The sequence below is a fragment of the Chenopodium album genome, chromosome 9, assembly GCF_948465745.1.
Source record: "Chenopodium album chromosome 9, dcCheAlbu1.1, whole genome shotgun sequence".
NCBI classification, from domain to species: domain Eukaryota; kingdom Viridiplantae; phylum Streptophyta; class Magnoliopsida; order Caryophyllales; family Amaranthaceae; genus Chenopodium; species Chenopodium album.
Genome location: NC_137842.1, coordinates 60,623,685 through 60,694,462, shown reverse-complemented (window position 1 = coordinate 60,694,462; position 70,778 = coordinate 60,623,685). Strand labels below are relative to the sequence as shown.

The following is a 70,778-nucleotide window of genomic DNA, read 5'->3' as shown; positions in this document are numbered from 1 at the left end:
CAACCTGTAGACACCCATTTGTGTCTCCCCAAAACCAAACCCAGTGATGAGTACCTTTCACGTCGAATCATAATCAAATGAAACGAAAGTGTGGAAAGTCTAGTGTTGCGGAAAGTTTTTATTTCTTTTCTTTTCTCTCTGTTTTTGAAAACTTATTTTAAAAAAATAGTCAATCCAGTTTGGTTGGTCTATGATATGGGTCCAATAGTAGTGTAATTGGATGAGGCTTGCAAAGACCTTTCCAACGATATATTATAAGCCCAATTCCGATGAATATTGAGGAAGTTATGGCCAATTTACCAAACTGGGTCCGGTTTGAGCTTTATGTACGGCCCAATGATCTAGGGGAGGGCCTAATATGATTTATCATTCCTAATGCAATTAGGAATGGTTTTAGTCTTCTAGATTCTTCTAGAAGGTTCTTTTCATTCCTAATTCAATTAGCATTGATAAATTGACTTTCGTTGACTTTTCAGAGTTTTAATCAAAATCAAATAGCATTTTCGAGGAAATTATATTATTTTATCCTCCAGTACGGTAAACTTATCGGATTTTCGAAAACGCGTTGGAATCAGGATTGGCGCCTAACCCCAGGCCTTGGCGCCTGGAACCAGGCCTGGCGCCTGGCGCTAGTGTTGGTGTCTGGCGCCAGCTCTGTTTTCTGAGCGCCAGACTCTGTTTTGTTTAATTTATCTTTTTGGCTGATTTTCTCTATAAATATCGTACTTAAAACTCCGTTTTCATTCATCAATAATCATCAACAATCATTAATTCTTTAGATTCTCTAAATCATTCATTTTCTTCATTCATCATTCTTTCTTACTTTGTCTTTTCATACAAAATTCCGCATTCACAAGATCTAGAAACACCTAGCCATATTCGAAGTTGCCTTCGCCCTAGACGTGAAAGGTTTAATTTCTGAGGGTTTGGTCCCAAATCTCTCTTTCAATTATTTAATTTAATTGTTTTGATTATTATTTTCCTTGAAGTTACTAACATGTGTATTTTGTTATTAGAAAGAGGTACGAGGCATCAAAGTAAGTGCTTTAATGGTTTTAATTGATGTTATGATGTAGACATCATGTTTATATTGTTTTTATGATATTCCTAGTATCATGTCTAGGGTAATTTTAATATTAAATATGATTGTTATGATGCTTCCTATGTTCTTTCTAATATTTATGGTTGTTAGTATCATGTTAGGGTTAAAGATTTGATTTTTATTTCTTAGTGACATGTTAGGGTTTGTTATTAATCTTGTTAGTATCATGCCTAGGATCTTGCTATTTTTATTATGCTTTAATATTAACATGAACATGACTATGATTATAATTGTTATAATTTATGATGCTTATTATTTATTGCTTGATCACCTTTTATTGCATGTTTAAAGGGAATTGGTACTTGTAATCACGCTTAATAAGATAATTAATAATCTTGTTAGGGTTAATTTGATTATAATTTCAAGTGATCGCCAATAATAGATTTATTTGTGCATTAATATTCAACCAACATAGATTAAACAGGTTTAGGGTTAATCCTATTGATTGCATGTTAATCAGAAAGCGCACATGAATACGATCAGAATAAAGTAGAGACCTATTATTAGGGCAGGTTCAATCTCTTTTAGGTTGGATTTGTACCTTCATCCCCGAACCCTTATTTGGTTCATGATCTTATGGAGTTGACAATCTCTTGGATCGTTAAGGGGTATAACCTTCACCTCGTGAACGGTTTACAAGTTCCTAAAAAAACTTGTTAGCGACTCTTTTGCTCTATCTTCTTCCCTTTTGGACGCCACCGTACTTTAGTGTATGATCACAGTGGGGTTCAAGCTAGTGGGATTAAGGCTTGAATTATTCCCTACACAACCTTTCTTTTTCTTTCCTTATTTAGTATGTTATTGGGTGGTAATTGACCAATATACCCTTACTTTTTTATTTTAAAAACAACCTTATTAAATTACAAATCTGATTTCATTAGATTAAACCCCAAGCTTAATTAATTAAACCCTCATTCCCTTTGATTTTCTCTCTCCTCTTCCAACCCCATTTTCATGGTGGCTTTATGGTGTTAAGAGCGACACGGGTTGCAGATTGGCGGCGTCGTGGTGGGTTGGTGGGTCGGCGGTGCTGGGTTTGTGGCTGCAGATCGACGGCGTTGTGGTGCTAGGGTTCGTAGTTGTAGATCAGCGACGTCTTAGTGCTGGGTTCGTGGGGTGCTGGATTCGTGGGTTTGGTGGTTGCTGAGGTCGATGGTTCGTGGGTTGCTGAGGTCGATGGTTTGGTGGGTTGTTGAGGTTAGATCGGTGGGTTTGGTGGATCGGTGGGTTAGCTGAGGTTAGATCGATGGTTTATTGAGGTTAGGTTGGTGGGTTTGGTGGTCGGTGTTGGGTTTAGCGGGTTCAATGGTAGGTGGTGGTGGTGGCCTGGTGGGTGGTTTCTGTACAGCTAGGTGGTGCCAGTGGTGGTGGGTTTCTTTTTAAAAATTTGGTTGAATTTGTTTTTTTTTTTTTAATTACTTGGATTAATGCTTAAATATATACCCTTATCTTTCAATAAACATGCTTAGAAAATTTTTCCTTGGCTTCCGCAAGCCCTCCCAAAGTTGCAAGTAACTTGAAGCAGAGGTAGTACTTAAAATGACAATATTTGCATTTAGCACAGAGTCTAAGTTTTTTTAGAACCTTATATAAAAGGTTAATATAATGAAAATCTACAGATGAAAACTAATCCTAAAGTATTTTAAATGGCAACATATGTTATTTATATATTGGTATAAGTATAACATATAGTCAATAAGCATATAAACAGTGTAAAAATCAAACTGTTATGATTATTAAAAACAATCAAACATAGGGATATTGTTAGTTTGTTACAACTTAAAAAGTTTGAAGGATGTATGAGTTATTTAAACAATTAAACGACTGAGCCGGTATCATTGTATCAACCCATTAACATATTATATACATATCAACTCATTGGTGCATCCAACACTTGAATTGAACAGGCGACTGAGGCCCTTGGTAAATTCTGCAATGTATTCTCAAGCACCATCCAATCTGCTTCTGCATACTTCGCCCGGAATAGAACCAATTCCTCCAAAGCTAATGCATGTCTCAGCAGAAACTGGATCAAACATATTTCCCTTTCAATCCCACAGTAATACTTTACCACAATTCTTTTAAGATGATTTCTGCAACATGAAGGAATAACTGCTGGAGCTTTACTAAAAACCTCTCGTTCCAAATTTTGAAAGTTACGACCATTTTGATCAGGGGGATCAGAAACCAATCCCTGCAAATTGAGTAGATGATAATCAAAGTAAAATTATCACTCCATAGATAAAAATCATTCAACATATGTAGAATATTAATACCAATTTAAAGACAAATTGACACACTTACCCTTGGAAAGACGAGGGCTTCTAAGACAGGAGAACAATTCAGAAATGCTGGCAACAACTTATCCCAAGAGTTAAAACGATAATTCAGCTCTAGACAATTCAAGTTATGAAAAATGGGCAGCTGATCCTCAAAATCAGCACGACATAGATCCTTCAACCAAAATGTTAACAAGCGGCCATTCAATTTCACATTTATAAACTGTACTTCCTATAATATAAGTCATTGAACAAGAAATTGAGACAAACCTGTGTGTAAGCGCCAGTCAAAATTAAATGCTGAACATTAAACAAGGGTCTAATAGAGGCAAACAATTGCGCAAGACGAAACTCATCTTCTTCCTCATACAAGCAACTTACCAGGCAGACATCTGCTTTAACAAGGGAATTCATGTTTGGGACAGAATACTGTGGTGCTAAACAATCAGTGTACTTGAGATACTCCAAATTAGGAGTATTAATAAGCACAAATTTGTTATCAAAACCATCATCAATATCTACATTCACAAATAAGCTTAATTTCCGAAGAGAAGGGGAAGATATATTTACGAAATAGTCATGTTCCCAATTGATATACACCATGAGATCTTCAAGTAAAGGACAACTAGAAACTAGCCTTGTCACAAAGTCTACCTCGGAAATGAAAGCCACACGTAAGTGGAGTAGTTTCAAGCGTGAAAGATGAAAGGATGACAAAATTGAAGTTCGATCAAGACCAAGGTTTGTATCGAGCTTTAACACCTCCAACGTTTCACAAGCGAAAATTTCTAGGGGGAGCAAACAATCACCAGGGTCCTTCACCTGAATGCGTAGGTCAAGCTCTCTGAGGCCACAACGGGTCAATGGAAAAGCAATCCATGCATTGAATTGTGAGGGTTTCAAGTCCGGGCAGCAGTCGTTATCACCTCCTGGTAGATTAGATTCGCAATCATCACAAGCTGTGGCCATGAAGTCTTCACCCACTCCAAGTTTAAACTTAGTAAGATACTGAGATTGGTGTGCAGAGAGAACACTATCAATGAAGGAAACAAAAGTGGGGAAACGTTGGATTGCAAAGGGACGAATCCGACAATGACATATAGGTGATTTGTCAAAGTCAAGGCTCGTGATGAAAGGGAAAATAGAGCTCATCCTCTTGGACAAGATGCTAGTAACAGCAGCATCCTTGGTGGGAAGCAAAGACAGTATCCGAATCAACAATGCATCAGGTAAATTAGTGAACCTATCTAATAGAAGGTCGTCGCCGCAATTTAAATCATTCTGTAAGGTAGCAGTAGTACTACTACATGATTTCAACCTCAAATCCATAGAGTATACACACAATTCCCAGATCTTGAATTAATAAATTCCCTGCTTCAAGAAAACAAGAATTAAACTTAATCTAACATACAATTTTGGATTTTGACTCATCATCAACAAAATCAGACTCATTTATCAATTTGGGCTCCAAAAACTAAATAATCTCTGCATACAATTACTACGTATATCAAGTTATCAACCACATTATAACTTACATATGAACATGAACAACACTGTAGAAACATAATCGATTGTTATAATGTTCTGTAATTTCAGCAATTATATCCTATAGTTCAATAATTCACCAGAAACCTAAATTGAGTAAACTCACAAATCAGATTAACTATAAACCCTAGATTGTAAAATTGACATTTGATGATTCACAGAAAATAAAGAAGAAAATTTACCTTAGAAGCTGGTTCAGTGGAAGTGAGAAAGCTTGTTCTTCAATGGAGGAGAGAGATAGAAGAGCTTGTGAATGCCTAATCACAAACACAAGTGTTTCACTTGATTCCACCATTTTTTCCCTCTTTTATTTAATTTCTTTTCTGGAAAATAAAAGTTGATACTTTATTTCCCTACTTCTATGAGTTCTATCTAACCTTTAACGGTGAATAGTCCAAATGTCCAATCGTTATTCAATAGTTACTCCATTCGGATTATAATCATTTCGTTCTTTACTCCTCCATTTGGGCTTCTGTTTTCTATTTTGAGCCTATTTCATGTGAGCCATGTACATTGTTTTACCCTTTAGCTAATTCAGATTTGGAGATTAGTTATGGATAGTGAGCCATGTACATAGTACTACACTAGGTCACTTGGACTATTCATCCAACTGTCATGTCCGTGCCGGATATTGTGTCAAACATGATGATACGTCTCACATGAACACTCTAGGACACACGATGATACGTCTCAGGGCCTGTTCTCATTGTCTGAACTCAGCTGAACTGAACTGAACTGAAATGTACTGAGTTGAACTGAACTGAAATGAATATTTTATAAGAGAAGGAAATTAGGAGCTGAGCTGAACAGCCTGAACTGAACTGAACTGAACTGAATTGAACTGAGCTGAACTGAACTAAACTGAATTTCAACGTAAGTGAACAGGCCCTCGGATCGTACCCTACTATTATATGAATTTTTTAATTTTTTATAAAAAGAGCAAATTTAAGTAAATAAATAAGGAGTTGTTAAATAATATGGGTGCATTCATATATAGCTCATTGTTAATACGGTACAATATGATCTAATGAGAAGATGAAATGACAAATATATGGTCAATTTTATTTTTTTTAAATATATTTTATAAAGGTTAATATCCCGTACCCATGTCCCTTATTTTGAGATAGACATTTTTCCGTATTCGTTTCGTACCCGTATCTGTGTCAGTGCCGTTCTTGTGCAATCTAGACTACACATTGATAAGGTGTTGGATCACTTTGAGGTTTGGGGTTCGTATTCTCCGAGGCTCCAAGTGAGGGTTCTTAAGGTTATGGAACCCCTTACCATCCCATCTACTTTCAAGTATTTGACCTGCAAATATTGAGGGTTGAGGTCTAATAATGTTCCTTCTTACATTCTCTCTGTTCCATAATACTTGACACAATTCTATTTTCGCCCGTCCTACAATACTTGACACATTATTGTAAATAGAATGGGATCACTAACAAAAAAAAATATTTTCCCACATTTTTTCTCTCCTCAACTATCCCACTCCCACCCCACTTGTTTTTTTTTTGTAATACTCCATCCGTCCCTTAATATAAAGCTTCTTTCTAGCATTTATTACTCACATAATAAAGAGTAGAAACAGACTTTTGATTTAGGGACTGAGGGAGTATAAAAATTCAAAAGTGAATCTTTTATACGATAAACAAATATTTTAAATAGACAGTTGTAGTTTAAAACTACGTGTCCACCCCAACATCCCAAGTATTATGGGACGGAGAGAGTATTAAAAGACAATTGTACATTATTGTACTATACATTACGTCAATTATTACTGCTCTTTTATAGTAATTGCAGTATTTTGTCTTTTTACTATTTATATGCTAGTGCTTACTTTGAAGTGTTAGCGTGTTTTCTGTATGGTTGACCATACTGTGTAACCCTCTGATCAATCAAGTAATTCTTGACCGAGTAACCTTTAACCGATTGAGTAATCTCTAACTGAGTAACCCTTGACCAAGTAACCCCTGACCGACCGGACAACTTCTGACCAAGTAAACTCGACCACTGATTAAAAATTCTCTTAAGGAAATTATCCTCATAAATATTATCCTTTCATGATTTTTTATGTGTAAAAAATCGTTTATCAAACGAGCTTTCATCTAGTTTCAAAAAAAAGAAAAAGGAATAACCTAGTATATACTCCGTAACCAATAACTCTTGCAAATATACTAATAAGAATAAAATGTCAATGCCAGCCTTATTTAATTTTATGTGAAATGTCAACATTTCTTATTATTCTCAAATTTCAATTGGCTTGTGTACTGTAACGCAATTAATATTAAGATAATTAGTTGAAGTCAACCTTATGCATCATATTTGCAAGTCAACGCGCTCCTCCTCCATTGTTGTGCTATAAACTGTGGGTAGGGAAATCGGCCGTCCACGCAACAACAAAATCTTTAGGATCATCAACATAACGTTGTTTGGAATCTTAGTCATTTAGTCAACATGTTAAATAATGTCATTCCAAAGTGTTATTGAAATTGTTCCCATTCCTAAAAAAATTCTCATATTATGAATCATGATCGATGTAACATAGTGTTGTTACTTATCCTACAAAACGACATCATTTGGTAGATGGTACAACCATTGGGATGTAAGCCGTAAGCGTATAACCATAAGTTAAACCATTGGGATGGAGGGGGGAGGGTTAACATAGATCTTTTCCATGTTATAAGAGCATTTTGGACAGTAAAATATGATGAGGCATGCTAGTCATTCAACCACATATTGCACTTTCAACAATCTTTAATTTTTTTGTTGTGTTTGGAAAAAAAGAAAAAAAAAAACAATCTTTAAGGATTCGTTTGGCATTGCTGTGATTTTCTGTTTTTTGGCCTTTTGTTCTTATAAAGCATATAATATATGTCCCATAATGAATTAAACAATTATTATTTAAACTAATTAAAATCATGATAATTTTGAAAACTGACAATAAAAAAAGTAAAAATACCTTTTTTCTTGTTTCCTGTTTTTGGTTTTCAAAAAAACAGGAAAATGAAAATCTAAAATGATGCCAAACAAGCCTAAATTATTCATTCTATACAAGAAACAAACAGTTAAAGTTGACTATTCATACCCAACTTTGATTACATCTACTCATCTACCAGCTACTATCAAATATATATTATTTGTTCGATTTATGATCATGAACACCTGATGATCAATCAAGTACTTCAAGTTGGCTTGGAGATTGATTCACTATATGTATAATTTAACATAGCTTCAAGAAAAATCATTTTAAATTAGAAAAAACAATTTATGAACACAATCAATGCTAATGTTCTTGGATAATTAGAATATAATTTTAAATTTCACAAGTACTAGGACTAGTCAGTTGAATAGCTTTCACTGATCTTCTCAACAATCTCCCATCATTTTCAAACATATTCCTATAAATTTGACGACATTAAAAAATATATAGATTTGTTAGAAAATTGATTATTGATTTTGATTAGTCTATAGAAAACCCATCCATAATTGTTAATTAAAGATTGATAGACAAAAATCCGAAGCAACTACTTTCTCACATCACATATTGAAAGGTAGTATTTGACATAAACACTAGTGAAATGCTTATAAGAACTAACATAGCCACATAGGTCACCATATACGTCAATTTGTGAGTCACATCACCAATTAATCAATAAGTAGTATACCTAAAAAAAAAATGTAATTATTAATTAAAGAATACTAAAATATTGACTAATACTTTTTTAAAAAAAAATATTGACTAATACTTATATATATAAATTAATGTTAATTACAGATGGGGTCTAAAAGGTCACAAGCTCTAATAATCTTCCTCTATGTATTTATAATGCTCTTGTGACTCATTTGTACATTTTACAAAAATGTAATTTTGTAAACTGCATGTGACTTTCTCGTTTCTCATTATATATTTTCAAAATACAAAGTAATAACTCTTATAATTTTACAAATATACTCCCTCCGTCCCTAAATTACATTCTTATTTCTAGCATTTATTCCTCACATAATAGAGAGAAGTAGGAATATAATTTAGAGATGGAGGGAGTATATATTAAATATTTTGATGTTTAAAGTTGTATATATTGACTAATAACATAAAAGTCAAATCGCTACAACTTTACAAAAACAGATAAATGATTAATTGTCCCTCGGTCTTTTTAGAGCAAAAATAAAAAAATAGACAACAAAAACAATTATAACAATTCCTTTTAATTAACCATGTTCATTAAGGTCAAAGGGGTGAGCTTATAAATAAAATAAACTTCCTCAAGATACGATTATGGCATGAATGACGTGCCAAAAAGATTTGGTCCGCCGAAGTAAGGCAAGTCGCAAGTATTTAACTGAAAAATGCCACCCCTTTAATTCAATTCCAACTAAAAATCACCCAAAATTTAATTTACATAGGACACCCCCTCTAGACTTGGTCCACCCCAAATTGACAACATTAATACTCCATTTTATAAACTGTCCCCTTTTTTGTGGGACCGTCCTTTCAATTGTAAGGATTAATTCATGTATGACTAATCACTATTATCTGTAGCTAATCTTAGGATAATGACAATTAGCTAATTATTAATTTGATTTTGTAGCCCCCTTTTGAAGTAGTCGGTTATCAAATTATTATCCCTAGTTATAGATTTTGATGTATGGGTCAATTTTGAGCTCTATATAAACCTAGCTCCCTCTCATTTAGTTGTTCATCAAATTAAAGCATTGTTAATTAGTGATCATCACAACTTCAAAAGTAGCTTCATTATTAACTCATTTAGTGTAAGCTCTCTTCTTAATTCATCTTATTTTGCTTCTATTTACATGTATAAGTTATATATGCATACTTCTATATAATACGTGCATTTCCTTTGTGTTCACGTGTGTTCACGTAAACTACTTGTTTATATATATGTAACATTCATCAATATATGTTGCTCTCTTGGTAATGTAGGGTTCTTTTATTTAGTGTATAATTAATAAAGTGCTTAACTAAAAATACGTGCATTACCTTTGCGTGCATATAAGTTACATTTGTGAGGTCGTCATTCATGTATAGTAATTCGATAATTATTGTATCAGCTAATGATTTGCTGATTAATTAAGAGTAATTAACTTTTAAATATATACTTCCTTTTCATGTTGACATGTACAAGCAGCAAATATAGACCTAGGAGTGAGTCTACCTAATCTGAATATCTTGATGTGCCATATTATCAATTACAATTTGTTAATTAATATTGTGATTGGCTCTAATGTTATTGTGACATTGACATGCACTTAGACTTACTAGAGTAATCTGACCATTTAGCAAATCTTGACGTGCCTATATGTGTATTTTACTAATACTACTCAAATGCTTAATTAGTCCTATAACAATATTGTAATGAAGAAATTAAAATTTGATTAGCTACTCATAGCTCTTAAAGTTTATTTTATTGATAAATTGATTGATAATCATATTGTTTAATCTCTAATTTATAACCTTTATTTGACTCACTAATTAAGAAAAGTCTCCTTTGGGTAACACATTATGTTGATAATCATTTCATAATTCATAAATAGTTAATGTTAACAATATTTCATAAATCTTATATAAATTTCTTTTTTTGTAACAGAAATTAATTTCAGCAAAAAACCATGGTTTCCAAAAGTCTACCAAAGCTTCCTACAGTTAACCTCACGTTAAACTTGACCCCTGGAACAAGTTCATGGACATCAACATGCAACAAAATCAGGCAAGCACTCGAAGAATACGGTTGCTTCGTCGCAGTGTACGACAAGTTCACCCTAGACTTCCACAACAAGGTAGTCGACGTTATACAACCAATGTTTGACCTCCCTACGGAGGTTAAAGCTAGAAACTCCTCCGATCTACCCTACCACGGGTATTATAAGCCTGGCAAGCCGATGCCACTCCTTGAAAGTCTAGGCATCGAGGATGCAGCAATGCCTGACAAGATGCAAAGTTTCACTAACCTCTTGTGGCCTACTGGGAACGATCAATTTTGGTAAGAACGACATTATATTTAGGTTATTTTCGTGTTGTAACATATTCCTTCTTTTTAAAAAAAAAAAAAAGTAACATTAACTTTTAAGGCTCTGGTCTCTTCGCCTGATTTTATTAATTTTATTTTGTTTTTATGTTATGAAACAGTGAAACTATCTATGAATATGCAAAGAAAGTATCTGAGCTAGAACAATTGGTTATGAAGATGGTGTTTGAGACCTATGGTGTAGAGAAATACCTCGAGTCACATCTCAACTCGACGACATACCTTCTTCGGATAGCCAAATACAGGGTACCACAAGAGGATGAACATAATCTCGGGGCAGTAGGTCATACAGACAAGAACTTTATAACTATACTTCATGAGAATGATGTCAATGGTTTGGAAGTTCAAACTAAAGATGGTGAATGGCTTAGTTTTGAGTCCTCACCTCAGTCTTTTGTTGTCATGGCAGGGGAACCTTTCTTGGTACGTCCTTTAATTTTTAAATATTTTTTGTGGTATTTATGTCAAACTATTAATTAATTAAAGTCATTAATTAAGGATTAATATATAAGCGGACATAGGAAATGGAGGGATTGTTAGTCCCTCCTTCTTCCCCCAAGTGGTTGGGGCTTGGGGGTTCAATTCTCATCCCCCATTCCTGTGATAGGATGGGGGACCCCCTCCGTATCTTACTTTTAAAAAAATGACATCATTATGTATTGAAATTGATTATAACACTACTCGTTTTTTTATAAATTTTTTGTCTGTATGTACAGATAAAATTGTTATGTAGGGGTCACCATTATTATTATGTTTTCTATCGATATTATTTTTCATTGTATATGTATATACGTAGTACCACTTAGATTGTTTTTACTAATATTTTCCTTCAAAATTAATCTTTAGACAAGTCTAAGAATTAATAATTGCAAAAGCATGCAAAATCATTTTCATATAATATATGATGTGATGCCCTAACTTCAAAGCTTCAAAATAATGTAGGCATGGAGTAATAACAGAATACATGCACCTCTACATCGCGTGATAATGAAGGGAGACAAGCCAAGATATTCATTTGCCTTATTTTCTACCACCAAAGACACCATTGAAACACCCAAGGAGTTGGTCGATGATGAGCATCCATTACAGTTTAAGCCATTCGATTACATGGGATTGCTTCGATTTTATACCGAAGATGTTACTCGAATGGCTGTGTGTACCATCAAAGACTACTGTGGAGTAGTTTAATAAACTACAATGGAGTTCTTTCTTTGTTATATATGATCTGATTAGTGAACAAAGAGAATGATGTAATTACCTCATAAAATTTAAAATTAGCAAGTAATTTGTAATAGTCATGCATCTTCTAAAACATCACAGACTTTTCAAAACTTTCCCTATTTTGCTAAAGACATGTAATGGACTTATAAATTATAAGATGGTTGTTTTGAGAATGGAAACTCCAAGTTAGCTCCCAAAGCCATTAGCTGTCTTAACTTGTCGTATGTAAGTTTTTTTTTGGTGTTAAAAAGAGCCGCAAGGACAAGGTGAGAATCGATCTCAAGATCTTTTGATTGTAATAGGAGGGGAAGCTCTAATTACTTGAGCTATCCCTCACTCTCACATGTCATATGTACGTAGTACGTATTGTATGTATAGTTTCAACATGTTACAACTAACTTTTAAAAATTTGAGTTGTTATGTCTTATTGATCAAATCATTTTATTCTCTTATACGGAGTATATGCCAAAATTTTATTTTCCGTATTAGCTAATTTGACCTGAAACAAACAAATCGTTGTGTCTATAAACTTTCAACTGTGTTTATATTGGCTTTTTACAATTTTTTATTTATTTATTTTTTGAGATAGACAAGAACAAATCACGTCACGGAATGATATTTATAGTTTGAAACTTTGAACTTAATGTAATAAACGATCTCGACCAATAAAGTGAAGGTTTAATTTGTGTTGTAGCTTCTTCTCGAGTAAGAATTAAAAAAAGCCAACAACCTATCTACTGTGATACCATTTTTTTGAATAGAATCTAGCTACTAAGAATAACATACTAGCTAGCATGTTCAAGGCTTGAAGCTAAATTATAAGTCTAATTGTGGAAATAAAAGATTATACGGAATTAAACATAATACGACACCAAAAAAAAACATATATTAGCCACCCAAATCTTTTGTGTTAGATCTTCACATGTGACAAAATCTTCACAATATCAAACTAAACAATAATATAAGGTCATACACTTATACAGCTTATACTCGTATTATGAATTTATGATATGAACCGACATTTTTATACTTCTATTACTACCAAAGTTTCTTCATTTAAAATTACAAGTCTTCCTCTCTCCACAACAAAAATGAATAAATAAATAAATAATACGGTTAATAAATAAAGAAAAAATTACAGGCCTCCAGCTTGAAAAACTGCTAAAAATAGAAATTTTATTCGGGAATTAAATATCAATTATCAAAGCTTCAATTCAAACATTAAATTGAATAATAAATTTAGCTTTGGAGTTGGAAGAGAATCTTTACACAAGACTAAGAAAAAAAAAAAAAAAAAACCTCCTGGATACAAATTAAATAAACAAACAAACTAAAAATAATTATTGAAAAAAAAAGTGTAGAAAAGATTAAATGATCATAATTAATTATATAGTCATTAATAATTTTATTAGCAATAATGATCATTATGTACACTTTAGTATATATTAGGATCAATATATAAGAATTAAGTTGCAAAAATATATTGTATATAAGAATATAAAATTAAGGAAAAATAATTAAAAACTACATAATTCATCAAGTAATACTACAACAATAATATAAAGGCCATTTCTTGCCTGGCTTGACCCTGTGTGCCTTGCTATATACACTTGTGATACTGGGCATCTAATAAGGAGGAAGTCAACGCCGGGCGAAAGCCGAGAAGTCGAGCTTTGTAGTGGTTGAGTAGGTGGCGCCACTAAGTTTGGCGGAGGTGGAGAGAAAGAGTGGTGTGAAAGACACAAGTAGCATTTTGGTGGTGGTTGATGATGATAACGTTATTTTTGGCTTTCTAGTTTTGGTGAAGGGTCCTGTTTAGTTGGACCTCTTTATATATAATCTTAATGGTTTATTTATGTTAAATATTTCCCGCTTCTATTTGAGGAATATTTGCACTTTTTCCTACTTTGTCCAATAACTAGCTTAGTCAAGGTTTGTCTAATACTCTTTTGAGATGGAGTTTCAGTTAGGTGCACACATTATGATAGTTATATATTGATGAAGTATAATATATGGAGTAAATAATTATTTTTGCCTAAAAGAAAATTGCTCATTCTGAAAATCTGTTTAATTTGGTCACTGATTTATAGGCCACTAAGTAATCACTATTATGCAATTACATACCGATTAAGCTATATATATATATATATATATATATATATATATATATATATGGTATATTTTATTCACGTGATTTTTACTTACATAAACTTAGGGTCTGTTCTAATAGACTGAAAGCAGCTGAACTGAACTGAACTGAACTGACCTGAGCTGAGCTGATCTGATCTGATCTGAACTGAACTGAACTGAACTGAATATTGTATAAGAGAAGTAAATTAGGAGCTGAATTGAACTGAAAATAAACGTATGAGAACAGGCCCTTAAATAGCTCAATAACATATTTATGTGTGGAGTAAGGCAAGGCGCATAACGATGATAGGTTTACCAAAAATGTGCTTCTTTGGTACTTTGTCTATCACATTTAGGCGTTAATATTTCTCCTTTTTATGAGTGACCTTAAAATGACACTTATCCCAGAATGTCAACCCTGATTCAAAAACTCCAATCGATCAATTTATAGTTAGTAGTAGGCTTTATTTAAACCACCAACATATCATAATTGGTTTTTAACAAAGCATTATTATTACCATGTAAAACAACTTAAACCAATAATAAATTCTAATGGAGTATTATATTTTGAAGCTACCATCTTGATCATCTATCAAAGGACAATTCCTTCATATTTTCTCTTCGATCCACTCATCATCATACCACCGTTGAAAATGACCAATAAGGCAGTAACCTTAACATACTTTTACAATATTGGTTCAAATATTACTTTAATTTCTGTCATGATGTTATTGGATGTACCATAACATGCAAATTGTCAATATAGTCAGCAACATGTAAGTTGAAGCATATGAAAATCTATCCTTCAAACTTATGTGGGTTCTATACTTTTGTCATTCTTGTCAATTCCTAGTTACTTCACCAATATTCTGACATATTCATGCAAAAATACGTTTTATGTATGGAACATATTTGTGTGGAGATTCCACTTCGTTTCCGCAAATTAATATAATAACGACTCTCCACACCCAACGGACCCATAAAACGCGTATGGATATGAATATGAAGTGTTAGTAAGGTAAAAGTAAATACATACCTGTATGTACGAAGGATAAAATAACGAGTCTCCACACCCAATGGACCCATAAAACGCGTATAGACATCATTCTGAAGTGTTGGTAAGGTAATAATAAATACTTGTATGTACGAAAGGGGGTAGGGTAAATGTAAATACTTACTTGTATGTTCGAAGTATCATATACTAAAACGAGTATACATATGATAACTGAGTCTCAACACCTAATGGACCCATAAACCATGCGCGTATGGGCATTGAAATTTTAGTATGGCAAAGGCGAAGACTTGTATATTGTAAGTAATACTTCCTACTTCGTATATGATATAGAGTAAAGGACCCAAAAACGCATATTGCTATTGAAGTTTAATAAAATAAAAATGAAGACTTTTATGTATAGGTGTACTAATAGTTTTTTCAATCCAACTAATGTAAATTTAGCCTTGTAAAAGAGTAGTATCATATTTGTAATATAGGCTAATTTAACAACAAAACTTATTGTATACATTACACCCTTGATGTAAAATGTCTTAACATAATTAAGTACAATAATTATATTAAGGTTATGAAACCTTTTTGATAGTTATATAAAGCGGTATATGTTTAAAGGAACTAACTCGATCTTGGTTAGTTATGTCTAATTGAATGCACAGAACCCAACCAATTTTTGAAACAACCCAACCTGACTATCACTATGTAGGGCTTTAACCTAGTATTCCCACTTGACTTGGGTTGACGGTATTTCTAACCAGTTGTAGAGATAATTAACTTTATAATAGAGGTGACAATCGAGTCATTCAAAGTGGATGGGTTAGTAATTTCAAGTACATACTAGTTTGTCAGGTCTAATTGTGAATAATCAAATCACACAGTCACTCTCCTTACTTTAATAACAATCACGAATTCCATAATTTACGTTACACACTCCTTTATATTAAATTTTCGAAAAAATTGACATTACATCTATCTGTTTGCTTTATTCTTCCATTATTATCATATAAACATAAAAAAACGGAAGTTGCGTTTAGCAATAATTTTTTTTAAGATAAAAAACGGAGAAAGTATCAATTAATGTTACGGCGAGACAGATTAATGGATAAATGTTGTCCTCTTATAGAGAAAGCGATGTGAATAGCATAACACAAAAACTCTATAAGTGGTGGAATAAGGAATCACAAAATCGACGACAAAAGGAATCCATACATAATGAAGCAAAGGACAAGGTGAAATCTACTTCGGTATTGCGCACGTTATGAACCAATGGGTATGAAAATGAAAGGACTTGATCGAATTGGCCTATATTTTCAGCATTATATTCATTGTACTTTAGAATGCCTTTATAATTATACCTTGCAAAGAAAATGACAAATGGGGGGTCATAGTGATCCCCTCTTCTTCAACTACATAATCATATGCACACCGATGAATTTAATCTTATGTTTTCTTGCTCCTAATAATGGGTTTCTATGTTTGACGTTTGTTCTATTATAAGATAGATATTGGTTGTTGAATTCGAGGTTCACACACATATTAACATTAACCGATTAGTCTCAAATAATATACGAAGTTTTTAAAGTGAATTGAATCAATAGTTTAATATTTTCAAGGGAAATTTCATATTTTAGCAGTGTAATTAAGCCTACCTGTATTGTCAATGCGTCATACGTGTCATACGTTTAGACCTGGTTATTGGGCGGGTCGGGTCAGGGTCGGTGCAGGTCAGGGTCAAAGAGGGTCACATTTTATAGGGTCAATATAGGGTCGGGCCAATGCGGGTCGCAAGTCGATAATGGGCGGGCCTACAAAATATCAATTAAAATAAATATTGGACAAAGCCATTATTAAATACATATGAATACAAATTAATCTATATAATTATTTTTACATTATGTATTTTCTTTATCAACTAAATTGGAAAAACATGTTGGCCCTATATTGACCCTACCCAATAAGGGCCCTGTCCATTAATAGCTCTGTCCATTAAAAGCCCTATAAGCTTGGTCCTGACCCTATTATCATTGGACTACCCTGTCCAATAACCACCTCTACATACGTTTAAACAGGTCATGTCTGAAACAAACTAAGAAAAAATTATGTCATATTTAATTAATGTTGTTCATTCATATTAATCATATACTGGATGTCATACATGGGCCAAGCCCAACCCATGTGTACAATATTGTTGTATGGGTTATGTTGTATACCAACTACCAACAAATGTTCTTAATAACTTTTACGGAGTATATTTTTTTTGTGAATTGGCCTACTGGCATACTTCTCAAGGAAGCCCCAATTAATCAATTTGATAAACAAAAATTATTTATCAAATGGCAAAATGGTAAATTAAACAACATAAATACCTAGTTATCATGACATTTTCGTAAATATATCAACAACAGTGGGACCCATATTTAATAAAAAGTTGTTGATTTATTTACAATTTTGCCATTTGATAAACAAATTTTGTTTATCATATTGATAAACTTGAATTTTCTCATTTTCTTATGTCTACCCGGCACCTGCTCTCTAGTTCTATATCCAAGTAACTAATTCAATCACCCCAATTAATCATTAATCATGATTAATAAATTTGGAGGCTAAAAGCACACGAATTGGCAAAAATAACATTTATGACATACTCCGTAACACATAACAAAAAGGTGACAAAGAAAGAGAATAATTAATGCATACTTACATGGTAGGAGACTAGGAGTCACCTATTCTCTAGATGATAAGAAATTAAGAACATTGCTATAACATGATTAAATCAATACATGAATCAACTAATTTGTAATAATGTAATTAGGTTAAATTAACTTGAACAAGATGTTAGATATAGTGTCTTTAATTTCAAGTGTGAACAGAAAATGTAGTTCTTCAAAAGTGGATATCATGATATGGACATACATCTATAAGATGACCGTCTAATGTAAATGAAACTTAGGTTATAAATGTTAGCTTAGTGGTAAGGAAAGAACCTTTTAACCTCGAGGTTAACGATTTAATTTTCATTAGAGGCGCTTTGAGAGTTGAGATCGCCTTACGTTTACCTCTCATTTTAAAGGTGTTTAACCAGCTAATCAATGGAGAAAACACGACTAAATGAGTGTGTAAAGAACGACTGGTTGATGGTCAGTTTAACGATTGTTATGTATTGGGGAACACTTTAACAAAAAATGCGCAGTTTACTCATGGGCATTCCACGAAAGGCAAGAAATTATAGTGCTCCTATGAGTAGTCCTATCTACATGGTATGAAGGGGTGAAGTTGTTGGGTTTGAGAAGTGTGGAGAACGGTTCAAGGAGGCTAAGGGGGTGCATAGCTTAGGAGTTTAAGTTATGGGCTATTGCTTGGTGTTAAGCAATGGTGGATGACAAAGGGCTGACTTCAAATGGGCATATCTCAAGATCTAGAAGTGATATTGCGATGATTCAAGCTAGAGGTGATAGCTCGTATCAAGAGCTTTCCAACGACTTGTCATAAGCTAAATTTGGCCAAGAAACGAGGAAGATATGGCTGTTTTATGAGAAGTTGTTCAACAGGGGAAGTCGGAGCGGCCGCTTCTCTCTAGAGGAGCCCCCGTTCCGTGGAGGCTTGTTTGGCTATTATTCTAGTTTGTTGGAGCGCTCGCTCCTGTCCTTTGGAGTGCCCGCTCCAACGGGTTTCTTGGGGCTCTTTTTTATCGCATTTGAGCCTCGGTTTTACGGTGTTGATTTCTCCTTTGTTAGTAACTTAAATTTTTAGCCCTTGGATTATTTACCTTGTATTTGGACTATATATACTCTTTTATTGTCATTGTAAGGGAGTAATAAGATGAAGGGAGAAAGATGTAGAGAGAGCGCGCCTCATGTAAACCTTAACACTTAGGGTTTGAGTGTTTGAGATGGTGAGTTTAGGATGGGAGCTTTAATTTAATGGTGATTGAAGCTTGTAATCTACATTAATCTTCATCAAATTGTTACTCCATAGTGCATTTGTGGGTTTTTTTCCCGGTTCTCGGATTTCTTCTTGTCTCGTTTAATACTTGTTTTTCACGTCTTTGTTGTTGTTAATCGCAAACTAGCTAGCACATTCGTAATCCCTTTCAGAAGCAGTCGCCTAAGGATAGTTTGATTGATCAAGCTGATTTTCATTCTTTTGTTCTTCCTTCCCTTGGGCTTCCCTCTTTTAATTTGTGAGTTTGGATAGATGAGGCTTGGCGTAATAGGCTTTGGCTCTGTACTAAATCAAGTTAGACCAAGGGTGTGTTTGGTAAAGAGCTTTTTAAAGAGCTTTTACCTTATTTTGTCCAATTAATTAGATGTTTGACCAATTAAAAAAGCTAATTTGGGTGTGTGGTAAATAGCTTATTAAAGAGCTTTTTGGACTAAAAAAACTCTTTTAGAAAAAGCTCATTATAAGAGCTTTTTAAAATTAGCTTATTGTACAATTAGCTTTTTGTCTCTTAAATACACTAAAATAACTAACAAAACAGCTATTTACCAAACACTTTTACACAATCAGTTAAACATAATCAACTAGTATAATCAGCTAATATAACCAGCTAGTCAAATCAGCTAATACAATCAGCTACCAGCTAATTACCAAATAAGCCCCAAATCAAACCATTATAGACCAAAGTAGACATCAAATTACAACAATAAAAATAAATAAATAAATAAATTAACTAGATTATATTCTCTCAAAAAAGAAAAAAAAAATGTATTCAAGATTATATCAAATCAAATCAAATTAAAAACATCCATTATAACATTCAAGAGAAGAATTATATCAGATTCAATGAAAGTCCAATGAACTAAACACATCAGATGTGCATAATTAGCTTTTTTATGTCAATCTTTCAACTCAGTATATCAGTAATCTTTTAATAGGAAAAAGTTTTGTCCATTTGGTACTTTTTGGATCATGATTGACTAACATCAAATAGCAATAAAAAGTTTGCTGATTTTTATTTTCACTCTTAAATTGAACTATTAGGCTTACACTTCCCTCACATCATGGGAAAGTAAGCAAGGTAATGTATGTAGCCGTATTAGCATACAATTTAAACATATACAAGTACAACACTAGACCAAATAGATTGGTAGTATGACTAGTATCATCAAGTGTGAATTGAGTGTGAAGCAGCAACAACAGCAGCACCAATGCCTGAGGCATCTTTAAACTGCTTGAGAACGACCATCTTCGATATTTCTTCATCGAGCAACTCCTCAGCAAGAGTTTTCTGCAGGCATGATTTAAACTTTTTGTATCTGCCAAACAATGACCCATCAATAGCAACTACAGTCTCCTCTGTCTTGGTTATATCCTTGCCTAACCTCTTCAGGATTGCCAGTATAGCAGCAGCAGCTAGTCGAGCACCTCGTGTAGCTACAATATCACATATCTTGACAACAAGCTGCTTCCTCTCCAAGGATAAGTTGGTTATCTAAATATCAGACGAATGACAATTACAATAATTCAGAAATCCAAAATTTTCTGTTTTGCTTGTTTTGATCATAAGCATACATGATGAAATCTCTATAATTAGGCGATGTAGGCCTTTAAACGGATCCCCTGAAAACAGTAAGGTTCATAAAAAAATCCAAGGATTCTTAGAAAATAATCAAACCTAAGTGCATCGAGCTTTCGTTTCAGGGAGGCCAATGCTGCAATCTCACATTTTACAGCAATGTCATTTGACTTAACAGGACGGAATTTAATTTGTACTTACAAAACTTGCTTTAGAGTTTGGGAGGACATTGGTCAAGTATTCTAAATATGGCACCGAATTGTATTTTATAGTTGTCCTTTTCACCTTAACAAGAAAAGGTTTCAAGAAAAATACGATACACTGTCATTTACAGCTAAAATAAGTCAAGATAAGATCAAATCATTGCTTTTCAAGTCAAATAACAAAGCTTTAATCATCATTACCAAGTACTCATGTTTATATAATGTAGTCGCATCGTGTCCAGCATGAGTGCAGATTGCAGAATGAATAATTTGCAATAAGGTAAACATGCTTAGGGACAAAGGAGTACTAAGAAACAGGGAAATGCGCGAAAAAAAAAAAGATTTTCCATAGTAAAATGTTTGCATTATTGATAAGAAGTTTATACCTCAAAGACCTCCTCTAGGCATTTCCCAACCACACTTAAGTCAGTGGATTTGTCACTATGCATCGCCACCACATTATACGTCCTGCATTCCAAAGTGAAAGACTTAGGCGCAAAATATTGGAACCACATAATATGACAGTACAATTATATTTGTCCTGGTAAAAGGACTGAATGCAATTTCCCCACATACGCCAGTATATAATGCTGTCGAAGTTTTGGAGGAGTTTTGTCACCAAAAAGCGCAGCATCATCAGCTAGTCGCTGCAAAATTCTACGCACAATTTCTCCCAAATATCTACCAGAAAGCATCTTTTCTAGAATCTGATAGATAATAGTGATTTGAAGGTTTTAGAATATGAAAGATTATCAATTTGACCATAAGAATTCAGAATACAGTTGTGATAATTACCTGCTTGTGGTGGTTTGGACTATCATTGTCTAATTCATGATCGTAGTCAGTTAAAGGAAGAAGTGGAGAGTTAAAATTACCCCATTCTGTGTTAATAACCTACATCTGACACAATTAGTAATTCATCCAAACCAACTGAATCAAGTTATCTTCTGTAACTCGGGAAGAAGGTAATGTTACCATCTGTCCTGATTCTGGTGGAAGACCATACGCCTTTACAATGTTTTCAGACTGTTCTACATAAGCTGCATTAGTTCCAGTACCCAATACTACAGCTGCAACGACATTGTTGTCGCAAAATCTTCCTCCAGCCAAAGCACCAACGGTATCATTGAGCTGATAAACATATGCATGTTAGCAACTCTGAAGTTCAGAAGGGGAAATTGCAGAATACTAGAATAGTGGACTGGTGTACAAGTAAAATAGCAGATTAACTTACCAAAGCAGTGACATTAACATCAATAGCTCGTTTCTCTAACGCCTTTGTCAATTCTTTCACCACGTCTTTACCAATCTAATATCGTTCAGATCATAAAGTGTCAGGCTGAAACGTTCATAAACCATGCAAAATAAGTTTAGATGGACATCAAGCAACTATATTGGTGGAGCTGTCTTCTTCGAAAATTCAAAAATCAGCATTCTAATATATTATAGATGAACACTATTTTATCAGATTCAGGATTTGTAACATGCAGATGAATTGGAAAGTACCACTATCAAGAAAAGTCAATAATAAAGTCCAGAGGACTAAAACTACTTTTAGTACTTAGATGTTGTGTATTCAAGGCTGATGTGTAAATAACTAAATATACATATTCTTCAATTCGGAGTTAATAGTCATGTATTAAGATATCTGATAAAAAAAATTGAATTCCCTAATAGAGATACAGCTTATGAATAAATGAAAAGAAACAAAAAGTAAAGTTACTTTTATTATGAAGGGTTGGGACAATGTGACAACTAATTTTAGGAGGACGGATATTTGTTGATATAGATGCTTTCAACTTAGAATGATCAACTACTCACTAGTCATTATACTGAACAAAATTTCACTGAACTACTGAAGCATAAGAGACTTACAGCATCTTGCACATCAAAGTCCTTTGTCCAATTAAGGAGAGTCCCGGAGTTTATCCTTGTTTGTTGTACTGGGAATGAGAAAGTAAACCCGAGTTCCCTCTTCTTACCAGGTTGTATCTCCGAATCAGAATCCATTTCAATAACATGAGAAACTTTCTCTGCTATATAATCAAAGAGTTCCTGAAATCAGAAATCTGTCAAGTTTCTGAGAAAGCATAGGTTTAGTTATAGCACAACATTTCATTCAAGACGAGAAGGGAGACAGACTTTACTTACATGTAACTTTCCAACCTTAATGTTTGGAGGCACCATGTAAGACTCGGATTTTAGATCAATGGTCCTATCTCCTTGCAATTTAACACGCATCACACGAAAGTTCGTCCCACCCAAATCCAATGCATAAAAGCATCCCTTTTCATGACTGAAAGGCAACAGCCACAAGAACACTGCCTACATTACTACATATGGAATCAAACAGCAAGGAAGACATCTTTACTGACATCAAAATCAATTCATTAATTAAAAGTCATACGACATGTACACATGAAAGACGATTTTAATCTTGAATCCTGCTCCACACTATAGGAAACACATATTAGGATAATTTAGCAAAATTGTAGTTCCTTGTCTCATATCAATGGTTTTTCTTCTCAGTTTAGCAACATTATTATCAAAGTCATTGCTGTCATAAACTCATAACCACTAGTACACACGCGCGCACACGCACACACGTATTCAGATTTTAATAAACAAAACCAAGTGACTTACAAAGAAACATCAAATCCACCCACCATCAACTCATCAAGGTTCAGAAAATGGTTGTCCTATGTCCACAACATGTAAAAATAATGCATGTTAGACTAGATTTTTCAATAGAATGAGGTGACAGGGTTGTTTGGATCAATTTCATTCAATTTTAGTTTGGTTTGTTTGTAATTCTACTAAGGGCTTGTTCTGATTTACTGAACTGGGCTGAACTGAATTGATTGGAGTTGAGCTGAACTAACCAAATTCAAGTCAAACAATTGAATAATAATCACCTACCCACTATACCTTTTCACTCATCCAATTAGTTCGTATACTCACCCACCTTTTTACTCATCTCGATACACTTTATTTACCTTTTTCTTACACTCAATTCACTTTTTTTCGTTTTTCCTCGATTTTCGAATCAAAGTTATTACTAGTGATGAATAACAAAAATTTGTAAATATTACTTGATACAACTAAAAACAAAAGAAAAGTTAAAAAAAAAAAGTACCCTGAAGGTAGGGAATCAACATAAGAAACAAGCATTTTGATAGAACTAGAATCTTCATCTTCTAAACCCTTTCTCATCATCAACTCCATTTCATTTGCCAACTGCTTCAGCAATTCAACTGATACCCAGAATTCTTCTTCTATTTTCTTCACCATTTCCTCTAATCTCACCCCATTTTTTACATTTTCACAATTACTCATCTTTTTTTCTTCAATTTTTCTAAGCCTTTTTTTTTAGCTCTTTTTAGAAAACCTTCTTAATGCATTTGATTCCCTAATATTTGTATGTGAACCTTTTTTGGATGTATTGTAATTAAAAAATGGCAACTGCATGAAATTATATTAATGGGGCGGCAAAAACAAAGGATGGAAGATGGTGGCTGCAAAATTCATGCAACAAAAACATTAAACAAAGACTTAGGCCTTATTTGGCCTCTTTCGTCTTAAAAAGAATAATATTCGGTAAAAATAAGTTTAACCGAGTTACAAACCAGAAGTCTACTGGGATCAATGCATAAAAACATTTAGAGGGAGCTTGTCCAAATATGAAAGCTTTTTTTTTTTTTTTTCACAATCACATACTCATACACGAATTTGATAAGTTATCAAGTTAAAGATAACTGCATTGCATTCACTAATCTGGGGAAATAATGGTTTAAATTGTAAAAAGAAATTTTTTGTTACAATTAACAGCAAGAATTATTGAACAGCATAAATATATACTAGACTAAACCCACCAAACAAATGCTAGTATTATAAATCGTAAATCGAGTGTGAAGCAGCAACTACAGCAGCACCGATGCCTGAGGCATCTTTGAACTGTCTAAGAACAACCATCTTTGACACTTCTTCATCGAGTAATTCATCTGCAAGAGTCTTCTGTAAGCAAAGTTTGAACTCTTCGTATTTCCCGAACAATGACCCATCTATAGCAACTACAGTTTCCCCTGCACTTGTTTTGTCTTTGCCTAGCATCTTAAGGATGGACAGTATTGCAAAAGCTGAAAGTCGAGCACCTCGTGTAGCAACAGTTTCACATATCTTGACAACTACCTTCTTCTTCTCCAGGGATATATTAGTTACCTAAATTTCAAAGAAATGATTATCATAATGGAGTTAGATAGTGGAAGAATCCTATTTCATTTGCATCTTTTGATTACAAACATAATCTAATTTCTCCAAACAAATTAAAGTTAATATGCACAAAATCAATCTGTTTACTGAGCAGACAAAACCAACCTTTCGCTTGATCGTTTTTGACAGTTAAACATAGAATACAGAAAATTTTGTGATATTGAAGTATTGAGATACATAAATAAGATATACATTAATTAAAACTCAATGCTTCAATATCACAAAAATTTTATATTTTATTGAAGTACTTTAATAAACACAATTATCAGCAAAAATATAGTTCAGGTAAGGGCTACTAAGTTCAATTTACCAATCTAAATAAGTTTTCGCATGTTCAGATTTTTCAAATAGAAAAACGAATTACCTAAACATTGCTTTAATATGATGTGGTCACATCATGTCCAGTATGGTACAGAAAGATGAATGAATGACTTGCAGTAACAGTAACAAAGGTGAACATGCTCAGGGAAATCAGTTTTACAAAACTAGAATGAATATACTAGTATAAGTATACATACCTCTAAAACCTGCTGTAGGCTTTTCCCAACCACACTCAAGTCTGTGGACTTGTCACCGTGCATAGCGGAAACAACATCCGTCCTGCATTAACCACAGTGTATTAGACCTCAAAAATATGTTGCAACAAAATAAGATGAAAATTTGTCCACAAAAAAAATTGATTGCATTTCTCACACATACCCCAAAACATAAGGTTGACGAAGTTTTGGAGGAACAATGTCACCAAAAAGCGCTGCATCATCAGCTAAATTTAGCAAAATTCTCCGCACAATTTCTCCCAAATATCTACCGGAAAGCATCTTTTCTAGGATCTGAAACATAATGTTGATTTGAATTCCTCAGCAGATGCAAGATTACCAATTATTTGATCATCAAAATACGCTTACTATAACAATCACCTGCTTGTGGTGGTTCGGACTATCACTGTCTAATGCACGATCATAGTCAGTTAAAGGAAGAAGAGAAGAATTGAAATTGCCCCACTCCGTGTTGATAACCTATGTTTTAATACCCAAAACAACCAACATCTCATTACAAAGATCAACACAGTTTTTTGTAAAGTAAAACTCAGGAAAATGAAGGTAAAGTTACCATTTGTCCTGATTTTGGTGGAAGACCATATGGCTTCACAATGCGTTCGGATTGTTCTACATAAGCAGCATTCATACCGGTACCCAAAATCACGGCTGCAACAACATTTTTGTTGTAAAATCGACCTCCGGCCAAAGTTCCAACAGTATCATTGAGCTGGTAACCATATAGAAGTTAGCAACTTCTGAAGTTCGGAAAAGAAAATTTTGACAGAAAAATTAGACTGATAAAAGTAGTATTTTAACTTACCAAAGCAGTCACATTTACATCAATAGCCCGTTTCTCCAAAGCCTTTGACAACTCCTTCACCATGTCTTTGCCAATCTAATCAGTTTAAGTTGATCAAATGTCAATTCAAATGCTCATGAACCAAGCAAATATTGGATGAATAAAAATAAAATAATGGATGGGATAGAAGTATAGAACTATCAAGCTCTCTGTGCCGAGTCATCCCCCTCAATGATGCAATTAGTTACTATTCAGTCTACAACTATGATTTTCACATTTAAGGACCCATATATAAAATTCGAATGCAAGCAGTGAAGAACTACAAAGTAGATATATGAAAGCAAACGTGTACCAATAGGCCATGCATGCCCAAAATACACTTCCTTCTTAATTTTATCTTATCCAAGGAACTTACTACTTAAAAGTTACAAGCTTTCAACTAGTTACTACATATAAACTAGGATTTTTCAGACAGTTTCAGACAAAATATACCGACAGAGATACCACTATAGAAGTCCAGGGACCTGAAACTCATACCAGATCCATCACCTATAACTGTTATTGCTAGACTAATGCAGACCAGTGAATAACACATACTTCATGCTTGTTTATAGAGAAGCATGATCAAAAGCACTCACATGGAACATTCCACATAAAAATTGATATAAATTCCCTAGATTTATGACTGTGTCAAACTGGCTGTAGAAGTAGAAGCTGGGGCATGCTTGGATAATTCTTAGACTTTAGGCTACATAAAAAGCATGACGCAACATTTCAAAATGCATTATACGGCCACATTGCTTCAGGAAAAAAAAACTGTGTCCAGAAAATATATTATTGACTTTACTTTTCTGCCACATTCTAATCTCATTTGCTAGTATTTCTAATGCCAGACATTTCATATTTACAGCCTTTCAGCCAAATGCATGTAGCTGAACATGGTACATTGGAACGTACAAAAAGGCATAAGAGACTTACAGCATCTTTTGCATCGTAGTCCTTTGTCCAATCAAGGAGAGTTCCAGAGTTGATCTTTGTTTGGTGCACTGGGAATGAGAAAGTAAACCCAAGCTCCCTCTTCTTACCAGGAACAGTATCAAAATCAGCTTTTACCGATTCAAAAACATGTGAAACTTTTTCCGCAATATAATCAAAGAGTTCCTGAGATCAGAACTAAACGTCAATGTCTGAGATAATAGAACTTATAGTAATTTAAATCAAACAATTCCCTCCAAAAGAGAAGGGAAACTGATTTCACTTACATGTAATTTCCCAATCTTTATCTTAGGAGGCACCATATAAGACTCGGCTTTTAGTTCAATAGTCCTATTTCCCTGCAATTTAACTTGCATTACACGAAGGTTTGTCCCACCCAAGTCCAATGCATAAAAGCATCCCTCTTCATGGCTGAAAGGCAACAGCCACAATAACACCACTCACATTACATTACTACATAGTACATACAGGCATACAGTATCAAACAGCAAGGGAGACAGAAATCGTTAACATTGTAAATCAAATACTTTGTATCAGAAAATTGAATTTATGAGGAGTGTAGCATAGCAACATGACAGCCATTTTAACAAGTACATACTGTGTTAGCAACTTTGTACTGCCTGTTCTTACTATAATTGTTTCAAATCTTACCTTGGATTATCCAGCTTTAAATGTACTTTTCATTTCACAATTACTATTACTATTTTATATGAATTATAATATTATATACACCATATCTATTACTTTTCTACGTAGTCATAGGTTCATCGAGATTAAAGTATTAAACTTAAGCATTTTAAACACTTTAAATCATTCTACTTTTTTTTTTTTTCCTTTCAACATTAGTCATAAAAATGAGACATCTGAAGTATTCATTCGGCTACGCTTTGTATCAGATGGCAGCAATTATAATATGAAACGGTGCCTAAAAGACAGTCACTGACCTATTATCTACCCACTTACCGCACAGCAAATGGAATTGTTAACTATTTGAGACTAAATATAACAAATACATTATTTAGTATTAAACATTTGCTGGTATGAGGGGTAGGTTAGTAGGTGTTGCTAGGTTGAGTTATAGAGAGTTGTAAAAGCAATGATGCGATTAGTTTAGTACCCGAGTCCCACACAATCACCAAGAGCCACAGAAGCAATGATGCAACTAGTTTAGTACCTAAGTGGCTAAGTCCCACACAATCATCATCTGAAGACCTTACTTAGGACTTAGGAGGCTTACATCATTAAAAATCATTGATATATGGCATTGCAGCTTGTTGATGATTTATTATGTTTTCCAATAGTTAACAAGCATATGCAATCACTTAATTACCAAGCAAATTAAGTAAACCTCATAATTTAATCCTATTTGGTCCACATTTGCTAGAACCTTGTCTCTAAAATTAGAATAGAGGACAAAAGAGACTCATCTAACATTATTCTCGTCATATATAGAATAATGAATATTTTTACCTATTAACAGGAACATTACATATGATGTCCTTGTATTTTGGCTTTTCCAAAAGATGGACATAGATTTGCTAAAATTCACATGATACCCTTTGATTATTGACCTCAATTTATAAGGCAAATCTTGTATCATTTCCCTAACATCCTCTAGACGCAAATCGAATCCTAAACTTGGGAGTATATTGTGTATCATACATTCATACTCACATCACAACCTCACATGGCCAAAAAAATCATTGATGACATATTCTGGAAACTACAGGGTAACAATTAAACAAATGACAGAAATATATGGCCATTGAGTAATGGAATCTTTGTATATAATTATTGGAAAATGATTGATGGTGTTAAAGAGTTTAGGCGGCGAAAAGCAATCAAATTCAATTAGATTACCAACAAAGGTTGCCTGCAATTAACCATCAAATATATATTGGACATCATATGAACATAGAAAAATAATATGGTCCACCATATAAAAAAGTCTGAAACACAAGAGCACCAGTGTATGGTTCATGATATGTTATAATCTAAGCTATAAAATATCAACCGTTAAGGGTCTAAATTCTATAATAGTACAGTATGCTTCATAAAAAAATTAATAATAATATTGAATAACTAAAATTGTTTGACAATCTTTATAATGTCATGCTTTGTCATCATAGCATGAGCAATCACCCAAAATTAAGCGTGCAGTAAATCTTCAAAACACAAAATTTTAGGTGATTCAAAAAAAAAAAAAAAAAAAAAACCTCATTTGAAGATTTTTAAATAAACATTAAATTTAAACATCGTTAGCTAGTGTATTCAGAGTGTAGATACACAATAAACGATGTCACAATTCACAAGACCATGTTACATTTCAACTTAGGAAAAACCTTTGGCTTATTTGTAAATAATCCGAACTTTATATCCAATTCGCTCAAAGGTAGAATCATTTCGGAAAATTTTTCCTTTTAACTTATTTTGTTTAATTTGTATACATTGTCACACAGACACACACCATTTGAAAGTATTTTCTTTTGGGGTCAATGTCAATTTCACATATGAAAAACAATAATCCATAATATCATTAATAAGCTAATAACATTTCATCATCAATGTAATGTAAAAAAAAAAAAACAAAAAATAATTGAAAAGAGAAGATTGAAGAAAGGAAAGATACCCAGAAGGGAGAGAATCAACATAAGAAACAAGCATCTTAATAGAGCTAGATTCTTCATCTTCTAGACCTTTCTGCATCATCAACACCATATCATCACTCAACTCTTTCAGCAATTCAACTGGTACCCAGAATTCCTCTTCTATTTTTTTCACCATTTCCACCAATTTTTCACCATTTTTTACATTTTCACAACTACCCATTATTCCTTTTAATCTTTCTGAAAAATCCCTCTTTTTATTTCTCTCTCTCTTTCTAATTTTTGTGAATGAATTAACAGAAATTTGGTAGTGTTAATCAATTATATGTATAAGTAACCAGTTTTGGGCTATCGGATGAAAATTATTATTATTAATACAAAACGGTGGCAACTGGCATGGAGTTGTTGACAAGTTTGTATTGAAAATGATGTATAATATAAAGTCTAGATCTGTGGCTTTTTGGCAGAAACAAAGGTTGAAAATGGCGGCTGCCAAAAAAACCATGTTAGAGAAAAATACAACTACACGTATTTGGTAACTAATTAGAATGTGACCGTTTATGAAATATCAACTCTATCCTCTAGTCGTTCTCAAAAAAAAAAAAAACTCTATCCTCTAGTCTCCTTATTTGGCTACTTATGTTGTTTTTATTCTCCATGTTTTTTTTTTGGCTACTTATGTTGTTGATTTGTTGTATGACTTTTGTTTTATTACTCCCTACTTCCTAGTCCGTATTATTATTGCATATTGGATTATCGACGTTTAAATTATTGAATCAACACGATTCAAAATCAAAATAAAGTTATTAAGAAACTGAGAAAGGGTAGCATAGTATATGCCAAGCATATGAATAAAATTGTACTCTATATTCAATTTGAAAATTAACGAATATGGCCGTATTCAATTTAAAAATTACCGAACACGATCCATGACATCTACTGTTTGTTAATTGATATTGATTAATTTAATTAATTCTAGTTTTTTTTTTTGAAACAATTTAATTAATTCTAGTTGACATTGATTATAACCAAAAAGCTAGATAGGCAATAATTATGACATGGATAATCCAACGAGACGCCTTGTCATCAAATTGTTTGAATATTGACTTTTTCATCCTTGTAAGATCTCAATTTTTCAACAACACAAATCAGGAAAGACTGTAGTGCCTCAAGGGCTTTTTATTTCATGGAATGAAATTAATTGCATGATTAGATAAGATAATACAGTAATAGAGCTTCTCAAAACATTAGGAAACTTCTTTTTTTTTTAATTATTATTTAATTATTATTTTATTTAAAAAATTAAGCATGAACTTTCACTCAAATGTACTCCATTTCCCAGGTTATGAACTCATCCAGAAGCTCATTATATACTGAGAGGACTAATACATGTGACAGAATAGAGAATTTACTGAGGTGTTGAAGCCCTAGGAACAACTACAATATCTTCTTGAGTTTCCTTGGCTTCAAGGTAGCGCGAATGAGAAGCAGCTAGTAGGGAAGCTCCGATTCCAGAACCATCATTAGCATGCTCGATGGAGATGTTTTCCCAGACTTGTTCCCCAACAAGCTCTTTCAACGTTTCCTCTAAGCATTCCCGGAATTCAGTGTAATGCTCGTATAATCCACCATCCATGGCTATGACAGTCCTTTGCTTCTCCTTGTTGCTAGGCAGTGTATCTCTTCCCAACATCTTCAAAATCCCCAAAATGCCTGCTGCAGCAAGACGGGCCCCACGTGTTGCCACAATTCTGCAGAGCTCGTGTATAACTTTTCTTTTCTTGAGGGAAATGGTTGGTATCTGAAGGTCAAATTAAAGATCACAGTCATTCATGATGTAAGAGAAAAATGGGGTTTGACCAGAGCTTATCCAAATATACTACTTGTATGTATATACTAAGATATTCTTGATTACAAATCGAAATAAAAATAATACCTCTAAAATTTCCTCCATTTTGGATCCTACGATGCTGAGATCAGGTGATGAATCATGATGCATAGCTGACATGTCAGGTGTCCTGCAATCACACATTCGATTAGTTCTCCATAACTTTTAAAATTCCTTTTTATGGCAATGTTTTTAAAAAAAAATCCTTTATTCCAGCTTAAAAATGAAAGATGAAAGGACTAGGAATTTGTCCAGTTTTCTGTATGACAGAAATATTGAAGATTCTTTGAAGGGGAGAAGACAAGAAATGATGTATTATTGTTTCAGTATTCAGCAAACATTAATCATACCTTAAGATGAATGGAATCCGCAATTTTGGAGGGATGGTATCACCAAAGAAGGAAGCTTCTTCAGCCATTCGGCACAAAACTCTACGTACAATGTCACCCAAATACATTCCAGATATCATCTTTTCATAAGTCTAGCAAAATCATTATACAGATACAAAAAGTCAGTAACAGCATTGCAAACACTCATGATTTATAAGTGTAAATGGTAGATGAAATGAATATTTAAGCAACCACCTGCTCACCACTGTTGGGACTGTCACAATCCAAGGCCTTATCATATTCTGTCAATGGAAGATGTGATATTTTAAAATTACCCCATTCCGTGTTGATAACCTGCAGCACAACATTGTTAAATTTCTTAAGATATGACCATGCCGGTTTATCCTAAATCTTTAATAACACAACCAAGATAAATAATTGATGCCAATTATGTACCATCTCTCCTGATTTTGGTAGTGGACCATGCCATTTAGGTATCGCTTCTGCACGTTCCACATATGCTGCATTTGTTCCTGTGCCCAATATCACTGCAGCAACGACATCTTTGTTTGAGAATCTACCTCCAGCTAGTGTACCAACTGTATCATTAACCTAGTTTTTATAATGTGGATCAGCGTATCTAAAATGCAGAAATGATAATCAGAAAGAGGTTTCTGAAGAGGTTTGTAAAAAAGTTTCACTTTTATAAGACAGTACTTTGAGTGAGCAGAATAGCCACATGCAGATTTAAGCTTACCAAAGCTGTGACATGCATATCAACACCTTGTTTCTTCAATGATTTTGCCAACTCATCAGCTACATCCTTACCAACCTATGATAGCAACAGACAGAAGTCAACAAACATATATATCCAGATAAGTTTTCAAAAGTAAAAAAATTATAAATTAAATAGTACACGTCAGTTGTCAGAGAAATATAGAACATTTGTTAGCCAACTGACAAGGTTGCACAAGGCAACAAGAATGGATCTTAACTTTGCAGAACTACAACATCACGGGGGCAAGGGGTTGATCAGAAGTACCCCTGCTAACAAAGAGGATTACTTTTGATCCTTAATTCGATTGGCAATCATCATTTGCTACTTCACAACAAATATAAAGTGCAAGCACTTATAGTTTCATCTTCACTGATGGAGACTTAAGAACAGATATTCCCCAAGTATCACTAAGCAGGTGCCTCTTATCATCTCTTGCCAAGATAGCATCTCAACAAACTTGTACAAATTCAGAATCTCAATACATGCCCTTTTTGAATCAAGGACCTCATAGCTTCTGACCAAATAACCGGCTAAGAAACTACTTATTAGAAAGCTCGGACATATGTAGGAATATTCTGAATCTAGCACTAACAGTCAAGAATCAGAATCCAGGAAAGAGCTCAAGACACTGAATGCATCACACAAGAACTCAACAATCAACATATTTCTCTATTTCAAATCACTATCACAGGCTCACAGCCCCCAAAGCTCTGATCCCAAATCTCTAGCACAGCCCCCCAAACTCTCCCTCTCTCAATCTCAAAAAAAGAAAAGGGAATATCTGTTATGTACAGATTTTAAACTTCATTTTCAATGCTACAAGAATGTCTTCCCCAAACCTATTATTAATTTACATTCAATGGAAGTTTGATTTTTCCATAATGTATCCAGAACTTTGACCAAAATCTTCTTATGCTGATTAATACAAGCCCTGATCCACAAGTATCACCATTGAAGGTCAAGATTGCATTCTTTGGAAACAAGAATAGAAAGATTATCATATTACATGTAATTGGAGAGTAAGTTGATTGAGACTACTACAATTCCTCTTCACTTATTGACTTTCACATTTGCTCTCTCAAGCAGACATGAAAGAAGGGGAAGAGGTTAGGTCAAGTAGCCATCTGGGAATGGCACCAAAGGTTGGTAAGAAGTGAAGTTGGTTTGAAACTACACCAAACTTGTGTATGAGAATATTTGACAGAAAAAATAGGACCAAAGTTGATTCCTTGTGTTTTTACATTTAATGACAATTGACAAACTATTCTCAACGTCTCTAAAAGGGAAAGGGTGGCCAAAGGAACAGGTAGCTGCTGAAAATTCTGTTACTATTTCCTTCTTTGTTTCTTAATAAATACGATTTCCATGTAAGAGTAACAGAATGAAATGCAATGACCCAAACATGACTACAGAGAGACAATATTTTTGACCCTTTCATATGCCAAAATTCAAAGATCCTTAAACCGTTTGTAACTTCCTTGCTATATGCTTAACGTACACTAGGTTTTCGGTCACAATTTTCATTTCTAATAAAAGGAGTTTGGGTATTTGTATCAGATAAATCCCTCCATCTGGAGTTGTTTTCCCCTGACTTCCCTTGTAAAATATAATCATGAGATAACACCATGATTGTTCAGCTATCCCAGGGACATGATAGTCACGGGCTACAAAGAAAGGGGCTTAGGTGAGTATAAATTACGGAATACAGACACAAGAAACACCATGTGCAAGTTGTGCACTAGTGCTTTTTGCTTAATAATGCATACTTACAACTCTCAATCTTATTATTTCCTTTTAAAAAAGGGTCAGATGACCAATACTCATCATACATTAAAATCACAGTCTCTAAAACAAGCTACATTCCCATGCACTAAAAGTGTAAACAGGCTTAAACGACCACTCACAAGCTAGAAAGTTCTCATACGTCATTCACACCTCAAAACTTCAGGAATATGCCAATACTATTATAGAACTAAAGTAGACCCATACTAGTTTCAAACAGAATTGCACATTTTCATAAAATTAACCAATATCGAAATTTTGGCAATGACAGTATTAGATAGTAAAGTTACCGTATCATCTATACAGAAGCCTTTTGCCCATGTGATCAAAGTTCCAGAGTCAATGGATGTTTGCATTACAGGGAATGAAAATGTAAATCCGAGCTCCCTTTCTCTACCAGAAGGTAGGCTAAACTCTTGACCTTCTTGGGCAACAAATTTCGCAAGTTCACTTGCAATGTAACCAAAAAGATCCTGTCATCCATAGCTATTTGTCAGTATGGATAAATCTAACAAATTAATAGTATCAAAATGTGACATACAACAGTTACAGAATCACACACATCTGACGTTCCAATCATCAATTCCATAGGGATTGGAACTTCTGCGAATTCCTGGTGCTTTATACCACCACCCTTGCCACCCAACTGAACCCGAAGAACACGAAAATTAGTTCCACCAAGGTCCAATGCATAGAATAGACCCTCCTCATCCCTGATTGCACCGAGGGAAAAAGGCAACACATGATAAGAACAAAGCTCTAGAAATAAACTTAAAACATTCAGTCATCAAAGATACTTGTAAAATTAGCCACTTCCATAAAACTTGAATTTCCTGGCACCTAATTCACAGTAAAATGCAAACTAGCTTTAAATTCACTAGAATTCATTTTAATCCTAATTCTTCATGGTTCAGTCTGTTGAAGTCTTTTAAATATTAAATAACCCAGTAACTCATTTACTACCAAAGCAAGACACTTTCACCATACACACAATTACAAAAATCATACTTCGATAAGACTAACATCATCACAATCAACCAAAATGATGATATTATAATATCATGTGGGATTGGTACCCATGATCTGTTATAATATCCCGTCTACATCAACACCTTTGTAACTCTATACACAACAAAATGAATAATAATCAATATGAGCGGATGGCAACTAGTTCAATTACTGGTTGTTCGGTTGACATTTAAAAACAAGACAGATAAGACATTGAGACTACCTTGGGATCACAAGGTAGGTGAGTTGTTTGGTTGAAATAAATTTGGGGAATAGGGAATGGAGCTTCTTATGAGTTTCCACTTCCCATAGTAGGCAGGAATTCACTCACCTATACTGTACCAGTATCCCCCCACCCCCCCCCCCCCCCCCCCCTCCCCCAAGTAAGAAAGTTACTAAATTCCGTCTACATCACTGCCCTTGTGTCTCCGCGCACAACTAAAAATTAACTAAACATCTAAAAAAAATAGCACATAAGTAATAATGTGATTCAATCATGATCAAATAACAAGAACAAGAGCAAAATTTTCCATTAAATTACACTTTCAAATCAAGTTTATTATTGAATAACTAGCAATTGACTAAAAATGTTGCAGAAAATTACCCAGTAGGAAGATTATCAACATAACTAACAAGCATGTTCACACGACCAGCAGTATCAGAAGCAAGTCCAGCATTCATTTCCTTGATCAAAGCATCAGTCACTTGCTTCAATTTCTCAACTGGGGTCCCACATTTCTCCTCAAATTCCCTCAAAATCTCAATCGTACGTCTCCAATTCGCCCCTTTTTTCATCCGACGGCTCAAAATCAACCCCCCTGCCGCCGCACAAACCGCCGCAACTCCCACCACCGCCACCACAACCACCACTTTACCCATCTTCCCCAAAATCCCAAATACCCAATTATCTAATTATCTCAAAGATTCTGAAATGAAAACACCCAGAATTTACCCAATTATGTACTATCTAATCTTAAAAACTCTGAAATTTAAACACCCAGAATTTAGAATTTCAAGAGAATAACACCCATAACCCCACCAATCCAAAAAATCCAATTTTTTTTGGAAAGAGTGAAGATATGATATTATTCTGGAATTTTTAAAGGAAGTTTTTAATGAAAAATTGAAGGTGATTGGTCCGTCAGAAAAAGGAAAGATAGTGATTGGAGAGAAGAATGATTTGGATCTTTGCTTGACTTTGAGGATTGCTCTTATTACCTGCTTTATTTTCTTGCACAACTGGGTAACTTAGTTCAATGCCAGAGGACAACCCATACAAATATACAATTTGATGAGGAATCAACAATAGTAATAAGACTATTAACAAATTCTAATCTTGTTATTAGAGATTTAGAGTAAGAGTAAGATTAAATGGTTAACCTGTTAGTCATCGAACTCAGTAAAATGAGTTATATCACGTGTGTTGCATGAGTTTTATTTTTTGTGATTTTTTAAAGGCTCGTTTATACTTTGACTCTTTTATTTGACTTTTTATTTTTGTTACTTAGATGCTTTGATACCAAAAAAATGGCAACTTGTGAATATGAAAATTCTAAATAATTCATCATGTGAAATTGTAAGACTAGTAACCCCTTAACAAATCTCACTTGTGAAATAGACAAGTGTTGTGGAAAGTGAATGGCTAACATGTTTTTCATTGAACTCTTAGTAAATAAGGAGATCGCCCCCCATTGATCTTCAAGATAAACGTTATTTGTTTATCTTGTACTCATATCGGCAGTCCCTACTCCATTCATCAACCTTTGTTGGAAGCATTAGCTTATTTACAGTGATAAAATTTAGCTAGATGGAGTCATACTAACTGAAGGGTACCGACACCACCAGTGAAGTTTCCTCCCCTCCCCAATCTCCACCCTCCTTCCACCACCAAATTAAACGAAAAAATTTAGGGCATGGTCAACCCCAAAGGGTAAATACGGCCATGTGCTCCATTGACCATTGAAGTTGATGGAAGAAGAACACATTTTGAATGGAAGATGGAGGAAGGAGATTGTTAACTGCGTTTGTTGATGAAGCATTCTAACGTGGCATTAGTCACAATCATGCCTGGTAAATGTACCACAATACGTCAATACCCATCACTTAATGGAGGAAATGTCATTAATACCTCCTAAGTGATATCTGAAAATGTTTATCATGTTGATTAACTTGAATTTCCTCGTAAATGTGTTCTAAAAATTGTATTACTTCTATACAAGTATCATATATCCTTTTTTTGTGATCATTTTGTACTCTCAATCAATGAATTCTAACAATGGTTTACAAGTAACATTCAATTTTTGATACTTTTGAATGTTAACTTTTTATATGGTTGCATGTTTTATGTTACAACAAGTACGATTAAAGTTGTACATGTAATTTCATATATTAAATTTAAAGTGAAACAATTTTTTTTAACACAAAAGAAGATTCATATATTACTGCCCGTTAGGCTTAAAACATCCATTACAACAAAAGCATTACTCTTCCCATCATAACCAAAAGGAACCCAAAATATGGTACTAATGGAAGAGTAATAAAAGAAAGACTTATTACAAAGGTGAACTACTAAGACAACACTTGGAAAGAAACTATAATACAAACTGTTAGTAGAACAACTACAGCAAAAGCAATGAAGCGCAACACAAGTAGACATCCAGCACCGCGACAGGAGAACACCAAAGAGACTACCCGGACGAGGTGGATGATCAGCATCATTGATCTGCTTAGCAAAAGGAGGAACCAAGAGATTAGTGAAGATAGTACTAGAACAATTAGATGAATGAAAAGAGTACTAGTACAATATTTAATCATAATAAAGCTATTAAGGACTATGACAAAAAAATGAAAAGCAAGAGATTAAAAAGGATAATTAGAATAGTGAAGATCAGCTTATTGTCGTTTTGGAGTTGTCATTGATGTTTTATACTCGTTGTAAAATATAAAATGGATAAAAAAAATATATAAGGTCTCGTTTTGTTGTATATTGGAATTAAATGACTATAAAAAGTTACAATTTATGGAAAATTTTATTGCCTAGGAAATATCTGAAATTGTGTTTGGTTGACATATAAGAAATCGTATTTCCCATGATTTAGTTTTCTATGTTTTGTTTGGTTAACTTATGTAATACCAGTGTGGCAGTGTATTATTATAACTTGACCTACTTTTCCAAAATTTTAAGGACAATAATGTAATTTCACCCAAAATACATGTGGGAAGTTTGAGTGATCAAGGTAGGGTGTGGGAAATAAGTTCCCATGTTTTGTAGGAATTCCAAATTCCATTGGAATTTTCACTTCCTACATTTTTGCTAACAAACAACTATTCTTAAACACATTTTCCATGAATTTATATTTCTCCCATTATTCAAGTGCAACCAAAGAAGCTAAGGCCTAATTGATGAAATTAAATCATCATCCTACCCACAAATTTTTTTGATGTGAAATTTTAATCAGTAGAATCTTAATCACCCACAAATGCTTTTTTGTTGTCAAATTTTCACAAGTAGAATTTTAGGGTTTGTTCTCTTACGTTGAAATTTAGTTCAGTTCAGTCCAGCTCAGTTCATCTCAGTTCAGCTTCACTCCTAATTTCCTTCTCTTATAAAATATTCAGTTCAGCTCAGTTCAGCTGAGTTCAGTCAATGAGAACAGGCCCTTAATGTAGATTTGAAAACATGTTCGGCAATACGTAAATTAAGTTAATTGGTGGTTAATTAGAAGAATTTAGAGTTTAATTAAGTTAATTGGTGCAATTAAGGGAATAGGTTTCCTCTCGCAAAAAAAAATGAATGTGGGGTTTTTTTTTAATCAAAAAACTTTTAAAAGGTTATTTTTTTCGCAAAATGATGCTTTTAAAAGGGTTTTTTTTTTTTTTTTGACAAATTTGTCTTACTTTTATTTAGCAGATTTTCATAATATTAATAGAAATTTAGTGGTATTCCACAAAATTTATCATACAAAATTACAAACTCCTGAAATACGATGTATTTGAAGAGGTTTCTAAAACAAGTATTTGAAGTTACGACTCAGCTAAATCAAGTAATATCAAGAGATGTCCGAAATAAACATATTTAATTTTTTAAGAAAGATTTTCATAATAGCTTTCCATTAACATTAATGGAAATTCAGTTTATAAAAAATTCAAATATCTTGGGATTTTGTGGGATTTTTTTAAAAAGAACACAGTGAATTACAAGACTACAACTACATGTCATATTTCATGTAGCATATCCATTGAAATGCATAAGGTCTGAAGAGAAAAATACACCAGTATAGAGACTGAACACAATTTAGAATTTATACTATTATTAACAACGAAATCTGTAAGGTCTGAAACAATGAGAAAGACTACATTGCTTAATACAAACTATAAACTAATCATTATAGGACCAACCTCAACCTATCTCCCCTCCCCCCTCAAAAGAAAAAAAAAAAAAAAAAAAAAAAAAAAAAAAAAAAACACTTCGAACCAGAATATGAACACCACTCGTGCAGTGCAAACTCCAAAGGGCAGGCCTGAGTTGAGAGACAAATGGTTTAAGAAAAGGCCAAGAGATCCGAAAGTCGGAGCACACCCTGAGATGTCCAAGGCAGAGCACCATAACTCTTCCCCCAGATTGAAAGGCCAACACCATCAAACCAGAGATGTCCGAGGTGGAGCATCACAACTCTTCCCGCCACGCACCAAATTGAAAGGCCAACACCATCAAACCAGATATGTCCAAGGTGGAGCACCACAACTCTTCCCCCAAGTTGAAAGGCCAACACAAGCACCACTACTCTTCCCCCAAGTTAAAAGGCCAAACACAATCAAACCAGAAATAGCAATGCTTCCATTGTTTCTACATTAAGTTCCTTTTTTTTTTTACTTGATTTGTTCTCTCTTAAATTTTTTTTTTTTTCTTTTTTTTTTTCTATCTTAAATTTTTTTTTTCTTTTTTTTTTTCCCTTTAAAATTTTTCTCTCCAAGTTTTTTTTTTTTTCTGATTTTTTTTTAAAAAATTCCAACTTCAGCTCATCAGTTACACCTAAGTAACCCAAAACTAACTGCACAAATAACAGCAGGACAGAAGTTGAAACCGTCTTAAATCTAGCATCTGTAGTATTGTCTCGAACAACCAAGCAAACCTGAAACAGTCAAAGGGAAGAAAGCCAGCAACACAATATTGCACTTACCCGAGAAACTGGCTTTCTCTCCCACCCACCAAACTCACGCCAGCACAGTCGTTGTGGACCCAGGTTTCTGCAAATGTCCATCAGATTACTACACTGCCCCACTTCAAGCTGTACTAGCAAGACTAAGCCTGAAAATTATCACAGAAAATGCAAACAAAAGCAATATAAAGATGAACATTGTAATGAATATAAGTTACATTAAAAAAAAGGATTCTAAATCGGAAATAAGCATGCCTTATTACTGGATCTTGAATTGTTCTCGAGTCCGCTCCAATGCTTGCCTTCAACTTTACACCATTTATTCCATTTGTCTTCACAACATAAACACAAGAGTCACAAGTAAGCAGCTCAGAAAAGAAACATAATAAGCTCAAGACATAAAAGACCAAGGAAATTCAGAATAAAAGTTAAGTGACCAGCCAGCTTTTGCTCAAACTATTAGTTAAAACTTAAAATAATCAAGGAAACATAAGCATAATTGCAGAAATTGACACAGTGAAAGAGGACAGAGCAGCAAAAGGCCAATATTTGTATAATAAATATTAGAACAATGAACCACAAATTTTGGAGCCAATACTGATATAATAATAGCAGATAAGAGTAAAAAGATAAAACCTCATATCCATCTTGCAATGCTACGTTGCTCTTCATGAAATCACCTTTTGCATTAGTGAGCAAGCCAGAAACTTCCTCAAACGCATCATTTTGAATTAAACTCTGGTTTACACTTCCTTCAGAACTGCTAATTTTCCCACCCTCTTCATTTGCTTTAGGTTCCGAATCAAGATCCCTGAAAACCCCATTGCTTGTAAGAACAGAGACAGCACTGCAGGTAGAGGTAGAAGGAATATCTGACTTTTCTGCAACTGAGACAGTACTGGCAGAAGTAGCCAGCCCAAAATCTTTAGCATCATGATCCAACACCGCATTCTTATTTGTTGAAACATACCCTGAGACCATCCCTGGAGGTGAACCCCGATCTACCACAGCTGTCACATCACACTCTGGCAGTGGAGACCCAGAATTATGAAGCACTGAATCAGGAGACACTGAAGCACCACATGGACTAATGGACCGCCGCTTCCCCGGTTGCCCAGATATATCTTCACTAGAACACTTTCTTTTATGAGACCTTCCACCATAAACTTCATCTTTTGGACTACTCGAACTTTGTACTCGCTGGTCACCTAGAGACCTTGATAATCGAGAACGCTTATATCCCTCTGGAAAAACAAAAGCTGGAAGCAGCTTTTTACGGACATGGGACACATATATATCCATTCCTGGTTTCCAGTAAGAGTACATATTTATTGAATTCCTAAACTCATCAACTGTTACGCGAATATCAAACTGCTGTCCCTCCTGAGCAACCTCGCCTTGCTTCCTTTGCAAACCCATAAAAAATGCACAATGAGCCCTTTGCCTGGATGGATCAAACAAGTCATGTGGACAGGGATGGCACTGCAGTTTCCCAAGAGTATCACGTTCTATCTGAAAAGTACAACAGATAAAACAAGACCTATTCAGACAAAAACCAATAACGAAATGCAGAAGAGACAACTGGAATTCATAAGATAACAAATAACAATTGTGTGCAATGTAAAACAGCTTGACAAGCACCAATAAAGCTTAAGCCCCAGCAAAGACCAATAAAGCCACCACTATTCCATTGCAGACAAAAACAAAAATGTCTTACCATCAGAGTCAACTGTCTAAATCGGGATTCTACCCAACCTCTCCAAGAACGCAAATCATCAGCATCAGCAGCAATTATGTCAACTTGTAGATAGTTTTTATAGCTCTCAAAGAACAAATATGGCTCAAACAGAGAGCCCCAGCGTGCCTTGTTAAGCTCAATATCCTATGATAATCAAGTAAAAAAAAAAAAAAACTACATTAGTGTCTTCCGAAAGATCTTAAAAAAAAAATTTAAAAAAAAAAAGGCTTCAAACCACCTTACCTGACAAATCTTGTTGCCAAACTCGAGCTGCTCCATCATTACCCGGAGAGTACTAGGCGAAACATTGTAGCTAGAATTCATGCAAGGGTACGCAGGAGTAATGATAGGCATGTGATGAGTACGGTCCCGATGATTTTTACGAGGATCCCAAACTGGAAATCCAAGCTCTTCCTCTTCAATCTCACAAAGCATCACAGGGTTGGGCCAACGCCACTGGGTAAAGACCCTAAAAAATCGAGAAACCAGCATACTTGGTACTGCATTTGGATACAGCTGACAAACCCGAGCAACTAGAATTGCCCAATTTACACCTCCAAGAAATCCAGTCACCTAAGCCAACAGATTGATGAAATTAACAAAAGTGGGAAGAAAAAAAAACACTAAATTGGGAATATAATCAACAATAGCAACTTGGAACAGCATAGAAACTCACATTTGAGTAAACACCTCGTTTTTTCGCCCAAAACTTAAGACACCGAAGCGCAGTGCGGAAATGCTGAAAATGGAAGATAGTTTATAATTTATAATCATTCAAGGATCAAAGCAACAGCAAATAAAAGCTGCTAGTGGACCAGGACTATAATCATATTGTACTAAAAATACAAAATCTAAAATACAACAAAAAATCATTAATAACTAAAAAAAATGAAGGAATATAGAGCATTGCAAGGCTAAAGAAACCGAGTTTTCATGTGTACCTTGATGTTAGGAACTAACTTAAGAATTTGATCTGCAACCCTGCATCCATTTAAACTTCGAACAGTAGCTTCGTCAACATTGTATAGAACCGAAACATCGGAAATATCCAAGTCCTGCAACAATGCTCATTTTAGTTATCATGCTGGAGTCACACTATTAATAATAATAACTTACAGGAAAAGAAAACGATCACAATACTACCAATGTACAATTCTTCAGCAATATATATAATAGATCCTCTAAGTACACAATAGGAGATCAAATGTTACTAAAAGAAAGCAGATGCAGCTAGTATTGGAATAGGATATTGTAACTAACTACCCCAAAAGAGACACTGCTACTGCCCTTTGCCAAAAAAAAATGCAGTCCCGCAAGATATTATGCAATTACATGCTACAAACTTCAATAGTGCTGACTACAAAATAAAGGGGATGGCATCAAAACAAGCACTACCTCATCATTTTTAACTCCATAAGCAAAAGCATGAGGACAAATAAAAAGGATAGAAAAAATATACTTCACAATAAGAGCCATGTAAAGTCCACAGAAAATTAAACCAATTATAGTGTGAAAAAATCAAAGTACTACTTACTTCAGGAACAACCAAGACGGAAACACTAGCATAAAGAAGATCAATAGAAATCCCATCAAACTTAAATTTCATCACTGGTACATGCGCATCAGGAATTGGTTGAAGCTCGGTCACTTCCACCAATTGTGCCAGAATATCATGGAAAATGTAAAAGAAATCCTCCTATTGAGCACAAGGTAGAAAAACAATTAGAAGCTAAAACCCGGAGCAAATTCAATGAAATTGAACAAATCGCACAAATTAAGACAACTACTTACATCTCGGTTGATATATGATGGCCCCACACATAAAGCATCTATATCAGCTCCGGGACCACTCACCTGTATAGGGCATGCAAAGGATAAGTTTCAAATCGAATTAATGCAAAAAAAAAAACAATTAGTATTTATGTCAGAAAATAAGTCATACAAAAAATAACTCCTTTCTGAAAGCATACTTAAATAAATCACAGCAAGAAACTGATACCATAAATCAGCATAGCAAACCAAAACAAGACACATTAAGAAAACTATGAAATCATCAGTTATCGCAATAAACGACATCAAAAATCTCTGAAAAGAAGTATCAGAAAAACCAGACAAAGAAAACTTTAAGAATCTATAACTTGAGTTTTAATCAACAATGCATAATCAATCTCCTCAAATGCAGATTCACCAGACAGATATTAATCAATAGCAGCAATCTAAAAATGGTTTCACCAAAGCATAAAATCTTTGATTTCTTACCCCCAGACGACAAGATCCAAAAGTGAGTATCAATGCATTAGCATCCTCAACCATTTGATCTGTATACCCTCTTAGCCGAGTAAGTTGTTTCACCCAATCTTTGACAAGCTGAGAAGTAAAAGTATGAATTAATACTCAGAATTCAGAAATTAACATGATATCAGAGAGCTATGAAATAGGAGACGACACAATATCATGTAAGGAAAAGGCAAATATAACAAGTGTAGATACATTCACATATAGTAATGAATGCCATCCAAAAACAATTTTCTTTGAGTCTCTTACAATCCTCACCACACAGGTCATGCAAGAAAGTGAAGGCATAAAAGAAAGAAAATCCATCATACCCTTGTTGTCGTCAATAGTAAAATAATACTATACAAAAACAATCTTAATCCTAAATCGCAATCATTATTGAGTTGAATGCTTGGTGATATGATAGTCCAATATAGTTCAAGAAGAACTCTACCAATACAGACACAATCTTAATCTTGATTGAGATAAATGCTTGGTAATATATATCTAATCCAACAGAGTACAAGAAAATCTCTACAGCTTCTGGTGGCAACAAAATTTAGTACCTTGACAATAACATGGAAATAATCTGTCTCTGGCCATTCACCAGAGAGCAAATCCAACGACCGATAAAAGGAATCACACTGGAAAGGTAATTAAAAAGCTAACGACCACATTAAAGGTAAACTCTTCTAAATTATTACATATTAAACAAAAACATACACTGCTCCATCCATGTTAAAGATTTACTAAGTACTGACACAAACCAACATATGATAAACTTTAACATTTATAGTTTAACATTTACAGACTAGTTTAACCGCGCTCTTCAGCACATCTCTATTCTCTACAAAAATTATCTTGATCATACAGTAATATCTAACTATAAACAACAAATAAATCCACTTTTCATATATGATTACAACAACCTCGTTTATATTACAACTTCAGCAAGTCTAGGGGCTAGGGCATTCATACAAATGTCAACTAATTAACAATAATAATCAACAATCAACCAACAAAATCCCAAATTCGACAAAATCAACTAGAATTCATGTCAGAAATAAGAACATAACTTCAACACACATCAATTAAGTTCTTATACCTCTCTAAGGCGAGCCAAAACCGCTTCCCTCTTCGCCGCCTCGTCTTTGCTTTCATACAAACCAGAATTAACCAAAAACTGAAATTCCAATACAAACGATCAACAACAATCAATTACCAAGAACAAAAATCCCTAATTAAAAATTAAAAATTCAAGAATCAAACCAACAAACCTTCTCCAATTCCCGAGTCTTCTGCAAATCAACAGCAGAAGGTCCCGCCATAGAAATCGGCTTCGTCACTCCAAGTTGCTTCACCAATCCTTCTGTACTCCCCATCCTTCTTCACTCAACAAAAATTCTCTCAAATTTTCACCCAAATTCCCAATAACAAACCCTAAATTCACAATGATCTATCCTCAGAACCAAGAAATAAACCCGAATTTCAAAATTAATTGAAACCCTAATGATCAAAATTCAATCACGATCAAACAAATTAGGAAAGAATGAAGAAAACCCGCAATTCTAAATTGAGAATTGGGAGATAGTAATTGAATATCAAACCCTAAGAAGAATCGGAACCCTAGAAAAATCGAACGAAGAAACGAATTGTAAGGGGGTTCCAATTCAATTGAGAGAAGAAGAAGAGGAGAGAGAAAAAGGGAGGTTGATCGGTTTGGCGGCCAATTGATATTTTTTATTTAATTTTTTTTTTTTTTGGGAAGAGATTATTAATTAATATAGGAAAAAAAATCTCAAAATCCGTAACATTTTCGGAAAAGGAAAATAAAAAAAGGTAGAAATATAAAAATAATGGGAGTAATTAAAGGAAATAAAAGATATTGTTAATGTGATTTTAGGAAATTAGGGGGAAAGATAGATTTTAGCAACGTCGGCTTTAATTGAGTTGGGATTTTTGGCGTACTTTTTGTTGATCCTTATACACGTCTACGCGGGTATCTAGTTTGTAATTGTTGTACTTTTCTTTCCTTTTTTAGGATGGTGCTTTCAAATAATATCGTCAATCGTTGTTGGTTGATTTATCGGTGTTTTATTTGTACTCTTTTTATCTTGAAATAGGTTTTGAAAATATTTGATTAAAATGGTTGATTAAATAATGAATGGGGTTGGATTAATTTTTTTCAAGATTGTGGCTCTCTAAACACCAAAAAAAACTTAAATAAATGTTATGGAATTTGCTAATTTATCTCTAGTAACTTGATATTTGAGTATTTGACTTTGTTCAAACTTTTTATCAAAAATTATAAGGATTTTGCTAACGAATGTTCATGTGGTGTTATGTAAGCATTTAAAATTAATAAAATGGCATTAATTTGGAATGGATGACAAAATCACGAGTCGATTGGTGTAATTATTGTTCATTTTGATTTAATGTTACTATATTTAGTTATCTTGTTTAGCACCCTCATGACGTTCATTAGCTTTTGCCAAAATTATAATTGCATATTTATTCGGGTAATGTACTTTGGGGGGGGGGGGGGGGTAATGTACTTTGATTGTGTAGTCTCTTCGTCTTAAAATATACGAAGTATTATTTATGTTTGCGACTGATTGGGGTAAATTTATGTAAATGCTTTGATTTCAAAAGGTTGATATTTGATTTGTTTAAAACTGTGAACAGCTCATTTTGTGGTTTACTTGTAACCTCTCATTCAAAATCGATGAGGATTGAATAAAAGGACTACTTCTTATTGTTGAAATTGACTAAACAATTAATGATTGTTGCAATATATGTGAATAGACTAATTAATATACGCAAACGTATTTGGTCGTAAGGTCGGGGTGTCATTTGACTCTACTTATTTTATGTTCAGCCGTTACCTCATGGAATGAATACCACACGTCTTGTCATCTTAACTAGTAATAATTTATGTTTCATTCATCCACATAAATGTATATAAATGTATAATACAAAAAAACACCCAAAACTAAAAAAACAAATGAAACTCATATTATTCTTTCAATTCTTTTCAATATTTTAACATTATATTTCTAAATTATTAATACAAAAAATTTCAAATACTTTATACTTTAAAAAAAAAAAAAAAAAAAAAAAAAAAAAAAAAAAAAAACTCTAAGCAACATTCCAGGGCAATGTCTGGGTCAATACACTAGTTACAGGTTAAAACAAAATACTCTTTATGAAATTGAACACTAAGATCATTTTCTTTTCACCTTATTTTCATTCACTTATTTAATAAAAAATAAGTTAAAATGTTAAGAAAATATAAGCTACTTCATCTTCTGTGATTGTTTGATTTATCTATGATGTAATTAGTTATGAGGTGTTATGTACTTGTATTGGAATTATAGATTTCTCATGAATTGTTTGTAAGCTCATTAAAATATCTTTTATTAATAAAACCTTAAAGTTAAAATTTTTCCTAATTAAAATATTATGGCTCACAAATATCATATATTCATATTCAAAAAATGAAGTGAAGTCGTTCTTAAACAATTGGGCTACGAAAACGCCGCATGATTGGCCACTTGGTAGTAGTGGTACTTGGTAGTATTGAAAAGTCCAACAAGTCAAACGGTGGGAACAAATATTGGATATTGAATGACACATGACCCACTCTAAAAGCATGATGTCAATGCCCCACTAGTCCAATTGAATAAGCATATCCCATAAATTACGAAATATGTAAGCCCACTAACATAGAACATGATGCACGAATCACAATTCAGCCCAAACAAAAGAGGTACTAATAAGTAATAATCCAACATATACCTCAAAGTCTTCAATACCTCCTCATCTTCCCAAATACATCTCCCTTCCATCTGTATTTTACATGGTTTTCATCACTTACTTTTTAACTATGAAACTTAAGTTACAATGAACCAAAAAATTATGAAAAGGTTAGGTAAGGTTGTGTTCTGATAGACTGAATTGAGTTCAACTGAACTTAACTGAAATGAATTAAACTGAAATGGATTTTTTATGAGAGAAGGAAATTAAGAAGTGAACTGAACTTATTGAAGCTGAACTGAACTGAAAATAATATGAAGAGAACAGGCCCTAATACTGTAATATTCAATGAATCGAATTTAATTAAAACTCATTTAACAATCTTTTCTATATCTCCGTACAAAATATACAAATGAATCAATTAAAAATATGCTTTAAATGATTAAATTAGCTTTAGCTAGTAAGAATATGTTGCGATTCTAATCAACAAAAAAAGGGTTACAAATTTACAATATATCTGAGTAGTCTTCTAGAGTTTAGAATAGTAACAAGCAATTTTATACTAACTTTAAACAATTAGCATCCCATCTTAGTATAAATTGTAGAATGTGCTAAAGTATTACCCGTTCTTATTGTCGCAAAAAATAAAATAATATCACAACTCATGAACAATATTTACGTGCATTCATGAGTACATTCTATGACATGTCAATATATCATAGACGTCTAGATCCTCTCCCTCTCATAAATATTCAAACGAAGTAATCTTCAACCTTGTGATGACTATTGACTAATTAATAAAGACATAATGAAGAATGAAGTATGCATGTCAGCAGTAGGTATAATGAGTAAAGGTAGGGTTAATGTACACCATCATGACCAGTCTTCAATTTGTGTTAACGGTTCAAAAATAGCATCATTATTCTTAAGACATAATTTTGCCTATTACATGCTTTGCTTAATTGCTTAATAACTCAATTTTATTCTATTCAAATTCGAAACTTAAACATGTATGCTAATTATCATTTAACTGACATGATTAAGTTCGTCCTTCTTTGAGCTTAATAATAAACACCCCCACCAATATCAAATTAATCACAAAAGCCAAGAAGTGATTGGAAACACAAACAAATTTGGAAACTTTTGAACCTTTCTTGATAATAACATTTTAACAACATTATACCATATTAATCAGCTTAGCTTCATCTTAGCTAATTACGATAGCTTTGACATTCTAGGAACTTTGAAGGGACTCTCCAACTAAATATATTAACTCTTTCTGATTTTTTTTTTTTATTTATATTTGATTATTATTCATGTCTTTTAATTGCAGCCCTACAAAAATTTATTTGATACTCTATAATACACCTTCCAAATTTTATTTAATTATTTTGTTGCAAATGAGCTATTAGGGCATTACAATTTACAATTACAAATGTGATAGAGGAATTTTGACTTTGTGACCTATTGTATGTAGGCTTTTAGTTTTCATTTGCTAGAATTGCCACTACGCTAAAACCTCATTGAGTCATTATTCATTGGTATACTGTATACACCTAACAAAAGTGATCCACATACACTAATCCAATTAAAAAATAAGTATTACCTCGAAAATGGATATATGAAGTTTTTGAATTAGATAGTCATAATTAACTAGGACTTGCCTTGATTATTTTTATTGTGAAACCTGAAACAATTTTTACTATAATCAAAATTGACCTAAGAATAACGAATTCTACTAATTGAATATATAAAAGTCATTGGTTTGTTATTATATAATCTCAAATACTATTTGCTACTTTGTTTTTTATTTGTTACTTGGATATTTGTATTCTCCTTGAATCCCTTAGCTTGATTGATCTAGTTGCTTATTACCATGTTCTCTGATTTCATGCCATGACCTAAATTTCCCCACGTTGGCCTCTTACAAGTCTCACCGTAGCTCTAATGTTTCATTGGTACAAAAGCAACTACACAATCAAGCCTGCTTGAGAGTAATATTTGATGAAATATAACTCATTATTATATTTATCACTATACAAATTAAAATTTGTTGGATAGTATATGGTTTCATCACTATACAAAATTAGGAAATTTTAGGATGTATAAACAAATCACGTAACAACATACAAACTAGGGCATGTTTTGATTACTAAACTGAAGTATACTGAACTGAACTTAACTTAAGCTGAAGAAAATAGGTCCTTAAAGTATGATTGTATTTTTCATTCGAGTTGTTTGTGTGTTCCATATAAGACATATTATCTATGTTTTTTGTATCTTTTAATTAGAGAAAACCTTAATTGAGTATATAATTTGGATTAGAAAATTAGGAACACAATTGAATTGTTCATGGGGTTGTCAAAGAGTTGAAAATTTTTTTGTCACATTTTTTCCTAGCGTCTTCCAAATCCTTTAAAATATAAATAAGTACAAATATTCCTACTTAATTACTTTATTGTATAAAAAAAATATGGAGTACTTTATTGTAATCCAGGTGTTTTTCTTTAAAAAACATTTTTGGGTAGGGTACATTGCTCTATAAAGCAAAAAATAAAAATAAAAAATAGTAAAAAATAAAATAAAATAAAAGAGAGGTGAAATTTAGTTGCAGACTATGATTGGTGGAACAAAACTTTTTTTGAAATTGATAAAGGGAAATACGGAGTAAAGTTTTTGATTCGTCTAATTTTATTTTTGCTCTAACTTTTTAGGCGTAAAATAAACTCCGTAATACTCAAAAATAACTTTTCTCTCTATTTTTTTTGTTCTAAATTACTTGTTTTTCATTACCTTAATTTACTTTATAATCTGACCATTCTTTTTGTCATCTAATGCACTCTTTCACAAGGCATTTGTCAGATTAAAAGCAAATCTTAAAAGATAAAGTGAAAAAAGAAAAGTAATTAACTAAAACACAGTTGTTTTAATTTGTTGTCAGAAAAAAAATAATTTGAAAAGTAGAAAGAGGAAATTATTTTGTTTCTTTTCATTTGAAATCACTAGAGTAAATTATTTTACATGCAAGGGGCAAATTCATTGATTTGCATGAAATGTTTTCTTAATGAGTATAAATTGCCTTCTCCTACTATTAAATTTAGATACTAAGGGTATGTTCTCATACGATTATTTTCAGTTCAATTCGGTTCAGTTCAATTCAGCTTCTAATTTTCTTCTCTTATAAAATATTCAGTTCAGTTCAGTTCATCTCTAATAAGTTCAGTTCAATTCAGTCCAGTTCAGTTCAGCTGATTAGAGTCTGTTCTCATTGACTGAACTCAGCTGAACTGAATTGAGCTGAACTGAACTAAACTTAAATAAATATTTTATAAGAGAAGGAAATTAGGAACTGAACTGAACTAAACTAAGTTGAAGTGCTGATTTGAACTGAACTGAAAATAAACGTATGAGAACAAGCCCTAAGTACTCTTTTTTGGTACGCAATCGAGATTCGTATATCACTATATCAAAACTATCAAGTACGTTAATGATAAATATTGTATATTGACGAGCATAAAATTTTAAGTGAAACATTTAGTGGTAGACACATATTCTCTACTTTTAAATTTTAAGTATTATTGTTAAATCAATACAAGTTTACAACTTAGGGCTTGTTCATATTTACTGAACTGAGCTGAACTGAACTGAACTGAGCTGATTGGAGCTGAACTGAACTGAACTGAAAAATTAAAATGCATAAAAATATATGAAAATGTTTATGAAAATTAATGATAATATATATAGTGGATTATGAAAAAATATAAAAGTGTTTTAAAAATAACTCTGTATTTTAAATCATTATATTTTAAATTATTAAATTTTTGTGTATTATATTTTAAATATATATATATAAATAAAAAGTATTCTTCAATATTTTACTGTAGTCAATCGTTGCTTGTTTACTCTACACAATTTTGTTCGTTTACATGAATTAGGGATTCCATTCACGCACCAAGTTGAAGTCATGAGACCAACAGAAGATCATACTATGTACGATGATAACAGAAAAGCAGCTATAGATATTGTACGAAACCAAATAACTGATCAGATATGGGAGTCAATTCAGAGGAATGCCGAGGTAATGGAGCAACTTAATGAAGAAGAAGACGAAAAACTAACCGATTATGAAAGCTAGTAACTGTTATGTAGTACTCTCATTTTGTCAATGAGTTCAACTATAAAAAAACATGTGACCATTTTGAACGACGAATATAATTTAAAATAATAATAATAATAATAATAATAATAATAATAATAATAATAATAATAATAATAATAATTATTATTATTATTATTATTATTATTATTTATATTATTATTATTATTATTATTATTATTGTTATTATTATTATTATTATTGTTATTGTTATTGTTATTATTGTTATTGTTATTGTTATTATTATTATTATTATTATTATTATTATTATTATTTTTATTATTATTATTATTATTATTATTATTATTATTATTATTATTATTATTATTATTATTATTGTCTTTGTTGTAATATGCTAAAACATCTAAAACAAAAAAATTAACAACTGGGCTGAACTGATTAGAGATGAACTAAACTGAACTGATTGGAGCTGAACTGAAAATAAGTAAATATGAACGGGCCCTTAAATTCATAAAAATCACGTCACATTAGCAGCAAAAAAATCATATGCAATTAGGCAGTGATAAGTGAGCGACTGAGCGTAACTTTCGTTTTTTAAGAAGTAGGATATGTTAAACCTTGGATGTTTGTCATCATTCTTTTCCTTTCAGGTTGTACAAATCTATATGCACTTAAATCAATCGGACTATTTATCAAGGTTACAAAACACCAATACAGGATCATATCTTTTAATAGAAAAACTCACTTTACCTTTGCTGATACAGGGTCAGGTGATCATAATATTAAACCTAATCATAAGCTATTACTCACATAATCAAGCTTTATAAAACCATATGAATTCATAGTACATTAGTACTATTTGTAATTAATTTTTGTTAAAAGATTTGCTATGTTGCCAATTTTCCAATATTTCCTAACTGTGATACTCTAAGTTTGCCTATGCAATTTGAAAACTGAAAAGGAAATTTTGGTTCCATGATTTGCTTTGGATTTGTTCAATTCCTCTTATTTAAGGGTAACTCAAGTTTAAATTACAATTAAATTAAATTCTAATAAGTTTAGATATATGAAATCAGGTGAATATAACACACCCTTAATTAAAACTAGTCGTTGGAGCACGCGCGTTGCGCGTGCCCCTCCGACGGCAAGATAAGTACAATTCGCGGCTGTGTTTGTTTTTCTGATATTCGTGGTTGTGTTTGGGCTCCGACTTAAATTACTTACACTGTTTTAAATGGGTCAAGTATGCTTAGTGTATATAGATTTAAAGTTAAATGTATCAAAATGTTATTAGTTAGGATCCTCTTTATCAATATTAGTTGGAGTTGGAGTCTTTGTTGGTTGAACATGGATTGTGTATTGTTGGTCATAAATAAAGATTATGAATATGTTAGGTCAATGGACTATTGGCTATTGGGTTATGCCTTATGAGTACAAGTGGCCAAATCATTAAATTTAGTGCAAAAAAGAAAGTATACATTTTTGAAAAAGTGTACTAAGGGTCTGTTCTCATTGACTGAGATGAACTGAACTGAACTGAACGTAGTAGAGCTGAACTGAATTGAACTGAACTAAAATGAATATTTTATGAGAGAATGAAATTAGGAGCTGAACTGAATTGAACTGAACTTATTAGAGCTGAATTGAACTGAAAATAATCTGATGAGAACAAGGCCTTAGTGGGAGATATAATATGGCCTATTTTGTTATTACATGCAATGTATTAAATTATGTAAACATGCATATGTTTTATATATAAAAACTGCTTTTTATCTCAAAAAAGAAATGTGGACCTTATTAACTATAGAAGGAATTGTGGGTGTTATTAACTCAAAAAATACTCTTATTTTAACCCAAAAAAACATAAACATATATAATCTTGAAAATATATTTAGAAAGTTTAGTTGATTTTGACTTAAACAAAGTTGCTCAGTTAGACATATGGACATATAATAGTTGTAATACCCCTCATGATTGCTTTAAAGGAGTTTGATATACTACTCATATCAACAAGATGCATCTTCCTTTTAGGAAGCCCATATTCTAATAATAATCCATAGTTAAGCATGCTTGGCTGGGAGTAGTCTTGGGAGTTTTCTTGGGGTGCGCATGAGTGAGGACAAAATGCGCCGGAAGGACTTGTGTTGGTCTATGGGGATTATATGCATGTGATTTAGCTAAAGTTTCTTTTTTGTTAAATTTATGTCAATTTTGACTAAGAAGTAAACTCTTGATCATGGCCAATATGATTCCCAAAATCTATACCGAATAACTTATTCAACATGTAATCAAAATGATTTTCGAACATGTAAATTAAGGGAAAATTAGTAATGGGGAATACATAGAACACACCATCACATTAGATCATCCAAAGCTTAAAAAACCCCTAATTATTTCTCAGAAGTTTTTAAAAACATCATCCATTTTTGTTACAGAAAAAAAAGAGCAATATTTTTAAAACCCTCCTAGTTATTATTTATTTAAAATAGAGATGTATTCTATGGTTAGATAACTATACATATAACACCCCCAAGTAGTTAGTAAAACATTTAAATTAAGAAACTGTGACACTAATGTAAGATCAACAATATTTTTTGAGGTACAATTATGAGTTCTTTAATGACTCATTATGATATTCTTGATAATCTAGCAAGGGAGTTTAAATAGAAGACATCGATCTTACAAATCTGTTCTAGATTAGCACTATCTATTGCTTTTATCTTGGATGTTTTCCAGCTCTCGACATCTCTGCAACAATGTTTCCTTACCTGTAAAAATGTAGCATACCATACACTTCATCAAAAATTGCATTCCAGTAATAAAAAGATAAAACAAAAATACCATACATTTCAGTCATTACTCAATAATCGGCTAATCAGGACACCATCTACCAATAAGCTATATTTTAGTATTACCTCTTTAAGATACAAACCACTCTGAAATTTTGCTACCCGACAATCAATAAAAAGAATAAGGTGTACTAATTGTCACTAAGGCAACTATTTCTATCCTTATTAGTTACCTAATTGATTTGGCAAATAGACAATTTCTAGAAGAAATGGCAATGTATGTCATAACAAAGCTTGAGCATATATAAAACCTAATAATGAAGCTGCTGAGTACAAACATAGGTTTTTCTGAGACAAATCGATCATATGAAATAAAACCAGCACAAGTGAACAAACTATGCAGTATTTGATAGCCTAAAACTGTTTTTCCAGATCAGGTGCACAATTACCCTCTCGAGGTGGCCTGTAGAAGGTGGCTACTACTTTTCCTCCTAAAAAAAAATAAATAAAAAAAAAGGTGGCTACTAAGAAATAATGTCCAGGGAGAAGGGGACAGGAGCCTTGAACCCAGGATGACCTAGGTAATGAGCTGATGGAAACCAGGGCATCCAATCACTTGACTCTACTCAATTCTTGATTAATAATAGCTTAACACTATGATCCAGGAAATTGCTAGCACTAATAAACCAGACATTCAAAAATCAATCCAAGTCCAAGCTCCAAAGTTCATCTATATACATATAATAGCAGCAACTCATATATTTTTGACTTCCTAAGTATGAAACAGAATCAGCATCACCAGGGGCAAAAATTTCAGTATCATCATAATTTAATTTGACTAATAATTAGTCAATATATATTTCATATAATTTATTAAAAGATGCACATTCAATAATTGAATAATTGAAGAAAATATGCAACCGAAAAAAAGAAATCAGGCAAAGAGCTAACCATGCAAAGAAGAAAATCTTGCTATTTTGGCAATTATCAGATGTCACAAAATCATAACCAAAGACCCATATCAACAGATATTTTCTGGTAAGGCAGCCAAAATTCATCTTAGCTTTTGGCTGGATTGCCATCCTTCTCAACTGCAACTCCTCTTCTTCTCATCAATGTTGTCTCCATCGCTGCATTCTCGCACTTTAAATCATTATTTCATTATTTCTGTGAACAATAAATCAAAACCAGCAAAAAACTATGTCAACAAATCAATTTAAAAATAGCATCAAAGCAAATTAAGAAATGATAAATGAAAAGAACTGTGTAAAGCTTTCTTCAAGTCTACTTGAAACCTTTCCTCTTCATCTTCTTCAGCTTGTAATTGTCGAAGCGCTTTTTACCCACCGTCCCCAACTGATTAACAAGCAAGCACATTATCTTCATTCTCCGAGAAAACAGATTATAAATTAATTTAACAAAGCTTCAGAAAGTAATGACCAATGGCAACAAAAGGTAATCATGGAAAATGATAAAGGTGGTTAGTGTTTTCCCAGTATCTACCCACTAATAATAGCAGCTTTTCATCTGATCAAAACTCAAAGAAAACCTTGACAGTTATAGAGCAGTTGCAATTCAAATTCTGTTGATTTTCGTAAAATATAAACTAATATTACCATGTGTTAGCTCTTTCTTTCACATCTTCTTCATTTTCATAAATATAAACTGATACTACCCATAGACAAGCCTTATTTTGATTTAGATTGTTTGTTTGCCCCAATTTTTGGTTTATTCTTTGAATGTAGAATATGATCAAGTTTATTTTGTAATTTACACCTAGCTAAATGTCCAGACTTCAACAACTAATACAAAAATGCACACAATTGATAGAAAAATAAGCATTATAATACAAAACCCAAAGCAAATTTAAGGAGTAAGAGATAACCAAGAGGAACCCTTGCTTTCCAAGAGTCCAGTAATACTAAAGACAGCATCAGCAGAGAATCAATTCAATCCACCATAACAAATTCAAAACAAAAATAGCAAAATTACAAGAAACAAAGGGTTAAGCATTTATCAGTCAATCGAGGAACCTATATAGCGATACTACTAAAACCTGCACACTTATTAATACTACATCATCAGATTGGAGGTGAAGGTGAATCAATCGTAATGATTATGGGCTTAGGATGTGGCATTTCTCTTTACATTTCTGGCAGCTTCTGTGGCTTCCTTGTTCACGGAATTTTTGTAGTTCGGTTCATACTTGTAATCTAATTTTATAATGGATTTTGTTTCAAATTGAGATGTTGGAATAAGCAGTAGGAAGCTCTCATCAGAATTTAGCATAGCTTATGAGTTAATACTTTGAACTTATCTAAACTCAAGGTAAATTAGAAAAAAGCATAATACAAGCAAGATCAATCTACAAATGTAGATAGTGTTAACTACGTGTACTCATGGCTAATTTAGTATATTGCACTAAAATTTCTGTGAATGAAAATGGATGGGAAATACATATTCCATATAGGATCAGCAGTTTAGCACAGCACAAATATCAGTACATGCAGCCACGCAGGCACGAGCATAGACACACACACACACAGTCAAGAACTAAAAGTGAATAGCAACTCACTAAATTGTGAAAGGTTTAGATACTAAAGAAAAGAAATTATATGATAAATAATCCCAAAAACTAAGAGCAATAATACATAATGCAATAAAGCATTATAGACTCACGGCTTTTTTGTCTGCAGTGTCCTCAGGATCCTGCTGCAAGGTTTCTTCAACAATGAATGGGGTTGAGAACAGCAAGTTGAGGTCAATCAAGTCATCTACATCTTCTGGCAGCTGATCTAACGTTGTTGGTTTTGTCATTTTTAGAGTTCAAATGCTGAAATTGGTTCAGATTGTGTACTTCAGATTTTTTATCAAAATAGTAAGAAAAACATGTTTTGTTCCTCGAAGTTGCCATTTTCAAAAATGTAAAGAAAATTCTATCAATCTTTTACAAAAATTAAAATTGCCCATAATTTAACAACAAACGATTAAATGTAGCCTTTATCTTTTTATCATTCCTTATTTGTGAGTAGCTTTTTTAACTTACAAAGTAATAAGTAACAAATCTAAGTACCCATTTTATGTAAGATCATCATATTCATCAAATGACATAAACAAAATTGACAAAATTACTAAGAATATGAAATAAATGGCCCAGATCTTTGAAATTGGCCATTTAATGCAAATGAAGCAGGGATGTTAGTTGATTGAATTAATGGCCCAGCCATGATTTCCACCAGAAATCTGCATTTGATGAGAGTACTTGGTAAGCAATAATTTATAGATAGCAAAGCTCAGGATTGTAGAAGATAATTACAACAAAAAACACGTTCCAGAAACACATTTTAAAAAAAATATGCAAGTGCAAGCCTTATAATACATAGACCATGCTTGCCACCAGATTATAAACAACTATAACAAATACCGCATAAAGAAGACAGCAAAAGGCTTACAGAGCATTGGAAAGATAAAGAAAAATTCAAATTCACATTACAAAGAGTAACCATTTGTCATAAATTCTAAAAGTAAAAAAAGAAAGCCATTAACAAACAGAAATATACTATATGGAATCATGAAAACCATTCTAAAACTACAGTCACAACAATTGAAAGAGCGATTGAGCTTAAACACTACACAAATAACAAAGATAAGAGAATAGAATTTGAAACCAATGAAACATATGTAACAAGATAACACAAATCAAAATTTAATCATCACTACCTTACTAACCATACAAAGATAAGATACCACAATTCGAAACCACAGAAACATTATGTGATAAGATAACACAATTCGAAACACAATCATCACTACTTTCCCAAGCTGAGAAATCCTGAATATCACAACCCCTCCTTCAGTGCCTTACCCGGGACGAATCGCACCCAAACCAAACAAACATCTAAAATTAGCTACTGGATAAATATCATAATTCATACAACCACTAACCACGAATAAATTGTAGAGTCGTCTTTTTTGGGTATTGTATTATGTCCACACAATAAAAAGAAAATTGAAAGATCATGAATCATAATCAACATCATATTTATGCGATGAAAATAAAAATTATCATAATACTCGTATCATGCTTTATTATTAACTGAATGATATATATACTTCAATTCCTCCGTTCTTTAATTATTTGTATATATGGAGGAACATTTTGACATTTGCATGGTTTATTTATTAACTTTGACCATATATTTTTTTAAGAAGGATTTATTTTGGTCTGATGGATGAGAAATACAAACAATAAACACATGAAATAAATTAAATGTAAAAAAATAAGCTTGGTTATGTAATTAGTAGCTTAAAACTAAAAATCAAGCAATATACTGAAATTTGCTTTATCATATCCTCTAATATCCCTACTTTACATCTATACAGCTGATCAATTGAAAAAGTACATGTGAGCTGCTTCAATTTCTCTAATTCGATTAACAATGAAATGCTAGATCGAGAAATGATTTTTGATGATTAAAAAACAAACATCTAAATTAAAGTTGTTGAGCAAAAGTCCAAGAAAAAAATTACAGCCTAATCTTCCAGAAATGAGCAATTTTTACATATTTCTATTCAACCACATCAAATTGAAGGAGAGAAAATACCTTACAAGTTTCTGAGTTTCATCAAATTGATGGCAGGAACTTCCCCAACACCATTACCTCCGGCGCCGTTCATCACAGTTTCTTTCCTCTTTTTCCCTTTAAGATCAAAAGGGCAAAAATCCTTGAGGGTTTCATCACCACTCCTTCATTTTAAAATAGTTCAAGTTATTAATCGAATTTGAGAAAATTAATTAAGAAGCTTAACGAAGAAACGTAGCACAAAAAAGGATTACTGTGAAAAGATTGTCAAAATTGATATTAGATGATTATAAAAATTAAAGGATAGAGATCTTACCTCAAGAATACTGCAGAGTAGGGATGATCCCAGATGGATGTCTCGACTGATCTACAGGTTGACCACCTTCCAAGCCCTGTTCTTCCATGTCAATTCCTCTTTCTTTCCTTCTGTTTAAAATCAAATTAGGGGAAATTACTAACTTATTCACCACTAAATTAAAATTAAACCCCAATTTCCTAACTACTAAGAATCTCTTTTTTTTTTATGTTCTATTTCAATTCCATTCACTTTTAATTTCTGTTAAGGAAAAAAAAAAATTGACTAAAAAAAGAAATACCCAGTTCATCATCATGCTTGAATCAACGAAAATTGTAAAATAAAGAACTGGGTTTTTCAAGAAATTCTTCTTTTTCCTACACACAAATACACCCACAAAGATTCAATCCAAAAAATTCGAAAACAACATTAACATATATGCAAAAATCCACGACAATCGAACAAGTAAACCCCAAAAATTTGAAACAAAATCGAGAAAAAGAAAGGAGATCGGACCTGATGAATGTGACGATCGAAATTCTGAGAAGAATCGAAGCCCCATCGTCGAAAGGGATGATCGGTGGTCTTGAGTTGCTGAAGTTTTAGTTTTCTCTCTCTAGGTTCTCTCTCATTGTTTCCCCTAAATCTGACCTTTTTTCTTCTGAGATGGAAAGACAGAGGGGAAGAAGGTGAGGAAGTAGGTGAGAAAGCAAGGGCAAAATCGGCAATTCAATGAATTCAGGGGCACCTATGTAATAGCACCAAAAAACACTATTCATAAGGAATAGTAGCAACTTTTGCATTTTTATAATGGTTATGGATATATAATATTATTTCTGTAGTGTTTGATTCAATGAATCAACTTTATTGTTTGTTGATGATTAACATATCAAAACTACTCTTGCTACTAATAATACTTATTGATCTAAACTACTTTGAGTGCTAATTTAGTTAGGTTCAACAACAATCTTCTTGATAGCCAACACCAATGTACATCATTGCCAATTTGTTACCAATCTTTATCATTGTTTTTTTTTTTTTTAGTTGAGCATAAGAACTTAACCTTCATCTAACTCAACCAATGAAATAAATTTAAATATTTCACCATAAGTCAATTATAAGTTTGGCACCGAAATGTTAGGGGAGGAAGGAGGTAAACCTTCAAAATAGAAATTAGTGAAAATTAGGGGAAAAGGGTATGAGAGAATATTTGCCGTGCTTTCTCATTACCTGTAAAGTGAGTATATATACATCAAGGATACTAGGTTAGGCTAAAGCTAACTAAGGAAATATATACATAAAATATTCACAAGATAATTACAATAGATTATTAACATAATCTATCAATATTTTTATGAAAATTTATTTTAATTTCCAAAAATCACCAAATCCTTTTTGACTTTTGACTCCAATGCATCATCACAATTTAAAAATCAAAATCTTTACAACCTTCTATTTTCCCCATAAAACAATCTCAATTTCCAATTCAAAAAAGAGCAAACATTTTCATTTTATTATTCTTTTTACTTCCATTATTTTAAATTGAAAAATAAAAACCCAATAAAATAAAAAAAATAATTTAAAACTTAGTTCTATAAATACAATCACTAGTACCACTTTGCACTGGCAAATACCCCTGTTTTATCAACTCCAAAACCCCAAAAACTTCCCAACTTCAGTGCTTGCAACATGTAAAAACTCTCTGACCCATCAATCAAATCTCAACATTTACAATTTATTTCTCACACCCATCTTTTTCCTTATTTATTCCCATTAATAAAATTTATTATCATATCTTAAAACCCATCTTTTCAAATCTTTCAAAACCCCCCATTTTCTCTGTTTTTTTCCCCTTTTTTTTGAGTAAAAAACAGAGCAATCCCCTGTTTTTTCAAAAATGGGCAGAGCAACTCGATGGTTTAAATCCATTTTAGGAATGAAGAAGCAAAATGACAATGAAAAACCTGCTAAAAACAGTACAAATGAAGATGGGTTTGGGAAGAGAGAGAAAATAGGAATGGTGGAAAAAAGATGGAGTTTCACAAAAACAACAACAAAAGAAAGAGTGAAAGAAAAAGAGAATCAATGGTATAGAGATTATCAAATTTCTGAGACTGAAAAAGAGCAAACTAAACATGCTATTGCTGTTGCTGCTGCTACTGCTGCCGCCGCTGATGCCGCTGTTGCAGCGGCACAAGCGGCGGTTGCTGTGGTTAGATTGACTAGCCAAAACAGGGGAACTCTGTTTTCTTATGGTGGTGGAACTGATAGATGGGCTGCTGTTAAGATTCAAACACTTTTTAGAGGTTATTTGGTAAGTTTTTATTCTATTTTATTTTGGCCACTTTATTTATCATTGAAATTTGAGTATTTAGCTTTTTTGAATTTTTAACTTTTAAGTTTTTATTTATTTTGTTTTTTTATTTGTGTGATTTTGGGTTTAAGATGGGTTTTTGTTTTGTGATTATAAGTTTAATATGGTGGGTTTCTGATTTTATATTAAGATTTTTATTCTGTTGATGCTTAAAAGGTAGTGATGTAGGCCGGGATTTGATCTACTTACGCTAGTTGACATTCATATGAATTTTTGGGTTATCAAATTGAATTTCATGGACAAAATGTAGAATGTGAATTTTGTTAGATTTTCTATAGTACCATGGTTTTAAATTAATTTTTCAACTGTGTACTAATGAAAACTTTAAAACTGAAGATATGATATCTAAGAATTGGTTGGAAATTGAAGAGTAAATGATTTTCACACTTTCTAGAGGTGGAAAAAGGTATTTCTGGTAACTTGAAAAGATTATTTTCATGTTACTACTTCAAGAGTGATTTGGTCAACTTTTTTTGTTAAGTTTGTTTCTTCCTTTTCCCATGTGTCTTTGACATTATGAGTGCATTATTTATTTTTGAATTTGAAACTTACATGTAGAATATTGTTTTGTAAATTAATTTTGAATTTAAAATTTTATCATATGAAGATAATTACTCATGATTAACTGATTAAGAAATTAAATTTGATTTATGTTCGAAGCTAAATGGAAGGAATGTAACATTTTAATGTTTTGAATTAATAGGCCAGAAGAGCACTTAGAGCTTTAAAAGGACTAGTAAAATTACAAGCTCATGTTAGAGGCTATCTTGTTCGAAAGCGAGCTGCGGCAACTCTACATAGTATGCAAGCTCTCATTAGAGCTCAAGCCGGTGCGCGTTCTCAAAGGGCTAAATTAGCTCTAAATCGAATTAGTAAGGTCCCCTCGGAGTTTCGATCACGAAAATCCATGGTAAGAGTCTCAAATTGTATTTGAAAAATAGATGATCAAAATTTAATTAATTGCATCTACAATGACTAATGTGTGATGTTTCCCTATATATTTTTTCAGGATAATAGGTTTGATGAATCGCGGTGTGATCAATTTTATAGCAAGAGACTATCAACATCGTATGAGCCGTACAATAATGCATATGAAGGGAGTCCAAAAATCGTTGAGATTGATACATATAAAACTAAGTCAAGGTCAAGAAGAATCAACCCTTCAATGTATGATTTTAGTGGTGAAGAAATGCAATACCCAACAATGTCTTCACCACTACCATCACATCCTTACCCAGGCCGGATTTCCATACCTGAATTTAAGAAGACCCCACATGACTATGACTGGGGATTCTATGGCGACGAATGTAAAAGCTCAACAGCACAAAGTACACCCCGGTTTGCAAATTCAATCCGATCCAATGGTCCTCTTACCCCCACCAAGAGTGTATGTGGGGATAGCTTCTTTAGGCCTTACTCGAACTTCCCTAGCTATATGGCAAATACACAATCGTTTCGAGCCAAGACGAGGTCTCAGAGTGCCCCAAAACAAAGGCCGGAGGGGCGGCCTAAAACCCGTCTATCATTGGAAGATATAATGGCAGCTAGAAATAGTATAAGTGGTGGTAGGATGCAGAGGTCTAGCTCTCAAGTTCATGATTGCTTGAACTTGTGAAATGAAATGAGAATCACTTTATGTTTTGATGAAAATAGTGAAGGCATAAAAGTGTTTGTAGTCTTGGTTATGTTTTTCAGTAAAAATTTAGAAACACAGGGTGCTTGTATATTCTAAAGAAAATCAACTAATTATCCATGAAAATGGAAAATGTGTCTACTCTTTTTAATCATATTAACCTTGTGCAAATTCTGTCCAAAGTCCTCATATAGTCATATTTATAACTTCAAAGAAACATATAAGGTGCACCGCGCTTGACTTATATAGATTTTTACGAAAATTTTATGTTAAAGCCAGATATACTCCCACCCAATTATGGGTTTTACACTTTTACACACAAGTCGTATCTATAATCTATTACAAACTTTCATATGTGGCTGGCACATCGTGTAGCGAACCACAATTTTTACTTTTAAGAAATTTCCTCTCTCCTCTCCATTCATTTTCTCTTTCTAACTTTCTCCCTAACCGTCAATGGTCGGAGCACCGAATTCCGCCATTGTCTTCGTTTTCTTTGTCATATAAATTGTCATCCAGAAGAAGAAAGGAACTACTGAAGCATAAGTGACTAAATTTCGAAGCTCCAAACCCTAACATTTCCCCCAAATTTCATCAGATTCAGGTACAAATTCATCAATTACATTCCAATTTCCTTCGTAACAGTCAAAATCGGCTTTTCATTTCTGCAATTTTCTGCAAATTCATCAACCCTAACATTTTTTATTTGATTTCTGTTTCGTCGTCTAAAATTGGAGGGAAAGCATGAAGAATTGTTCAGATTCAAGTTGAATAGTTATTTCAACCATGTGAATTGGGAAAGCATGAAGAACGTGGTTGTCCAAGAATTGTTATTTGTTATCATTTCATGGTAGTCAAATCTTTTACGTGAATATGCAATCAAGTGAAATAACTCAAAAATTATTGCAGATTCACGAGAAATAATTATATCAGTTTAGGCTGGTGTTGATTGCAGAACAAATATTAACGATGTGAATTACGGTGGCTGGAGGCGCAAATGGTGGTGCGCGAGATGGTTGATTGTTGTGGTGGTTGGAATTGGTGGTTTGGTCATGGGTTACTAGGTCGAAGGAGTTACTTGGTCATAGAATACTTCTTTGGTCAAGGGTTACTAGGTCGGAGGGGTTGCTTAAAGGGTTACTAATTCGGTCAAGGGTTACTAGGTCGGAGGGGTTACTTGGTCATGGGTTACTTAAGGGGTTACTAGTTCGGTCAGGGGTTACTAGGTCGGAGGGGTTACTAATTCGGTCAGGGGTTACTAGGTCGGAGGGGTTACTTTGGTCAGGGGTTACTAGGTTGATGGGATTGTTTAATGGGTTACTAATTTGATCAGGGGTTACTAGATTGGAGGGGTTACTAGGTCGGAGGGGTTACAAGGTCGGTCAGGGGTTACTAGGTTAAAGGGTTACTAGGTCGAAGGGGTTACTAAGAGGATTAGGGGTTACTAGACCAATCAGGGGTTACTTGTGTGTTAGCTGGCCATACCGTGTGGCCAGCCACACACATAACCTACTGATAATCTATAAATTCTGTTTATTAAAGTCTTGAGTCTCTTGAGAATGAATCTTGTGCGGAGTAAATATTATTTTCCGATGTCACTCTCTACACATAAATGAAAAATAAATAAAATGATGAGAGACATATATACATGTATGTATATGTGTCAATTAAACGCCAAACTTACCCTCCAAATGACACACGATCGACTCACTCTCATTCCATGCATTATAATTACTCTCAAAGATTTTTTTTATTTTTATTTTTATTTTTATTATTTAGTATTACTCTGGTAGATTCTTGAAAGATATTGATAATACGCAAATAATTTTTTTTATATATTAATTTGCGATTAAATTTTTTTTTTTTTTTTTTACCGCTAAAATCACAAATAGTCACTGGTATGTCGTGTAGTGGGAGATTTTTTTAGAAGTTGAATCTATTTAAAGATTTCTATGTTTCTTCTTCCATTCAAAATTAGTTGACATGCTTCGACTTTGACACTATTTCTAATCAAAGCATGAATTGAGTGAATTAAACACAACCATTTATTTGACAAAAGTCACTCTGACTAACATTACAAACCTAAATCTTTAAATTGTGATTTATTTTTTTTTTTAAATTTAAAACTTGATTTACATTTATTGATAATATGCTCTTTTAGTAAGCTAGACTAGATGTTTTAATTAGGTGCAATCTAGTTATCTAGTAATCTAGATATGCAGTTATGGAGGGAAAACAGTCCTATTCAAAAATTGTATAAAATATAGCTAAACTTTATTATATTTTATATGATATATTTTCTAGAGTCTAGAACATAGCAAACGTTTTGTGAAATATTTGAAATTCTTACAAAGTTACAATGTAGCTAGCCTAACTTAGGCTTAAATTATAGAGTATTTATTTCTCAATAATGTAAGCTTCCATGCAGGTTCTCAGTACATATTTGGCTTCATCTTGTTCTTAGTAATATAACCTTGTACAAATTTATAAAAAGGGCACATTTTTCTATGACATAAAACCACTTTCTTTTTGGATTATTTGAGCTAAATGGTTCCCCTCCTTCCTTCATGTAACCTCAAAACTATAGGTGTTGATTAGTTTATGATATAATGTTGTTGTAACAAAATATTTTATAAGGGTAGATCCCATTGCTCAATGATAAGAATATTCCTCTTAAACTATGAGGATTATCAGAGATCTAGATTCAAATTTTCAAATCTTGAGTTCTTGTCTAATCATATTATTACGGGATTATAATTAAATTACCTATTGTTAACTAATCTAACGGGCTGCTGGCTTTGTGTTTATACAAATCACAAGTTAAAATCGTACGAATGTTAATTAGAAAATGTTGATATTATAAACCCATACATACCGTGATAATTTATTAAAATATACTCCTTCAAGCTTAAATAAAAAAACACAATTATTCTAAAAGTATGTGGTTTTATGTGAGGAATTGTATTAAAATTGTTTACAAACAAATTTCAAAGAAAAAAAATACTCCGTAGTTTATTGTTGGCAAAATTGGCCACAACACCCTAAAGTATGGTTTCGATGCACTAAGCACCCTGAAATATGCGTCGTAGCCAAAACACCACCAATTATGGTGTTAGGTGCGATGCGTGTCTTAAATGAAAATTTTCGGCCACTTATTTCATCGGACTAGGTGAATCCATGTGTGCTAAGTGAATGAAAGACTATGTAACTATTTTAGAGAGTGAAGATTCACCTCTTCCCGGTGAAATAAGATGCCGGAAATTTTCATTTATGTCATGAGTTGAACCTGACACTATAGTTGGTACTGTTTTGACTACTACGCAAAGTTTAGGGTGCTCAGTGCACCTTCCATACTTCAGGGTGTTGCAGTCAATTTTGCCTTTATTGTTTTATGAGAAACTACAACATATTGGAATAAGGTTACAGGAGTTTTGTTGATCGAAAGTAAATTAATAAATAAGTTATTTGACGATAAATCCCACCATACCAAGTATATACTACGTATAAGACTTTTATTTAACGATAGATATACCCCCTCTATCCCAGAATATTTGGGACGGGTTGGGCTTTTTCACTATCCATGCATTTATTTGCTTTGACCTTAATTTTACTACATAATAAAAAAAATATTTTATCATAAAATATAGTGTTAGATAATATAAAGTTTTCATAATATAATTGTTGACACCGAAATTTTGTTAATTATTAGGTGTAAGATATATGTAAATTAGGAGATAATATCAATAAATATAAGATATTTATCTTCAAGATCCCGTAGAATATTTGATTATTATCCTGTTAACTACTATACGACTCCCTATATAAAGAGAGTCGTTTCTAGGGTTTAATTAGGCTAAGATGGAATAAGTCACAAGACCTGTCTCCTCCCTACTACCAAACATTGTAGGTAAATAGTATGGATTAAGTCAACAAGGCCTCGTACTATAAACAAATATCAAAACCCTAGTTCTTTGGAGAAAAGAATTAAGAGATCTACGAGAGTTGTAACCCACAAATTATCAATAAAATCATTGTTTTCGTATATTTTTTTTTTGAATTTTTATGGTTCCCAACTCATCCCATTAATGCACATCTCTATGGCAGAGGTTTCAGTCCGTCGATCTTTACATTCCAAACTTAGAGCGCACCAGCGGTTGACGTAATCAATGACTGAGCTAACTCAAACTGCGCAATGGGATGAAGAGCCAGTCATTGATTACATCAAACGTTGGGGCGCTCTAACTCATCCCATTAATGCACATCTCTATGGCAGAGGTTTCTAAGATCGACTGACTGAAACCTCGGCCATAGAGATGTGCATTAATGGGATGAGTTGGGAACTACATTACATCATAAGGGTAACAAACTAGGATCTTTTCAAGAGTTAGCGACGAGAGCTCATGACATGGAACTCTCGATCACCTATAACAAGAAGAAGAAGGGGCTTTCTTCGGAAGCTAAGAAAGAAAAGAAGGAGTATTATAAAAATGATAAGTCTTCCAAAAGTTCAACTAAGGAGACGTTATCTGTGACTACTTCTTCGCCTTTATGTTAGCTCAAAAGCTAACTAGATATGTACAGATATCAAAGATAATCTCATACAAAAATATATCCTAAACTAGGATGAGAATTTTCTATTGATATTTTCTATCATTTTTAAATGAATAGTTGTTAACAAATTGACATGTTAAATGAGTAAATTATTGACAATTATTTTCGTAAAATAACTCTTCAAAGAATTATATTGATAGTCAAGAGATGAAACTCAACGCAATTAATGTAAATCATCTTATTATAGCAAATCTAATCTTACTCGATAAATACTCAAGGATGAACAACTTACACATCTAACACATTTTTTTTTTTTTTTTTTTTTTTTTTTTTTTTTTTTTTTTTCTCTCTCTCAAAAAAAGAAAAAAAATCCAATATTTCAAATCAGTAATGATTAGTTGGATATTATGGAGCGATATCGTGATAGTGAAAGGCATAAGAATCTCTTGGAAAGCGAACAAACTACTTGTGGGCTTACATCATCAATGGCCTCATGGGGTCATGTTATTTGTGCACAACCCTTTTGACTAGAAACTCACCCCACATCATACCATCAAGGACATTTCGTACACTGTGAAGATAAGAATCTATCCACCATTGTCTCCAAAATTACTCTTTCTATTCCATTTTTACCCCTATAATATAAGGATTTTAATTAACCCAAATCTATCTTTATTTGAAGTACTATAATGTTTGTTAATTGATTATACTTCCTTTGTTCTTAATTAGTTACTCCATACAACACATTGGACCCTATTATTTTAAGTTTATGAACAGGACATGTATTAATAGAACATCTTATTTATACTAAGTAGAGCAAAATAAGGTTGAGTTTAGCAAATTTTACCCGAGCAGAGCACACCACTGTACACCAGCTCATAAGGACATGGTTCTAAATTAGATTTGTTTTCGATTCAATTAAGTTTGATACTTTGAGCACTACATATTCTATTACTTGTAAAACTTGGTTTAGTTTAGCTTAAAAGAACAATGTCTTACTTTCCAAAGAAATCAACTCATATGTCAATGAAAGTGAATATGTAGAGACAAAGAAATCAACTTAAAATAATACAAAGAATAACCTTACTTTTAACGATGTATTGCAACTATACTTGAGAAATTTTTAAAATGAATACTTTAACTTTTTTTGGTATAGATAAAGAGGGCCATAAAGGTAAATGACGTAGACGCGATTTAATTTTAATGTCTGTTCCAATTTACTGAAAAAAACTGAACAAAAATGAAATGAAATGAACTGATTAGAACAGAGGGTCCGTTCTCTTCAGATTATTTTTAGTTCAGTTCAGTTCAGTTCAGTTCAGTTCAGTTCAGTTCTTAATTTCCTTATCTCATATAATATTCAGTTCAGTTCAGGTTCAGCTTCAATAAGTTTAGTTCAGTTCAATTAAAATATTCAGTTCAGTTTAGTTCAACTCCAATAAGTTCAGTTCAGTTCAGTCA

The 70,778-nt window shown here is 33.0% G+C and overlaps 7 protein-coding genes and 1 long non-coding RNA gene across 18 annotated transcripts; 2 read left to right on the top strand and 6 right to left on the bottom strand.

Moving 5' to 3' along the window:
* Positions 1-2,806: 2,806 nt before the first annotated feature.
* Positions 2,807-5,480, bottom strand: LOC145560017 (F-box/LRR-repeat protein At4g14103-like). 2 transcript variants are annotated; one of them, XM_081621273.1, is made up of 4 exons: positions 5,109-5,480; positions 3,652-4,755; positions 3,407-3,556; positions 2,807-3,296 (listed from the first exon to the last, which is right to left on the bottom strand). In XM_081621273.1, the coding sequence occupies exons 2-4, from the start codon at positions 4,708-4,710 to the stop codon at positions 2,973-2,975; spliced, it is 1,533 nt and encodes a 510-aa protein (XP_081477399.1). In that variant the 5' UTR covers positions 4,711-4,755; positions 5,109-5,480; the 3' UTR covers positions 2,807-2,972. The 2 variants fall into 2 exon arrangements, with proteins under 2 accessions (XP_081477399.1, XP_081477398.1); XM_081621272.1 differs by having other exon boundaries at positions 3,652-4,752.
* Positions 5,481-9,606: 4,126 nt separating this feature from the next.
* On the top strand, positions 9,607-12,387 carry LOC145560016 (putative 2-oxoglutarate-dependent dioxygenase AOP1). 2 transcript variants are annotated; one of them, XM_081621270.1, is made up of 4 exons: positions 9,607-9,699; positions 10,536-10,928; positions 11,075-11,396; positions 11,916-12,387. In XM_081621270.1, exons 2-4 carry the CDS (start codon positions 10,558-10,560, stop codon positions 12,159-12,161), a joined length of 939 nt encoding a protein of 312 aa, XP_081477396.1. In that variant the 5' UTR covers positions 9,607-9,699; positions 10,536-10,557; the 3' UTR covers positions 12,162-12,387. The 2 variants fall into 2 exon arrangements, with proteins under 2 accessions (XP_081477396.1, XP_081477397.1); XM_081621271.1 differs by having other exon boundaries at positions 9,656-9,699; positions 10,549-10,928.
* A 7,979-nt stretch (positions 12,388-20,366) lies between these two features.
* LOC145558647 (hexokinase-2-like) lies at positions 20,367-24,445 on the bottom strand. Its single transcript, XM_081619956.1, has 9 exons — positions 24,191-24,445; positions 23,206-23,350; positions 22,930-23,109; positions 22,289-22,363; positions 22,030-22,185; positions 21,850-21,948; positions 21,631-21,761; positions 21,441-21,522; positions 20,367-20,767 (listed from the first exon to the last, which is right to left on the bottom strand). Exons 1-9 carry the CDS (start codon positions 24,388-24,390, stop codon positions 20,441-20,443), a joined length of 1,395 nt encoding a protein of 464 aa, XP_081476082.1. The 5' UTR covers positions 24,391-24,445; the 3' UTR covers positions 20,367-20,440.
* A 379-nt stretch (positions 24,446-24,824) lies between these two features.
* LOC145558646 (hexokinase-2-like) lies at positions 24,825-30,777 on the bottom strand. The gene is made up of 9 exons (XM_081619955.1): positions 30,287-30,777; positions 27,924-28,068; positions 27,640-27,822; positions 26,683-26,757; positions 26,434-26,589; positions 26,241-26,339; positions 26,023-26,153; positions 25,842-25,923; positions 24,825-25,272 (listed from the first exon to the last, which is right to left on the bottom strand). The coding sequence occupies exons 1-9, from the start codon at positions 30,484-30,486 to the stop codon at positions 24,943-24,945; spliced, it is 1,401 nt and encodes a 466-aa protein (XP_081476081.1). The 5' UTR covers positions 30,487-30,777; the 3' UTR covers positions 24,825-24,942.
* Positions 30,778-31,450: 673 nt separating this feature from the next.
* LOC145560015 (hexokinase-1-like) lies at positions 31,451-37,279 on the bottom strand. The gene is made up of 9 exons (XM_081621269.1): positions 36,653-37,279; positions 35,603-35,753; positions 35,331-35,513; positions 33,238-33,312; positions 32,937-33,092; positions 32,736-32,834; positions 32,502-32,632; positions 32,200-32,281; positions 31,451-32,064 (listed from the first exon to the last, which is right to left on the bottom strand). Exons 1-9 carry the CDS (start codon positions 36,925-36,927, stop codon positions 31,672-31,674), a joined length of 1,545 nt encoding a protein of 514 aa, XP_081477395.1. The 5' UTR covers positions 36,928-37,279; the 3' UTR covers positions 31,451-31,671.
* Positions 37,280-41,052: 3,773 nt separating this feature from the next.
* Positions 41,053-46,980, bottom strand: LOC145558645 (nuclear poly(A) polymerase 4-like). Of its 3 annotated transcripts, XM_081619954.1 has the most exons (12): positions 46,497-46,974; positions 46,325-46,402; positions 45,205-45,312; positions 44,737-44,799; positions 44,480-44,641; positions 43,887-44,000; positions 43,622-43,684; positions 43,189-43,518; positions 42,925-43,089; positions 41,844-42,719; positions 41,463-41,539; positions 41,053-41,356 (listed from the first exon to the last, which is right to left on the bottom strand). In XM_081619954.1, the coding sequence occupies exons 1-12, from the start codon at positions 46,599-46,601 to the stop codon at positions 41,332-41,334; spliced, it is 2,166 nt and encodes a 721-aa protein (XP_081476080.1). In that variant the 5' UTR covers positions 46,602-46,974; the 3' UTR covers positions 41,053-41,331. The 3 variants fall into 3 exon arrangements, 2 of the variants coding, with proteins under 2 accessions (XP_081476080.1, XP_081476079.1); XR_014092591.1 differs by having other exon boundaries at positions 41,463-42,719; positions 46,497-46,980; XM_081619953.1 differs by having other exon boundaries at positions 41,053-41,539; positions 46,497-46,975.
* Positions 46,981-55,626: 8,646 nt separating this feature from the next.
* On the bottom strand, positions 55,627-61,443 carry LOC145558644 (uncharacterized). 7 transcript variants are annotated; one of them, XR_014092589.1, is made up of 6 exons: positions 61,276-61,443; positions 61,061-61,136; positions 60,781-60,890; positions 58,561-60,628; positions 56,833-57,237; positions 55,627-55,860 (listed from the first exon to the last, which is right to left on the bottom strand). It is a non-coding gene; the product is annotated as an uncharacterized LOC145558644 (long non-coding RNA). The 7 variants fall into 7 exon arrangements; XR_014092588.1 differs by lacking the exon at positions 61,061-61,136 and having other exon boundaries at positions 56,833-57,048; positions 57,177-57,237; XR_014092584.1 differs by lacking the exon at positions 61,061-61,136 and having other exon boundaries at positions 58,561-59,124; positions 60,486-60,628; positions 61,276-61,442.
* Positions 61,444-62,399: 956 nt separating this feature from the next.
* Positions 62,400-64,920, top strand: LOC145560014 (protein IQ-domain 26-like). The gene is made up of 3 exons (XM_081621268.1): positions 62,400-63,073; positions 63,837-64,043; positions 64,143-64,920. Exons 1-3 carry the CDS (start codon positions 62,657-62,659, stop codon positions 64,746-64,748), a joined length of 1,230 nt encoding a protein of 409 aa, XP_081477394.1. The 5' UTR covers positions 62,400-62,656; the 3' UTR covers positions 64,749-64,920.
* The last annotated feature ends 5,858 nt before the right edge of the window (positions 64,921-70,778 follow it).

Excerpts from the sequence above, each read along its gene's own strand:
- LOC145560015 (XM_081621269.1), bottom strand. The coding sequence starts at position 36,927 with ATGGGTAAAGTGGTGGTTGTGGTGGCGGTGGTGGGAGTTGCGGCGGTT. Across the intron at positions 33,313-35,330 it reads GCTTCTGTATAGATGATACG|GTTGGTAAGGATGTAGCTGA; the intron begins GTAACTTTACTA and ends TTGCTATCATAG. Across the intron at positions 32,835-32,936 it reads TACCAAAATCAGGAGAGATG|GTTATCAACACGGAATGGGG; the intron begins GTACATAATTGG and ends GTTGTGCTGCAG.
- LOC145560016 (XM_081621270.1), top strand. The coding sequence starts at position 10,558 with ATGGTTTCCAAAAGTCTACCAAAGCTTCCTACAGTTAACCTCACGTTA. Across the intron at positions 10,929-11,074 it reads ACTGGGAACGATCAATTTTG|TGAAACTATCTATGAATATG; the intron begins GTAAGAACGACA and ends GTTATGAAACAG. Across the intron at positions 11,397-11,915 it reads TGGCAGGGGAACCTTTCTTG|GCATGGAGTAATAACAGAAT; the intron begins GTACGTCCTTTA and ends AAAATAATGTAG.
- LOC145558645 (XM_081619953.1), bottom strand. The coding sequence starts at position 46,601 with ATGGGGAGTACAGAAGGATTGGTGAAGCAACTTGGAGTGACGAAGCCG. Across the intron at positions 44,001-44,479 it reads CCGTCTTGGTTGTTCCTGAA|GACTTGGATATTTCCGATGT; the intron begins GTAAGTAGTACT and ends GCATTGTTGCAG. Across the intron at positions 43,090-43,188 it reads TTGGCAACAAGATTTGTCAG|GATATTGAGCTTAACAAGGC; the intron begins GTAAGGTGGTTT and ends TGATTATCATAG.
- LOC145560017 (XM_081621273.1), bottom strand. The coding sequence starts at position 4,710 with ATGGATTTGAGGTTGAAATCATGTAGTAGTACTACTGCTACCTTACAG. Across the intron at positions 3,557-3,651 it reads TGACTGGCGCTTACACACAG|GATCTATGTCGTGCTGATTT; the intron begins GTTTGTCTCAAT and ends TTTTGGTTGAAG. Across the intron at positions 3,297-3,406 it reads AAGCCCTCGTCTTTCCAAGG|GGATTGGTTTCTGATCCCCC; the intron begins GTAAGTGTGTCA and ends CTCAATTTGCAG.
- LOC145558647 (XM_081619956.1), bottom strand. The coding sequence starts at position 24,390 with ATGAGTAATTGTGAAAATGTAAAAAATGGGGTGAGATTAGAGGAAATG. Across the intron at positions 21,949-22,029 it reads CACCAGAATCAGGACAGATG|GTTATTAACACAGAATGGGG; the intron begins GTAACATTACCT and ends TGTCAGATGTAG. Across the intron at positions 20,768-21,440 it reads GCCTAGAGGAGGTCTTTGAG|ATAACCAACTTATCCTTGGA; the intron begins GTATAAACTTCT and ends TCTGATATTTAG.
- LOC145560014 (XM_081621268.1), top strand. The coding sequence starts at position 62,657 with ATGGGCAGAGCAACTCGATGGTTTAAATCCATTTTAGGAATGAAGAAG. Across the intron at positions 63,074-63,836 it reads CACTTTTTAGAGGTTATTTG|GCCAGAAGAGCACTTAGAGC; the intron begins GTAAGTTTTTAT and ends TTGAATTAATAG. Across the intron at positions 64,044-64,142 it reads TTCGATCACGAAAATCCATG|GATAATAGGTTTGATGAATC; the intron begins GTAAGAGTCTCA and ends ATATTTTTTCAG.
- LOC145558646 (XM_081619955.1), bottom strand. The coding sequence starts at position 30,486 with ATGGGTAGTTGTGAAAATGTAAAAAATGGTGAAAAATTGGTGGAAATG. Across the intron at positions 27,823-27,923 it reads TAAAGATTGGGAAATTACAT|GAACTCTTTGATTATATTGC; the intron begins GTAAGTGAAATC and ends TTCTGATCTCAG. Across the intron at positions 25,273-25,841 it reads GCCTACAGCAGGTTTTAGAG|GTAACTAATATATCCCTGGA; the intron begins GTATGTATACTT and ends TTTGAAATTTAG.